This window comes from Saccopteryx bilineata, chromosome 4 (genome assembly GCF_036850765.1).
Source record: "Saccopteryx bilineata isolate mSacBil1 chromosome 4, mSacBil1_pri_phased_curated, whole genome shotgun sequence".
Lineage (NCBI taxonomy): Eukaryota > Metazoa > Chordata > Mammalia > Chiroptera > Emballonuridae > Saccopteryx > Saccopteryx bilineata.
Genome location: NC_089493.1, coordinates 2,327,857 through 2,396,630, shown reverse-complemented (window position 1 = coordinate 2,396,630; position 68,774 = coordinate 2,327,857). Strand labels below are relative to the sequence as shown.

At 60.5% G+C, this 68,774-nt stretch overlaps 2 protein-coding genes across 4 annotated transcripts; one reads left to right on the top strand and one right to left on the bottom strand.

The window, feature by feature from the left end:
• Positions 1 to 38,677: 38,677 nt before the first annotated feature.
• Positions 38,678 to 47,158, top strand: C4H14orf180 (chromosome 4 C14orf180 homolog). Of its 3 annotated transcripts, XR_010731084.1 has the most exons (7): positions 38,683 to 39,120; positions 40,454 to 40,779; positions 42,682 to 42,808; positions 44,413 to 44,542; positions 45,586 to 45,621; positions 45,975 to 46,236; positions 46,734 to 47,158. XR_010731084.1 is itself a non-coding variant. In XM_066273353.1 (6 exons), the coding sequence occupies exons 3-6, from the start codon at positions 42,698 to 42,700 to the stop codon at positions 45,952 to 45,954; spliced, it is 423 nt and encodes a 140-aa protein (XP_066129450.1). In that variant the 5' UTR covers positions 38,678 to 39,120; positions 40,454 to 40,779; positions 42,682 to 42,697; the 3' UTR covers positions 45,955 to 45,968. The 3 variants fall into 3 exon arrangements, 2 of the variants coding, with proteins under 2 accessions (XP_066129450.1, XP_066129449.1); XM_066273353.1 differs by lacking the exons at positions 45,975 to 46,236; positions 46,734 to 47,158 and adding an exon at positions 45,809 to 45,968 and having other exon boundaries at positions 38,678 to 39,120; XM_066273352.1 differs by having other exon boundaries at positions 38,682 to 39,120; positions 45,975 to 47,158.
• A 604-nt stretch (positions 47,159 to 47,762) lies between these two features.
• On the bottom strand, positions 47,763 to 57,645 carry TMEM179 (transmembrane protein 179). Its single transcript, XM_066276905.1, has 4 exons — positions 57,253 to 57,645; positions 52,085 to 52,222; positions 50,996 to 51,074; positions 47,763 to 50,065 (listed from the first exon to the last, which is right to left on the bottom strand). Exons 1-4 carry the CDS (start codon positions 57,555 to 57,557, stop codon positions 49,886 to 49,888), a joined length of 702 nt encoding a protein of 233 aa, XP_066133002.1. The 5' UTR covers positions 57,558 to 57,645; the 3' UTR covers positions 47,763 to 49,885.
• Positions 57,646 to 68,774: the final 11,129 nt, after the last annotated feature.

The window sequence follows — 68,774 nt, the reverse complement described above, 5'->3', positions numbered from 1 at the left end:
AGCGTGCCCGGTACCTCTTCCTAAGTGGGCCCAGGCCTGGCACCAGCAGCAGCCAGCCTTGGCTCGCAGCCTGGCCTCACCTGGGCACCTCCAAGCCCAGTTCAAGTAGCAGCCGCCTTCTGCACATCACTCTGTAGCTCATGCTGGGTGGCCCCAAGGCAGAACATAGGTGACAGTTGACCTTGGCCTGCACCTCCCTGGAGGTCCCAGAACCAGTGCATCCAGTGGACAGCTTCAGACCAACCACCACCCAACCACCTCTCCTACTGACACACTCAAGGGGCAGACTCAGCGGTCACCAGAAGCCCTAGGAAGAAACCCCTGCTCCGCAGCATGGGCCCCTGCACGGTTCATCCTCCATGGTGGTCAGCAGTCACTCCCAGCCAGTCACTCCACCTCCCGCTGGAGCTGATTGGCCCGGGCGTAAGCCCCTCCCACGGACGTGCCACCGGTCATCAAGGCTCCACTCCAAGAGGAGGACGTATACAGCCCACACGAGGGACATACTTCAAGGGCCCAGATCTGTGGTCGGGGAGGCTGTGCCACAGGAGGCTACATTCTAAGGACGCTCCGTGGCAGGACGGAGGACCAGTCGGAAATGAGGAACAGTTGACAGGGAATCAACCAACCGTAGGGGTCGATGAAGCTGAGAACCAAACCAGCCATTGGAAATAGACAGAAGCAAAAGACACCAGTCAGAACAGAAAAAAGGGTCCAAAAAGAAAAAGGGAAAAAAACGAGGCTAGTCAAGTGATCCCATGCACTTAGGCAGGTTGCCGAATGAATTAGGACATCTGCTGAACTCCCAGTCTTTCCAAGCCGGTCACGGAATGTTCCGCCTCGATGGGAACACTGTTCCAAGGCCAGCCGCCTGGACCCAGAGGGAGCTGGCCATCGGGGACCCCCGGTCGCTCTGACGCCACTTGACATGGGCTGGAACGTGTCCCCCTGGACGGAGGAACTGTCCGCACCAAGCTGGACAGCGCGTCTACACCGGCGCCCACTCACAGCCCCTTTCTTCCAGAGCAGGCCTCTCCCCAGGGACCTCAGCCCCGTGCTCAGGTGACCCCTGGGGAAGGGAACCTCTCGGCCACTGGGGTGACTGAATACAGGCTTCAAACTGGCGAAAATTCTGGGAACCCAAACGGGGCCGCGGCCCGTCCCAGTGGCCACAGTGACGGAGTCTTAGCCTGAGGCTGCCCCACTGGGGTGAGCTGTCCTCAGAGGAGGTGGGGGGCAGGGAGCAGGTGCAAGTCCAACCTCAGCAAGGCACCTGCACACTCCCTCCTGGGGGCCGACCCCTCCTCACCCCGCAGTTCCAGCCAGGTGCACGGGGATCCTCACCTGAGGGGGCAGGGAAGGGACGGGCTGTATCTGACCCTGGCCCTTCTGCCCCCAGCAGGACCCACTCTCCGTCCCCAGCTCCATTCCCCAGGCCACCTCCAGACCTCCCACTCCCAACAGTGGCCTTGGGAGGAGACTCATGACATCACAAACCCTCATTTACATGGGCCTGTGGGATTGGCTAGAAAGAGACCCAGCTGGTCACATGCCTTGTGGTCAGTGGGGCCCTCTGACTGGCTGACCTTAGAGAAACCCACCTGGAGGACCACCAATGTCTCTGCCCAGCGCCGCTGGGACCACCGCACTGGCCAGAGTTCTCAGAGAAGGCCGAGGCCTGGGTCAGGGCCCTGCGTCAGCCCAGGGACCCCACGCTGAGAGTCCAGTCACGGCTACTGGGTCACTTTCTCGTAAGGCCATGTCCGGTTCTTCACCCTCCTGAGGCCCGTGTGAGAACAGAACCACACGAGGCTTGCTCTGGACCCTGAGGCTGCAGTGGGCAAAGACCGGGCCAGGCCTGCTTTCTCCACCTGCAGCTCCCGGGGCAGGCGGCAGCCACCAGACGGCCTGGGGAGTCCAGCAGTTCAGGACCCGCCAGGGTGGGGTCCAGGCCGGCGGGCTGCAGGACTGGCATGCTCCATCCGACTTCCCCGTGAACCTTCCAGGCACCGCCTTGCTGCTGTGGCGTTACTGCCGACGGGCAGGCTGTTCGGGAAGGAAGGCTGTGTACCAACAACCACAACAAAAACACCCAGATAGCTTCAAGCTGTTGGTTCAGAGTGGCTGAGCCCCTCAAAAAACAAACAAATGCCGGCGTGGGGAGCCGGCGTGGACAGCAGGCATGGTGGCAGCTTACAGTGGGCAGTGCCACAGGGGGTGGGGGGCGCTGGGCCAGAGGGCCCCTTCCCGCTGGCACTGTACAAACAACCACACCATCACCCCATCCTGGCACAATCCCAGTTGGCTCACTGTCGCCCTCAGAACCCAGAAGGCAGGGCCCGAAACCGGCCTTGTCCCCAGTACAGCGAAGTCCCCACTGAGAGTCCCCTAACTGTGAACTTGGAGGAGACGCTGTGGGCACCGGCCAGGGCCCCTGGCCCACAGGAGCTGGGGAGCGAGTGCCATTCTGTGCCGGTGCCCAGGGGACTGCCCAAACAAGCGACCACAACCTGGAGGGCTTCAAACAGTACACACCCTTTCTCAGTTCCGGGTGCCCAAGGCCCACAACAAAAGTGTCAGCAGGACCCTCCTTCTGAAGGCTGTAAGGGAGAACCCCCTCCCCCCGCTTCTTCTAGCCTCTGGGCTCAGGCATCCCTGAGCTCATGGCCACATCGCCCCACCTGCTGCCTCTGTCTGCATGTGGCCTCTTCTCTCCTCCAGCCTCTGGGCTCAGGCACCCCTGAGCGCATGGCCACATCGCCCCACCTGCTGCCTCTGTCTGCATGTGGCCTCTTCTCTCCTCCAGCCTCTGGGCTCAGGCACCCCTGAGCGCATGGCCACATCGCCCCACCTGCTGCCTCTGTCTGCATGTGGCCTCTTCTCTCCTCCGAGTGCTTCTTACAAGGATGCTTGTCACTGGACTGAGTGTCCACCTGGGCCATCCAGGGTGGTCTCATCTCAAGGACTGGGGAGCCAGGAGGACCAAATTTCCCTCCAAACCCTGAGGAGGCCAGAGGAGGGGAGGAGCAACAGCCTCCCCTAGACTGGGGGTGAGTGGCTGTGGTCCGGGGGGGGGGCACCAGCCTCCAAACAGGCTGGTCCCTCCTTATGGACACCCCCACACCATCTTGCCCCCCTACACTGACCTCCCAGCCCCAACGCTGCCTCATCCTTGAGACTCAGGCTGGACTCGGGGCCCCTGGTCCAGGACATGGCCATCTCAGATGTGACCATGGCAGTGGACAGGTGAAGAGGAGGCCAGACCCACTCCCCTGTCGGTCCCCAGCGGCCTCCCACAGACGCCGGTCACCTCTCCAGGTGCAGGGTGTGCTCGGTGTCCCTGCGGGAGGACCCCAGCCGGGAGGAGAGGGGACCGTGCTCTGGCTCCTCTGTCTATCCAGCTGCTGAACGCTGTTCAAAACTCCCTCACCCCAGGAGATGCTTTCCCCAGGTGGGGGGCCTCCCCCAGGGGAGGATTGTGACTGTCAGACAAACCCCAAATGGGGAGCATTTGTTTTTTTTTTTCTTTAAGTAAAAGAAGACTCCGTTTTAAAATGTCAATGTTACAAAGGCAACGGCTGTTCCAGAGGAAAGGAAACCAGGCCGGTCTGAGATACCTGGACAGCCCGCCAGAAAGGCCAATCAAAACACTGATGGTGCCCTGTCGGGGGACGCGGAGCACTCCGGGGCCGCGCGCACGGCGAGCGGAGGCCAGACTGGCGGTCCCCTCCCAGTGCCCACGCCCTGTGACCTCCCACGCTCTCCTGGTCTCTTTTCTGAGAGAATTGAAGCTTGTCCACACTCAGATCCCTGTATGAACTCTCAAGGCCAGTGAGGAAACCACTTAAACCCCCTTACAGGTGGATGGACAAGCACCTTGTGGTCATTTGTGCAGTGATGTCATCAGCAAAGCAGCGGAAGACTCCAACCAACCAACCGAGGAGCGTGAACCCCACAGGCTAGAGAGGTCAGGTGAGGACGAGCGCCCCCTGAGCCGCGGGGAGCTCGGGCAGCAGGGCGGCAGGACAGGAGGGGGCGGGGAGTGGGGAAACCGCCTGGGGGCGGCCGACGCCCTCAGGGGCCTGGAGTGAACCAGCTGCACATCTGTTACAGCGCCTCAAGCCGTGCACCACATGTGCATGCATTTCACTTTAATTCGAGCAGATGCACTGTACGCAAACCTCTGGAGTGACCGCACGCTGCCGGGGCGGGCCGCGGGGAGGAGGCGGCCGTGTGAGCACGGGCGGGAGGGCACCTTGGCCACTTGCCATGTAATTTCGAGCACGCCCGCGCTGGCCCAGCCCTCCGTGAAACGTGCCTGTCCGCCTGGCACGGGGCCGCCCAGGGCCGCCCCGCTTCTCACGCTCAGCGAACAGCGCGTGCGGAGGAATACGGCACGCAGCCCCGTGCATGCAAGCGGGGGAAATGAGGCTGCATTCAGATGGGCTCCGACTGCCTAGACGAGCTCCGGGAGACACTTCAGACACTGATCACGGTGGTCACCAGCTGACCACCTGAGGGCTGGCTTCGTCCAGCCAGCCTGCTGTGACAAGACCCCACAGATAGGGTGTCTTCCCAACAGCAGGAATGTCTTCCTCACAGTTCTGGGGACTGGACGTCCCAGATCAGGGGCGCAGCAGGGTGGGGCGAGGTCCCTCCTCCGTGTCACACGCTGCGTGGTGGGAAGAGCTAGGGGTCTCTCTGCAGCCTTGTGTAAGGGCACGAGTCCTGCTTTCCAGGGCTCCACCCTCCTGCGGTCAGCACCCCAGGAAGGCCCGCCCAATCCCATCACCCTGGGGTGTGTGTGTGTGTGTGTGTGTGTGTGTGTGGATTTCAACATGTAGATGTGGGGGGAGATACAGTCAGACCATAGCATGGCTGTCACCTGAGAGCCTGTCACCTCCTACACGCAAGGCTAAAGGGGCATGCCCACTGGAGAGGGGCCACGACAGGCAGATGGGGCCACCCGTGGGAGAGAGGAGTTGTGGTTACAGAGGAGGGGACGTCACGTGTCACATGTACACATGCAGGGCAGGTGAAGTCAATGCACAAGAGGACCCACCCAGAGCAACACGGAGGCGGTCGGACAAAGGGTTTGCCCTGGGGTGGGGGAGAAGGGAGTAGAAACAGTGATAAGGTAAGGAACATGTGAGCCACGGAGGCTGCAGAGCCATTCTGGAGGTGACAGGGGAGGAAATCAAACGTCACCAGAAGTGCCTTCAAAGAAAGGGTTAGAGGAAACCTCACAAAATGGAGTGAAAAGAACTGCAGTGTGGAAGTAAGTAAGAGAAGACGGTGGGGACAGACACCAGGAAGAGCCAACGCCGGCAGCACTGGCGTCCGGAGGAGCAGAATGCAACACACAGGGCGGAGGAAGCTCGCTGGGAAACGACTCAACCCACGTCCTTGTCTCGCCTGCAGGTGAGTCGGCAGCTCGGAGACTCCGCGGAGGAGGCTGTGCCAGTTCAAGGGTGCAGAGGCCACGGTGAGCTGCCGCCCCAAGAGCAGAAGGCACTGGCAACAGAGCTCTGAGGGCAACCGGGGTGACCCAGGATTTTATACCCAACAAACCTATCTGTAAGTCTAGGACAGGAGAGCTCCAGGGTATGTGAGCCCTTAGAGACCACGCAGGAGGCCACATGGGAGGAGGGACACAGGGTCTGCGTGCAGGGACGGTCCTGGGTCCCCATGGTCCCAGCCGTGATGGCTCAGAGCACACCTGCCCTTTTGACCTTGAAGGTGTGCTAATTTGAAGGGAAAAGGTGCTGTAGAGAATATTGTGATGACAAGGGACAGAATGGGAACACAGGTAGGCATACATCAGATGAAGGTGCTAATGAAAGTGTATGACCGTGTTGGGGTATGTCAGTGGATACCTCTCTCCCTGGGAACCACACAGTGCAATACTTTAAAGGGTCAGTGTGGGTGTGTGTGTGTGCGCGTGTGCGTGCACACGTGCGCACGCACTTGTGCCAATGAGATATAATGGATGAACGTGGGCAAGTTTTTTGTGACTTTGAAATTTTATTTTAATTTTAAATCCTTTAGTTTTTATTATTTGTTAAAGTTAAAAGAAAAAATTTAACAAAGCCAATATAATAATTTAAAATCCTCCCACCTGACAATTCATTGTGATTGAAACATGGTATAAAAAAAAAAAAAAGTGCCTCCTACTTAGTAGCACTCTGTATGCTAATTCTAAGGTAAGATGACACGTTATAGCCATCTGACTTCAGACCACATCACCACGCGGTGTGGGGGAGCTGGTCTCCCCAGAGCTGGTGAGCAGCCTGCACAGGATGGAGCCACTGTGGACAGGCCCCCACGTCAGATCCAGCGTGCGTGACTAAGGGACACAGGCAGGGACAGTGCGCATAAGCACCCATCATTTGTGACCTTCCCTTATGCAACCTCTCTGTGATCGAGGTTCGGTGGTACTTGTGTGTGATTTTCCTATAAGACGCCCATGTGCTGCCGCATCAGGCTGCTGCGGTTGCTGCAGCCCCGTAAAGCCTGTCCTGTCTGCCTGCAGCTCCAGCCGTCTTCTTTCCGCCCCCGGCCTCTCACAGCCTTCTGTCCCTTGCCTCCGAACTCGGACCCCCAACAGGAGTCAGGCTCAGTGTCCTTAAAAACGGCTTCGTATTTTTGGTAGCTGTGTTGGCTACTCCTTGACCTATTCACCGAAAAGGAGTTATCTCACAAGTAACAGTGACATGGGGCATACCGTCATTATAGATAGTATACTATCTCACTACATTTGCTTAAAAATACAAGTGAAATTTTTTTATTATTATGACAGTTCATTTTAATGGGGTGACATTAATAAATCAGGGTACATAGATTCAGAGAAAACATCTCCAGATTATTTTGACATTTGATTATGTGGCATACCCGTCACCCAAAGTCAAATTGTCTTCCGTCACCTTCTGTCTGGTTTTCTTTGTGCCCCTCCCCTCCCCCCACCCCCTGGTAACCACCACACTCTTGTCCGTGTCCCTGAGTCTCACTTTTGTGTCCCACCTATGTATGGAATCATACAGTTCTTCGTTGAAATTATTTCTAAATGAAGTTGCTAATGAAGAAGACAAGTGCCCCAGTGGGACGCGTGAGGCACGGATGGTCTTTCTCCTAAAGGAGGACCCCGGGACTCTACTGGTCTGCCTGCACCTCCCTGTCCTGGGCAGGGCTGGGCTTGGTGATGTCAGACACACACACTGGGAGCAAAGCCGATCGTCCGGAAGGGGCACGGTGTTCACCTCCTCCCAGCTCCCTCTGTTACCCCATCTTTAATAATGAGGACACCCCTTTCTTACCGGAACAAAACCATCATTCTGGCTTTAAAAGGAGGAGAAGGACTAGCTCCCCACCCTCTGTCTGAGGTCCGGGAGGCCAGGGCTCCGCGTCCTTAGGGCTTGTCCGACGCAGCCTCAGCCAGGAGGCCTCCTGGATTCCTGCTAAGGGTGGGGGACCCCATCCACCCTTCAACACGTGGCTTCTTGGCCACAGAAAAGACCCGAGAGGCTTCTGACCTCCCGGAGTGACCGCGGCGGCCAGTGGGACGGCCAGTGTTTCAGCTCCACAGGAAACACGGGGACACAGACGCAGACCTTCCTCTCGGTGGCTTTTCGCCGTGATGGAGTCCTCGCGTCCCGCACTGCGTGCCTGTCCGAGGGGTGCCCTTCTGAGCATGTGCTGGTGGCCGCACGCCTCGCTCAGACTGTCCACGCAGACCCTAGTTTCTAGGTGGTCAGAAAGCCCAAGAAGGCCGTGTGGGACCCCCCCACGTCCAGCCCGCACGGCGGCCCTGCTGCTAAACTCGTGTACTGGCCACCAGACGGCGGTACGCTGGCCGCCACGAACGAGCCGCAGTGGACACAGTCGCCGTTCGCCGTTGCTCAGACTTCCCCAGTGTTTCCCGCCGTCTTTTTCGTCCCGGAACCCCATCCAGGACCCCGCGCGGCGTGCCGTCATCCTGTCTCCCCGGGCTCCTCTGGTTGTGACAGTGTGAGATTGTGATATAATAAGAAACACATATTGAGTCTCTGTCCCCGGTTCCTGGGACAGAGCTGCCAAAAGCCTTCATTTCCTGAGTGACACAGTGACAGCTCTCTAGTTACTCTGAATAGCCAGCCCCCCCCTACCACACTTGAGCGGATGCTAATGAGGTGACGATACTTTGGGGGTGGCTCTGCACAGGGACCACAGTGCCATTAGAGGGAACGTTAGCCCCCTCCCTTCCTCCGGGGAGGAGGGTGACGGAGACTAAGCTAATCACCCATGGCAGGGACCGAAGAATCCTGCCTACATGTCAGGTCCTCTGTAAAACCCCTGAACAATGGGGTCCAGTTTCCAGGTCAGTCTGCGCAGTCCGTGCGAGGGGTCATGCACCCAAACCCAAACCCCACGGGCACAGAGCTCCCACACTTCGAACCCTGCCGGACTTCATGCCAGGCGCCTCCTCCTCTGACCGGTTGTTTGTATCCTTTATAATAAGCCAGTGTCTCTGACTCTGTGAGCTGTTCTAGCAAGGTGCCAGCCCCGAGGAGGGCGTGGGAGAGCCCCCTGCTCTGTAGATGGTCGGTCAGACGTGGTGGTCTCCCCGGACTTGTACCTGGCATCTGAAGCGGGGACAGTCTTGTGGGACGGAGCCCTCACCCCGTGGGGTCCGGCTCATTGCGCGCAGGTTGTGGCCAGAGGTAAGTTAAACTGCAGGACACCCCGATGGTGTCACAGAGAGTGGACGGCTCGGTGTGGGAAACCCACGCGATGGGTCAGGAGTGTCCTGTGCAGGTAAGGACACTGGTTGCAGGATGCAGTCTCAGATCCTCCTCGGTCTTCGCGACCTCGACCATCGCGAGGAGTGCTGGTCGGCTGTTTTGTCGGGAACTTCCCAATTCTACCGGAATCGGAGGTTTTTCTCGCGGCTGACTGGCGTTACAGGCTTCGGGAAGACGTCACCTTGGCGGATTGCTGCTCTGGCCATCTTGTCTCGGGGCACACGCTGTCCAGCTAACACATCCCAGGGGACGTGACCTTGAGCACCTAGCTGGCTGCGGTGTGCCGTGGGGTTCCCCGCTGTAGTGTTGCTCCCCACAGTACTGCCCTCTTTGGAGGGACGTCACTGGGCAGCCCACACTTACAGGGTGGCGGCTGACCCACCTCCCTGAGGACAGAGCACCGGCACAGATGATCCGGGTCCTGCAGGGAGAGCGGTCTCTTCTCCCCACGGACTGACTGACTCAGTCACTGTCACTGGTTTAGACTCATGGATATTTATTGTATTCTTGGGAGTATAATCCAGTATTGCTTTGTGGCTTGAACCGTCCCAGTTTGGGCCACGGGAGCTCTATCGCTGGCCCTTGAGTCCCTCAGCACACCCACCAACCCAGGACTTGGGAAGCCCTTCCTGGAATCCGCCGCCTCTCCCTGGGGCCACGACCGGGCCACGACCTGGCCACCGGACGAGCTCAGTGCCAGTGGATGTCCCCGCAGAGCAGAGGTGTGTGTGCAGACTGCTCCGCGTACGTACACAGACCTGTAAGTAATCCTGCTCCATAGTCTTGTGTGTCTGTATTGAGCTGAACACGAGTGTCCACTGCTCTCTCCACCCTGAAGCCACTGAGCCCCTGGGTCACTCCAGCCTGTCTCCTGCTCATCCACAGTGAGAAGTCTGACTCCCACCGCCACCCGCCTACTTAGCTGCTCTGGTCCGGTGAGCACACGTGGTGGCATCGGTGTGACCCTCGCTCCCGTGGAAACGATGCCATCAGCGAGAGCACAGAGCGAGGCAGCGCCTTCCCTGTCGGCCACAGACACTCCGCCATTCCAGAGTGACTGAGGTCAGCAGCCCCTCCCCTGCAGGGAGGCTGACTCACACGTGTGTGTATGAGAGTCTCATCATGATCCGTATCCCTTTCCTGGGAAACCCTGACCTCCGAAGTTCTATCATCTGTCCATCCGCATGCATGAAAGGTCACTCTGGGCCGTCAAGTTCTTTGCGTCTTGGTCAGCGCATAATGTCAGGTATCGGTCATTACAGGGCCACACGAATGGTTTCGGTGCCCATGCTCTCTGGTGATCCCCGCCCCCCAACACCCAGTACCCCCCCACACACACACACACCTTCTCACTGCCTCCACAGCCTTGCCTTTCCCAGAATGTCCTGTAGTTGGAATCACACACTATGTAGCATATTCAGACTGGCTTTCACTTCTATATGCATTTCAGGTTTCCTCCGGTCTCTCCCTGGCCCGAGAGCTCGTTTCGTTTCATTGCTGAGTAAACATGCCATTGTCCAGGGGGACCACAGTGCAGGTGTCTGTTCACCTGCGGAAGCACATCTCCACTGCTCCAGTTTATGGTGATTATGATGAAAACGGCTATAAACATTCGGGTGCAGGTTTTTGTGTGGACCTAAGTCTTGGGATCAGTTCAATAAAGAACCAAGGAACACAACGGCTGAATCCAGGGAGATTCTGTTTAACTTGTAAGAAACCATCAAACCATCTTCCCAAGCGACTGCATCCGGGTGCATCCCCCCAGCAGTGAGTGGGCAGCAGAGAGGTCCTGTTGCTCCACATCCTCACCAATACTTGGTGTTGTCACTTTCTTTTTTCTTTTTTTTGGAGCCATTTTAGGGGTGCACAGTGGCATCTCATTGTTGTTTTAATTGGAAATTCCATACTAAGAGACAGATATGCTTTTCTGCCGTTCGTATATCTTCTCTGGTGAGCTCTTTGTCTAGATCTTTTGCCCATTTTTAATTGGAATATGTGTTCTCGTTACTGAGAATTAAGACTTTTTTATATAATTTTTTTTTATTCAGTGAGGGGGGGGCAGAGACAGACTCACACATGCGCTCCAACCAGGATCCGCTCAGTAAGCCCACTATGGGGAGATGCTCTACCCATCTGGGGCATTGCTCCATTGCTCAGCAACCAGGCTCTTCTTAGTGCCTGAAGCAGAGACCATGGAGCCATCCTCAGCACCTGGGGCCAACTGGCTCCAATCGAGCCATGGCTGTGGGAGAGGAAGAGAGAGAGAGAGAAGTGAGAGGGGGGAAGGGTGAAGAAGCAGATGGGTGCTTCTCCTGTGTGCCCTGACCGGGAATCAAACCCGGGACATCCACACGCCAGGCTGATGCTCTACCACTGAGCCAACCGGCCAGGACCTTCTTTATATAATTTGGACAGAAACTGAGAGACTGCATATAGAAATGGACCAACTGTGTATAGAAACAGAACTCTTACCCACAACCGCAGGCAGCAAGCCCATGAGACCAACCTCTTTGCCCACAGTAGCAGCCCAGGAAGCCTCCTGCTCCACCTTGGACTGACGGGAAGCCAGACCTCTTTCTCTCACAATGATCCAGACCAGTGGTCCCCAACCTTTTTTGGGCTACGGACCGGTTTAATGTCAGGAAATATTTTCACGGACCGGCCTTTAGGGTGGGATGGATAAATGTATCATGTCACCAAGACAAGCGTCAAGAGTGAGTCTTAGACGGATGTAACAGAGGGAATCTGGTCATTTTTAAAAAATAAAACACCGTTCAGACTTAAATATAAATAAAATGGAAATAATGTAAGTTATTTATTCTTTCTCTGCGGACCAGTACCAAATGGCCCACGGACCGGTACTGGTTCGCGGCCCAGGGGTTGGGGATCACTGATCCAAACGATAGCCCCTGCACCAGGCAGGCCCCAAATGGCCAGGACTTTGTTTATGACTGACACTGCCCTCGATTTTTGTCCTTGCTTCCGACCGAGGACCCACCAGAGAATGCCCACGTGCTCCCCTGAGCAGCGGGGCGGGAGGGGGGGGCGGGAGGGGGGCAGTGCGTCCAGTTAGCCGCCGAAGGAGCAGCCCTTGCTTGGTCTCACTTGGTTGGTCTCCATTTATTTCCACAAACGTCCTTCATCGGATTATTTTCTCAGTCTGAGGCTGGCCTGTCCATTCTCTCGACAGCGTCCTTCACAGACCAAAAGTTTTAAATTTTGATAAAGTCTCACTTGTAAAGGTTTTTCCCTCATGCAATGTGCTGAAGGAAAAACCTGAAGGTGGTTTTTGGGGGTTTTTTTTCCTACAACCTCATTGCCAAATCCAAGGTCACGTGGCTTTCCCGTGTTCTCTCTTAGAAGTTTAAAAGTTTTGCATTTTCCATTTTGCTCTGTGCTCTGTTTTGAGTTAGTTTTTGCAAAGGGTGACAGAACCATGTCGAGGTTCTTTTTTTTTTTTTCCTGCACATAAAATTCACTAGTTACAGCACCATTGGTTGAGAAAGCCATCCTTTTCCCATTCTGATGCATTTTTGTGTAATTTTACACAGGGATGGGCACTCAGTCTCCCGAGTGTGACATGAGCTGTGAGTCGGGGTTGGGTGCCCTGCGGCGGGTCAGACACATTCCCTTCTGATCCTCATGTTACTGAGATGCTGTCTTAGTAAAAAACACCGGATTTTGTCCTGGAATTTTCCTCCATATGGTTTTTCTTTTTTATTGTGATAAAGGACATTGGTTTTTTTTTTTTTATGTGAAGCTATCCCTGCATTCCTGATGTAGTCCCTGTTGGTCATATTGTGCTATCCTTTTAAAAAATAGTTTGAGGCCCTGGCTGGTTGGCTCAATGGTAGAGCATCAGCTCAGCGTGTGGATGTCCTGGGTTTGATTCCCGGTCAGGGCACACAGGAGAAGTGCCCATCTGCTTCTCCACCCTTCCCTTCTCACTTCTCCCTCTCTTTGTCTCTCTCTTCTCCTCCCCTCCCGCAGCCATGGCTCCATTGGAGCGAGTTGGCCTCAGACACTGCAGATGGCTCCATGGCCTCCACCTCAGGTGCTAAAAAATGGCTGCAATTGCAAAACAGCGAGGGCCCCAGATGGGCAGAGCATCGCCCCCCTAGTGAATCCCAGTCAGGGCACATGTGGGAGTCTGTCTCTCTGTCTCCCCTTCTCTCACTGAATTAAAAAAAAAAAACTTTTAGAATTTCTTTTGAAATGTCTTCTTGGACCTGTGTATTAGCTATGAGTGTTATTTAGCTAAATATTGGTGGATTTTCCAGATTTCCTTTTCTGACTGTTTTTCTAATTTAAATCTGTTGTGGTCAGAGAAACCACTTTGCATAATTTGAACCTTTCTCGGTTTATTGAGACTGACTCGTGGCCCAGGATTTGGTCTGTTCCGCAGTGAATGCCCTGTGTGCTCTGGAGAAGGGCTTGTGTGCCAGCCCCGCTGTGCGGAGCGTGCTGCAGACGGCAGTGCCCCCGAGTCGGCCGACGGCGTTCAGGTCCACGGTCGACGAGTGGTTTCTGTTTGCTCCGTCACAACGGAGAGCAGAGTGTCACTGTGAGCTTGTCTGGTGCTCTCTGCCGTTCTATTCACGTTTGCTGCATATCTATTTTATGCTTTGTTATTGGGGCTGTAAACACCTAGAGTTATTATATCTGCTTGATTAATTGATACTTGTCATTGCGAAATGACCTCTTTCTACCTGGCACTGTCCTTTGTCCTGAAATCCACTGTGAGGTTACTAAAAGCCACATGGCTTGTATTTATTTGTTTATTTTTCATTTTTCCACTGATAGAGAGAAGGAAGGGAGTGGGGAGGGAGAGAGACAGAGAGAGAGAGAGAGAGAGAGAGAGAGAGAAGCATCAACTGGTTGTCCCACTAAGTTGCTCCATTTAGTTGAGCACTCATGGGCTGCTTCTCACGTGTGCCCTGACCAGGGATGGAAACCAGGACCTCAGGGCACTGGAACGAGGCTCTATCCACTGAGTCGCCCGGCCAGGGCCACACTAGTTTTATTTTTCATGCGTGTTAGCAGGGTCTACCATTTTTCCCATCTCTTTAATTCAAATGTTTATGTGCCCCTCTGTATAATATATAATACTGTCCATTTCCTGCAGGCCTCAGAGATTTGGGTCTTGCTTTTTGATCTAGTCTGAAGATCCTTGCCTTTTCATTTGGGCGGATGGGCCACTTTCATGTAAGGTGCACGCGGCCCTCAGCCTGTCATCTTGTTACTTGTTTTCATCCGTCTCAACCCTGCAGAAAAACGTGGGAAAGGGCAAGAGATTTCAACAGGCACGTAAGCAAAGATGATATTCCAGGGACGCCGAAGCATGCGAAAAGATTTTCAACCTCACTTTTTATTAGGAAAATGAACATTAGAACCCCAATGAGATACCGCCACAGACCTCTGAGAAAGGCTGAAACAGGGCTGCCCTGGCCCCGGGCTGGGCTGGTGAGGGTCTAGGACCCGCTGGAGCACCCACCCACTGGGTGAGCAATGGGGACCCAGGATCGGTCCCGCACTTTGGGGCCGTTTGGCCGTGCTCTTCCGCAGGACCGAGCCACGGCGCTCCTGAGGGTTTGCCCGAGAGAACAGAAGCCTTGGGCACACTAATCATGCTTATGCATCTGTGTTGACATCAGCTCTGTCTGCAACCGTCCAAACCTGGCGCAACTGAAGTGTCCTCCGCCGGAAAAGAGAGGGAAGTTACTCCCCGTCCGGAAAAGAGAGGGAAGTTACTCCCCATCCGCACCTGGAACGCTACTCAGCAATGGGAACAGAGGGACTGTTGAGAGAATCCTTCAACGGGGCAGGGCGAGCGGAATCTCAAAATAATCCTTCTGAAAGAAAGACGTCAGACACAAATGAGTACATATGTTATCATTCCGTGTGTATCAAATTCCAGAACGCGCAACAAATGTATCCGCAGCAACTGGGAGGTGGGGGGAGTGGAGATCGGTGTTTCCTGTTTCCTGGGGCGGGAGCAGAGGGACGCCCGGGACACAGATGACCAAGGACAGGAAGATACTTGTGTGATGGATGTGTTCCTTTTCCCCCAATCGATTGCGAGGATGGTTTAGCAAATGTGTGCCTATGTCCGAATGCACCAAGTGGCTCACTTTAAATAGGTACATTGTATTGTATATGAAGTGTAGCTCCATAAAGCTGTTGCAAAGATACATTTTAAGCAGCTTAGAATTTGCCATGGGGAGAATACAAATAAGAAACTAACGCCTTCCAAAACACTAGAGGACACAAAACAGTAAACAGCTCACAAAGCCAGACAGGGAAACAGAGCATAAGTAACAGATGTAGCAACAATCGTGTCTGTTTTGACAATAAAGACTGTACTTAAGAAAGAAAGAAAAAAACAACAACTACGCATGCTTGATGCAAGGCACACCTAAAATAAAACACCTGAGCGTTATAAAGGAAAGGACAGCCAAGTTGTGTTGGGCCGACATACAGTGAGAAAAGGAGTTGGTGGAAACCAGTAACAGATACAGTTAAAATCACTAAAAAGGGACGCAGAGTAAATTGGCTGGAGGGACTCATCCAAGACCCAACACAGGCATGACAATGATTAAACAGCAAGTAACTTACCACCAAAATCTATAAAGTGAAACGTAAGAAATCCTGAGTGAGTGTGCCGCTGACGTGTCAGTGGGAGATCAGGACAAGGCTAACCCTTGGGAGATGGGCCATGTGCTGTTGGGTCCTGCCATGGGCGGGTGGCTTCCCCAGCTCTGCCCGAGAGCCCGTCCCGCAACCCAGGGGCTCCCTTACCCAGACAGGCGGCTGAGCAGCAGCCCAGAACAAGCACCCACGCCTGCATGCACTGCAGGGGGACCCTGCAGCGAGGACACCGGTGATAACAGAGCCAGACCCCGCGAGGCCCCCTGTCCTCTGCAAAACACCCGGGTCCGTAAGAAGTCAGGGTTCCTGTTGGGTTCTGTGAGTCCGCCGGGCCCATGTCTTCACGCTGCTCTGGCCCGAGGTCCGCGCCGGGACCTCCTGCTACTGGGTTCATCCAGAGTCCACGCACACCCAGGGGCAGAACCATGACTTCTTATTTCCCAAACCCTGCTCCTCAGGCCCTCGCGTGCTAACTGGTTCACTGAGGCCTGGAGTAGGGAGCAGTGGGCAGCTCAGAAGGTCCAGCACCGTCCACCCCGATGCGTCGCCATTGGGCACAGCTCCTGGCTCCTTTCCTAGCCGTGCGCATCTGAGCCAGGCACCTGCCCCCCACGCCCACCTCTGCCCTCTCCCCCAGGACTGCCAATCCTTTCCTCTGGCTGTTCCTCGGGTCTCCCATCTGAGCGGGGTCCGCTCTCTGCAAAGTGGACCAGTGCACCTGGTGACAGGCACCTCTGCACCCACCCACTCCCCGGACAAGTCCCGAATGCTTGGCCACCCCCAGGTCCCGGCCACTGCGAGCTTCCCCGTGTCCCGGCCTTGAGCCCGGTCTCAGCTCCGGAGGAACATGGGCTGTCATCCTCCCACCCCCGATCAGACAGGGAAACCGAGGCTGAGAGAGTTGGGGGAGCTTGACCGAGACCCCGAGGGGGTGCGCAGCTGGGAGCCAGCGCAGGTCTCTCTTGCACACCGACACCAGGGGAGGGCCGGGCATTTAAGAATGCAGGTTCCTGGGTGTTTGTGTTTCTGCAGCAGCTGCTCCATCTGGCTCTGAGTTGCTCCAGGGTCAAGGACAGCGTGCCAGCTTGACTCAGAGGGGTGTGGTGTGTGTGTGTGTGTGTGTGTGTGTGTGTGTGTGTGTGTGAGTGAAAGTGTGTGAGACGGTGTGTGTGTATGTGTGTGAGAGAGGGACAGTGTGTTTGTGAGTGCGTGTCTGTCTGTGAACCTTGACCTTGGGGTGGAGGTCCCCGTCCTCCTCCCATGTGGCCACCACCCTCCCTTGAAGGGGAGGCAGGTCCCCTGCCACCGTGGCCCTCAAGCCCTCACCCACCCCGCTGAGCTCTCTCCTGACAGCGGGACTGCGTGGCCCCCCAGGCAGCCTGTATCCTGCCCTTCCCCTTCCCCGAGCTGCAGGAATGCCCCCCCCCCAGAGGCTGGAGGGAGGGAGGGGATTGAAGTGTTAAGTGGGGCTTTGGAACCAACCTGGCTCTTCCATGACAACGTGCCTTGCTCCAGATGGTTCCTGTGCAAGCGTCCCCTCGTTAGCATGCTAATTTATTCTGACTCATCACCAAGCTGCTGCAAGGGGCTGAAGCACCCCCCCCCACCCCGTGCCAGAGCAAGCCCGCAGGCCCAGGATTCCTGGCTGGCGTGGCCCCCTCCCCGGGGCTGTCACCGAGGCTGGGAAAAGGGGACATTGCTGGATGTGACTTCTGTGGCAGCCGGAGCAGGTTGTCATTTCCCCCCCGCGGTGGCAACATCACGGTGAATCGTCAGAGCAAGGTCAGAGACGTGGGCTCTGGGGACAGCGGAGCCGAAACTTCCAGAAAGAGCAGAAGGTCATTAAAACCTACATAGCCACTGCAACAAAGCCCCTCCACCCCCCAGGAGACTGGAGTGGGGTTTCTGTCAAAGTCAGTGTCCTGGTGCCAGGGTGGGCCCCGGCCCTGGCCTCCTCGTCACCCCAGCCCCCGCGTTACCTCTGTCCACTGGGTCAAGGCCAGTGGTTCAGGCCAGTGGTCCAGGCCAGGGGTCCACTCTGGCCATGTCGTGACAAGCAGGAAGTGGACTGTGGGGCTGCCTCCTGCTTCATGTAAAGCACACCACGGCTGCCTGCTGCCCACTGCCCACTGCCCACTGCCCAGAAGACGGACTTGCTCCTTCACCTGTCCCATCCCCACCGCTTCTGGGAGGCCTTTCTCCTCACAGGGGCAGAGGAGGAGGCCCTGCCTTCAGAGGCAGACTTCTGCCCCGTCCGACGGGACAGAATGTACTGAGAGGGCCACCCTGACCGCTTGGGAGCCTCAGAGACAAGCGTTTAATCTGGGACGAGGGAACCAGATACAGTCAACACTGGGGACCCATCTCAGCAGGTGGCCACTGTCAGAGGGAGCTTCAGAGAAAGAGAGACACACACTCGAACCACTGAGTTCCTGGTTTCGGGTGTAGACCAAACGCCAGGTACTTGCTGGGACCAGCTCGAGACGACACGGGGACAGTGGCCAGAAGGACCCTCCGTGGTGCTTCCTGCGGTCCCAGCGTCAGCTGTGGGACAGGGAGCCTCACACGGGCTGTCAGTCAGGGCAGCCATCCAGAAAGAACGGACCCCTGAGGTATTGGGGAGGGGCGCTGAATGCCTCTGTGGTCCTCGAATCAGAGGGGGACTTCAGGGACCTGGGGCCCAGGGAGCTTCGCCAAGTCTGTCCCTGGCTCCCGAACCACAGCCCTGGTGGCCTTGTCCAGTCTGTGGGGGCCCGGGGAGCCCAGCGGAACAAAGACAGGGGGTGGGTCACGCTGCCTTGACCGCCAACCTGGGGCCTCAGTCTTCCTCCGCCCCCACCTCATGCTTCTGGGCCCCCAGCTTGCAGACGGCAGGTCACGAGACCTCTGAGCCTGCGTGTCTCGTGAGCCAGTGCTTATCATAAATCTCCTCGTCGCTTCTGTGTCTCGGCCGGGCCCTGGCTGGTCAGTCCCCTGGCAGCAGCTGCAAGGCGCAGCTCACTCCAGAGGGACGGAGGAAGAGGGGCCTTCTCTCCAACCCTCCAGGAACCCCAGGGAGGCAGGAGGAGTAGAGGTGCCACCCCACGCTCTGAGCCGTGAGACACACGGGGCCCCAGCACCAGAGTCCTCCTGTCCAGGGGTGGCTGGTGCCCTGGAGTCCTACACCCTGATCAGGACACATTCTGCCCAAGTTGCCCGAGTCCACACCAGCGGGTCACCTCCCAGGGCCCCGAGGGGTCAGGCACCAGTCCGGGACCCCCTGCCCGTCTCTGGTCTGCGCCATCCCGCCTGCAGGACCCCGGGGCACCACACAACGTCGTCCTCAGAAGCCTGTTGACAGCACATGGTAATCACTTCCAGAGGGTTTTATGGCCCCAAAGAGTTGGATGGCCACGCCTCCCCGTCCAGGAAGGCCGTATTTCACCACCAAGGACTCGACCCTGGGTATTTACAGACGGTAATGAGACTGTCCACTTGCTTGATGTTACCATAAATAAGGGTGAAAACTGCTGAGTTCTATGCAATTCCCCTTGATTGCCTGGAAGGCATCATTATTTTAATAAAAAAAAAAAAACTAATCAGCCAGCCTCCTCAGCCGCTCAGACTCAGTGTTAATTATAGAGAGGCCGCGGGCGGGAGCAAAGCATCGACTACCAGGGCTGGGGGGCGGGGGAGCTCTTTTAAGTTCAAAGCAGAATTTTAAAAAATAGAAGTGATGTTCCGGGGCTTCCGCCAGACCCGAAGGGCAGACACAATGGCCTGCCCATTGCCCACTTGGCCTCGGAGCCCTACCCGCTGCTGTCCTCCCGTCCGGGGCAGCAGTGTGCCCTCCTCTCCCAGCGAGGCTGCCCAGGGACGGGCCACACGGTGTGGACAATACTGTCTAAGTGAGCTACTGGGCTGGGCTCCCCAGAAAGCACCAGACAAGGGGAACAGTCAGCCGTCAGGTGTTCCTCACTCTTGCACTGTCTTTTGTCTTCTTTCCTGCACCCTCTTCCTGCCCAGAACACAGACGTGATGCCGGAGGTGCTACAGCCATCTTGCAACCATGAGGCAGTTCGCAGAAGCACAAAATGCAGCATTGAGGAGGGCTGAAAAGAAAGAGGCCACCTCCCTGCAAGCACCATGGAGACCCCCCAAATCAGTTTAGAATCTGCCTACGTTGGGGGCTCCCTATTCTACTCCAGACTTCTTGTTTCATAAGAAGCATAAAACCCGTTTAGTGAGACCACATCATCCGTTGGGTTTTACATAACATAAAGCTAAAGATATCCCTAACCAGTGCATCCAAAAATAATTGTTACTAACAACAAAATCAAATAAGGCCATGTGGAGAAACTTTAAGAAGACCCATTTGTAACTGTGCAGCTCCTGATGCCCGGGCCCCGCCTCTGTCCTCCTGGGCCAAGAGGACCCACCTGCCCGCCCCCCAGAAGTCAGGCACGACCACCTAACTTGATTCTCACAGGGAAATGTGAGCAGTAATGACGCGGCACTTCTGGGAGGCCCGTACAAATGCCGATGCTCGACTCTCCACGTCTCTGGTCCTGTTCTAACAAACACAGACATGCGTGCTGGTAGAAGCCCACCCTCAGCCCTCACCAGAGGGCAGCAGCCCCTCACAGGCTGTACGGGTGAGGAGCCAGCTCTACAAGCTGGGGGACTGTTTGTTACTAGGCACAGCCCAGCCTCTCTGACTATTACAAGCAGAGAGACACTGGTGCCAGAGAAAACAGTGGGGAAAGAGTTACATGGGGTTCCTATCCGAAAAAGTGATTGAACAGAGGTTTCGGCTTTCATGTCAACTCTGCCCTGACTCCTCCCGTGAGTGGAGAATGCATCGCCTGTTCTTATGATTACTCTTCCTGGTACAATTATTTGGCCGTAGGGCACGCCCCTGCAGGCTGGCCTCCACCACACTCACAAGGGCCTCTCTCGGCATGTCGGCATCGGACCCCTCCTCGGATGTGGCCTCCCGTCCACACGTCACATTCATCTTAACTGCAGAACCGGCACCGGCCGCTGCTGAGAGACTGACCGGTCAGGTGGAGACGTGCAGGAGGCTCCGCAGGGGAGGCTGGGGCCTGGCTGCATCCCTCTGGACAGCTCGGAGAGCACGGCCGCTGTCCAGTGCCCGGAGCCTTGTCCTCCAGGGAGGGCTCCCCCTGTGCCTGCCTTTCTGAACCCCCAGGAACCCCCCCCACACTGTCACATTCAAGCTCGTGGCCTCCTGGGCGCCCCCTCCAGTGCGCTGGGCACTCACCTGGCCCCACGGAATCGAGGCTCAGCCTCTCGTCTTCTCTCGCAGACGCCACAGCCCCAGGGTCCTCGGCCTGCTCCCGGTTGACTGGCTGCCGCAGTCAGAGAGTGGGGGCTCCACTGCTGCTGGTCCCCCTGGTAGGGTCAGGGTCAGGGTCAAAGGGGCAGCTATCCCTTCAAGGTGAGAACCAGGGTCTGTCCCACAGAACCCAGTCTTCAAGAGAGCACACACCCCTGCCCTTCCCTGTGCAGTGGGGAGCCCCACTGGTACCCTCCTGCCCCTGGGGAGACCTGACCCCGGCACAGACCCTCTCCCACACCCTCCAGTCCACGAGCCACATGCGGACGTCCCGGTCAGGACCGCACAGCAGAGCCACTGAGGGGCCGGTGGACGGACCGGCTGTGGGAAATCTACTTTTGTAATAAAGTTGTTCATAAAAGTCAAATGTCGTTTAAAGGCTGTTTCCACGGGAATTGGTTTTTATGTCCGTGTGCGTCTTGGAGCCTCAGCAGGCGCCTGTCGGCTTACCCGCTGCAGCCTGGTGTGGGGCGTGAGTCCCCAGGGGCTTGCGTGGGCCGTGCCCTGGTGGGGGCTCCACAAAGCTGCAGATTAGTGGGAGCCCAACCACCTCTGCTCCCTGTACTATGGCCCCAACCTGAGCCCTGGGCACCGGCCACTGTGGGCACCGGCCGCTGTGGGCACTGGCACGAGGACCCACCAGCGAGACGGGACCCGAGGAGCAGGCTGTGGCTGAGGGAGGGAGGGAGCAAAGAGGAGCTGGGGGGTCTCCCGCTCATTGAGGAAGGGGCTCAGGAACTGAACCTTTCTCCCCTCTCCCCCCCAACCACCCTGTCAGTCACCTCAGCCCACACCTGGGCTCCTTCACGGCTGAGGGCGTGCACGGTGGTGAATGTGAACTCCCTCTCGAGGGGCCTCGCTATGCGGCTGCCCAGTCCCAGAGTCACAGAGCTGGCAGAGGGCAATGGGGTCCACGGGCGGCTCCTATGTTTGGAGCTGGACTAGGGGCGTCAGGGGCAGTCTGGAGGTACCAGTGTGGGAGGGACTCCAGCCGCCGCCGGGTGGCGCCCGCACAAAGCCCAGGGGTCACCACAATGGTGCCACAGCGAAGGGGACAACGAGGGGGCCCTGCAGGTTAGAAGAGACCCCCCTGGGCAACCGCAGGACGTGCACCTCCCCCCGCACCGAGTCAGACAGCGACGCAAACAGGGACGTCACCAGCAGGGGGGATGTGCCCAGTGACCGGGTAGGTTCAGATGTCAAGAGACCATTCATTTTTAGGCATAAAACATTGTGCTCATTCTTGAAAGAGTCCATGTTATTTGCAGACACAGACACGGTGGTGGGGCGCCCGGCGGGGACTTGCTCCAGGCCCTCGATGTGGATGGAGAAGGGGACACGCAGGTGGTGGGGATGGGGGGTGAGGACCGAGCGGCTGGGGGCCCAGAGCAGGTGGGGGGATGGGGGGTGAGGACCGAGCGGCTGGGGGCCCAGAGCAGGTGGGGGGATGGGGGGTGAGGACCGCGCGGCTGGGGGCCCGGAGCAGGTGGGGGGATGGGGGGTGAGGACCGCGCGGCTGGGGGCCCGGAGCAGGTGGGGGGATGGGGGGTGAGGACCGCGCGGCTGGGGGCCCGGAGCAGGTGGGGGGGATAGGGGGTGAGGACCGCGCGGCTGGGGGCCCGGAGCAGGTGGGGGGATGGGGGGTGAGGACCGCGCGGCTGGGGGCCCGGAGCAGGTGGGGGGATGGGGGGTGAGGACCGCGCGCTGGGGGCCCGGAGCAGGTGGGGGGATGGGGGGTGAGGGCCGCGCGGCTGGGGGCCCGGAGCAGGTGGGGGGATGGGGGGTGAGGACCGCGCGGCTGGGGGCCCGGAGCAGGTGGGGGGATGGGGGGTGAGGACCGCGCGGCTGGGGGCCCGGAGCAGGTGGGGGGATGGGGGGTGAGGACCGCGCGGCTGGGGGCCCGGAGCAGGTGGGGGGGATAGGGGGTGAGGACCGCGCGGCTGGGGGCCCGGAGCAGGTGGGGGGATGGGGGGTGAGGACCGCGCGGCTGGGGGCCCGGAGCAGGTGGGGGGGATGGGGGTGAGGACCGCGCGGCTGGGGGCCCGGAGCAGGTGGGGGGGATGGGGGGTGAGGACCGCGCGGCTGGGGGCCCGGAGCAGGTGGGGGGATGGGGGGTGAGGACCGCGCGGCTGGGGGCCCGGAGCAGGTGGGGGGGATGGGGGGTGAGGACCGCGCGGCTGGGGGCCCGGAGCAGGTGGGGGGGATAGGGGGTGAGGACCGCGCGGCTGGGGGCCCGGAGCAGGTGGGGGGGATGGGGGGTGAGGACCGCGCGGCTGGGGGCCCGGAGCAGGTGGGGGGATGGGGGGTGAGGACCGCGCGGCTGGGGGCCCGGAGCAGGTGGGGGGGATGGGGGGTGAGGACCGCGCGGCTGGGGGCCCGGAGCAGGTGGGGGGATGGGGGGTGAGGACCGCGCGGCTGGGGGCCCGGAGCAGGTGGGGGGATGGGGGGTGAGGACCACGCGGCTGGGGGCCCGGAGCAGGTGGGGGGGATGGGGGGTGAGGACCGCGCGGCTGGGGGCCCGGAGCAGGTGGGGGGATGGGGGGTGAGGACCGCGCGGCTGGGGGCCCGGAGCAGGTGGGGGGATGGGGGGTGAGGACCGCGCGGCTGGGGGCCTGGAGCAGGTGGGGGGATGGGGGGTGAGGACCGCGCGGCTGGGGGCCCAGAGTCACTGCGCACCCACTCTGCTGTGGGGTGTGCTTGGCCTCCCCCAGCGAAGTTCTCTGTAAGGAGCTCCCGCATGGACGTGCAGACGTGTTCCCGCCAGGGTGGTGGGGTGAGAGCTGGGCTGGGGGGCGGTCATGAGGTCCCCAAGGTCCCCTCCCTTGTCAGCCAGCTGGGGTGAGAGAGAAACAAGAGGGCAGGCCGGGGCCGGAGCTGCCAGAGGCGCCCAAGTCCAGAGGCAGGTGGACCTCACAGCCCCACCTGTCCTCAGCGTCGTGGCACCGGTGCACTCGGCTGTGCCCCTTCTTGCTGAGGGGGGCCCAGGACAGGGGCACCCCCTCTGTCCCGCTACTCCTGGGGCCCCAGCACCTCCACATGCTGTCCCTGTGCCCCTTCTTGCTGAGGGGGGCCCCAGGACAGGGCACCCCCTCTGTCCCGCTACTCCTGGGGGCCCAGCACCTCCACACGCTACTCCTGGGGGCCCAGCACCTCCACACGCTGTCCCTGCAGCCTCCATCGGGCAGCCTCCCGCCTGCCTCCCTCCTCAGGGCCTTCTCTGGAGCCGGGAGGCCCTGACTCTGAGGCCGGGCCGGAGAGCCAACACTCTGGAGACCTCCCGACCCAGTTCCAGTGGCCCGTCTGCCCGCCCCCACCGCCCCAGGAGGCCAAGGCCGGGGCCACAGGGTCCTTGTTGCTGCACTGCTGAGGTCGTGGGTGGTGCCACACTGGTCACCCCAGCCACCACGGCGTCTCCTATCCCTACACAACAGGCCTGACAGGACATCCCCTGGAAGAGCCCGAGGGTTGGTCCACCCCGAGGGGTTGCCCAGGCGCCGGGTCCACCACAAGCCGTGTCCAGCTCCAGCAGAGGGCGTGGCTCTGCCCAGGTGCTGGAGAAGTGCGTTCTGCAGCTGCCCAGGGAGCTGGGAGTGGTGGCGGCCGTCTCTGAAGGAGGGGAGGGGCGCTGAGCCTCCAGGTGGGCAGCTGAGACCAGCAACTCCTCCGTGCAGGTGAGCAAGCCACGTGGACTGCCAAGGGGCTGCAGGCAGGCCTGGCACTGGGCAGGGCGGGACCCTGAGCCCCAGGGACCCACGGGCGCAGGCTGGCTGGGTTCCCAGCTGCCTTCCACTGTCCTCAAAAGGCACAGGTGGAAAGGGGAGGGAGCAGGGCGCGCCCCGGCACGGGCACCTGCATGCTGGCGGTGAGTGGGGGCCCGGGCACCCTCGTCTGCACCAGGCTCTCCCGAGTCCACCCCAGACCGGGGAGCTTGCACCCACGGAGGACTGTGTGTCAGGGAGGGGCCAGATCCCTGTCCCCCAGATCCCTGTCCCCCAGATCCCTGTCCCCCGGAGCCCCGTCGGCTGGCTGCACTCACAGCCCGCCCGCTGACCCTGTGCCGTGTCCACCTGTCTCCATTTCCACACGCTCCGCTTCCCAGCCAGTCCACCGGAGGCTCCGCGCCACCCCCCACCCCCAGGCAGCTGGACCATGGGGTATTTTTAATAAAAATTAGGTACAAGCAGATACAGGGGATTAATCGTTGCATTATGATTTTATAGTCCTGCACATACAGCAGCTCGGGAGACAGTCGGAGCGCAGGCCCTTCAGGCAGATAAAATGGGGCATTTATTTTTAATGGAAAGAGAATTTCAGGGCTCACCCAGCCGTGGAGAGAGCTGCTGAGGGTCCTCACTGGGCGGCAGGTGGGAGAAAGAGGTGGCTGAAGGTGGGGGTTCGGGAGGAGCCCCACCCTGGGGAGGGGGACGCCCAGGGGGCTGGGGGGGGAGGGCGTCACCTGATGGGGACATTCAGCAGAAAGTCGGAGTGACTGGAGCTGTCTGCCTGAGACAGGACCCAGGGTGGAGCCTGGTGTCCGTGGGCAGGCCTCTCCGAGCCTCAGTTTCCCCACCTGCACAGCCAGGACGGGGTGAGCTCCTTAGGAAGGAGGGCACCCATCAGAGCCCGGGGAGGGATGTCCCCCTGAAGCTGTGACCCACGGTCTCCTCGGCTTTTCCTGAGGAGGAAACACTGACCCATCACCTACAGTCACCCCTGAAACCACCTCCGTGACTTACGACCAACCCACCCGGCCGGCGGTGGGGCCCTGGGTCTGCCTGCCTGGACCGGGCGGTCTGGCCCAAGCGCAGGCCTGGCTAGGGACAGCCCCCCACTGGCTCCCCGGAGGCCATGTTTCCGCCTGGAGTTCCCCAGCGGAGGCTCCGGCTCTCCGGGGCCCACCAGGCTGCCCGGAAGCTCAGGCCTTGGGGATCTACCTCTGGGGGAAAGGGGCCGCCAGGGGCTGTGGCGCTCAAGCCTGCAGGCTGCAGATGTGGGGAGCCCGTGGGCATTGCTGGGGAGAGCCGGCCTGGGAAGAGAGGTGGGCTTTGAAGATGGGGGGGGCTGAGGTGATGCCCACAGGCACCCTGGGCTCCAGGTGCTGATCCTGCCTTCCAGGCCCAAAGGGCTCGGCCATCGTCCCCTTAGCCAACCTGCCGCCTGAGCGGGAGTCGTCCTGCCTGTCCTAAGCCCCCTGTGGCCTGCCTTGGTGGGGGGTCCTGAGCAAGGGCCAGGCTGGGCCTGAGGTGAGCATGGGGACAGCCCTTCTCCCTGCCACCGCGAGGAAGGAGTCAGGTGCATCCCCACAGGGACTCCCAGCTCGAGCACGCGGAGGAGGTCCAGCTCAGATGGTGACCAAGGCCGAGAGGGGGCGCTGGGCACTGGGCCCAGCAGGCAGGGCCGGGAGGGGGGGTTAAGGGGGCGTAGGAGGGGGCAGTGGGGGACAGAGGGATCTCGGGAGGCCCATGCTCTAGTCAGCGTCCCCCATCCTTTTCACCCAGCCCAGGCAGAGTGATGTGCTTGGCTGGCAGCCAGGAGGGGCCCAGCACCAAGTGGTCACTGTGTCTAGGCTGGTCACTCATCCCAGAGAGGAGTCCCTCTGACCTGACTGTGCCTGGAATCTCCTAAAATCAGGGGAAAACCCAGGCCCTTCCACACTGCCGGTCCTGAAATCTGGTCCGGAGGCTCCCCAGGAACCACGGACAGCCCCTCTCCCCTACCCCACCTGAGAGCAGGACAGGGGTGGTCCTCCCTGTCTCAGAGCCCTCTGGATCCGGGCGATGGTGGTGGGTGCCCCTGTCCCAAAAGGTTTGGAAAAGCCCAGGTTACAGGCATAATCGTACAGCCAGGACTCACAGCGGTGATGGGGGAGGTGGCACTGCTCACACGGTGACTCCAGGGGACCCCATATGTCACAACTGACCCTCTGGATCCTCGCTGTTCAGTCCTCAGCCTCCCTTGGTCAGTAGACTTCAGAGCAAGACTGAGGGCCGAGCCAGCTGCAGCCGGGCACTTGAGGCCACCCTGGTGGGCTCACACACTACCAGCCCAGCAGGGGCTCACCCAGCACTCGGACCAGCCTCTGAGGCCACCCTGGTGGGCTCACACACCACCAGCCCAGCAGGGGCTCACCCAGCACTCGGACCAGCCTCTGAGGCCACCCTGGTGGGCTCACACCACCAGCCCAGCAGGGGCTCACCCAGCACTCGGACCAGCCTCTGAGGCCACCCTGGTGGGCTCACACACCACCAGCCCAGCAGGGGCTCACCCAGCACTCGGACCAGCCTCTGGGCCCCAACTGAGCCTCCCACAAACAGGGGTCAGGAGGGAGGAACCCACCAGGCCAGCATGGGGCAGTGGCTGGAGGCTCCGGGGATGAAGGAACCACTCAATCAATGGGTCAATCAACAAACACGGAAGGGGCCTGGGAGCCAGCGCCCCCCAGGACCCGGGCGGGTGTGCACACGGAGCTCCCACTTTCTAAATCACACAAATTAATTTAGAACAGAGAGCGGCCTGTAGGCAGACTGCAGACTTCCCCAACAGCTGACAAATTACTAAGCCCCTTTAAGAAGACAAATGATCCCGCTCCTTGCTGCCTGGTTAATTATGCATGCGCTTTTGTTAGGCCCTGTTAAATATGCACTGGCTGTGGGTTTGGTCTCCCAACCTGCAGCCTCATTTGTGCGGAGCCAGCAGGGTGCCCCCCAACTGTCAGGGCACCCAGGGACCGCTGGCTTGGGGCCCCACCGGACGAGCTGTCCCCTCAGGACCAGCAGGTGTCACCACCTACCTGACAGAGAGGACTGGTCATGTGCACCTCACCCCCCCCCCTCCCCGACACAGCACCAGTGCAGAGCTGACTGCTCTAACCACTCCACCTCCCGAGACCGCCAGCCCGGACTGGGCACCCATGGCCAGCGGCCTCTTCCTCCCTGTCCTCTAACCCCCCGTCCTCAGACCCCACCTCCAGATGCTTCTTCCTGGCCAGACCTTTTTACCTTCCCTGTAACGAGGGTCTGTCTCCCCCAAATGAGGCAGGGCTCCCTGCCTCTAGCCCTCCATGTTCCTCCTCATCCCAGGAATTCAGAGGGGGAACAGTGCGGGGGGGTCCTGGCCATCGAATGCTCCTTAGTGAGGGCTGTGTCCAGCTGTCCCAGAGACCCTGGCGTGGACCGCGTGGAGAGCTGGGACCCCTGTGCCAGCCTCACTCCCGGGGTCCTGCGTCTCCCCTGGGTCACACTGGCACCACCCTTTCCTGTGCTGAGAGAGCAGAGCCTCTGGGTGCCCCTATTTGTGCCCTGGGGGGGACATCAGGGAAACCGAGTGAAGGGCCAGAGAAGACCACCCTGCTCCTCTCCCAGACCCCTCCCCAGGCCCGGCATGGCTGGCGATGGCAGTGTCCACCCTCCCCGGGGTCCGCCTCCCCCACCCGGCCCCCGTGACTGGACTCCTTCCTCCACTCACACTGAGTGGGCACCAGCTGCTCCAGGTCCCACACTGGGGTCGTCCCACCCCTCAGCCCCACTCCGTGCCCAGGCATGAGGAGGCACAGGATCGGGCATCTGGGTGAGTCTGAGGAGTGTCCTCCTCCTCTGCTGGGGCGGGGTCACCAAGCTAGTGTTCCGACTTGAGAATCTTAGAGTCACCAACCACAGAGCTCTAGAGGCGGCGTCCTCAGCGGCTACCAGCCGGCCCACCCCTGATCGACGGGCAAGCAGAGGCCCAGGCTAGAAGGGACCCACCCAGGGACCCAGGACCCAGGCCACCCCCAGCCCTGGCCCCTCAAATACCTGCTCTGCCTTCTCTGCCCCGTCCGTGGCTCCCATGATTCACACGGGGGGCAAGAGATCAACTTTCCAATGTTTGTCTCAGGTGTGCCACCTAACAGCTCAGAGAACCAGAAAGGCAGGACAGCAGCTGTCAACCCTCTGTCCCCTGAGCGTCCCCAGAAAGATGCCATGGACCCAGAAAGGTGCAGGCAGCTGGCTCGCGATCTGGAGCATGAACAGGAGGTGTGTCCCGGCACACCCACACACAAGGCATGCACACGCCCAGGCACGCAGCCATCCATACACACACGGACAGGCGTGTGCACACGGCCACACGGAGGCCCCGGGGCCACTAACGAGGGTGCCGCCGCACATCCCGTCCACGGGGCCCCAGCAGGGCAGCTGCTGACCAGTGGGTGCACCGCATCCTGAGGGAAGGAGACTGGCTCAGGGGCCCCCCAGCAAGCTGGCAACCAGGCTAGATCACAACTCCTCTCAGGGTAGGACAAGAGTGAACCGGGACAGGCAGTCAAGGCAGCCTCCTGCAGGTACCGGGGAGTGGGGGCAACACCTGTCCTGCCCCCATCTTCACCCCGGCTCCACCAGGCCCCACACAACCTGCCTTTGTCCTGGGTGGGTCCTCCCTGAGCTCCAGCCCGCCCCCTAAGCTTCCCTGTTTGGCAGGATGCAGCCTGTCCAGGGGAGTCTGCAGTGTCTTCATTGGGCGTCAGCATGCTGTAAGACTCAGGAGGTCTGTATCCACACCCCAACGTCCAGCCTTGCCCTAGAACAGCATGCACGCGGTAGTCCTCACCTGCCCTGTGGAGGAGCGGGGTACCTAGGGCCCAGGGGCACAGAGCACCGGACAGCTCTGCTGCTGGGGGGCCCAAGACAGGACTTGCAGCCTTCCTTCCCTGTCCCTGCCATCTGCCCCTGCCCCTGCCCCACGTCCTGAGCCGCACCCAAAGGCAGATGAAAAAACCCCAGCGTCCCTGGGCCACATGTGCCCACCCCAGCCCCGCCTGGCCGGAGCCTGTGAGGACCCTGGCAGGACCTGCTTCGGGCCTGCACACCCTCCTATCCCCACCCTGAGATACCTGCAACCAGCTCAGCAGGCCACACGCCCCTGAGCCCCCCAGCCCTACCCCAGCCACCTCGCCCCAGCCCCCGGGCAGCCCTGGGACAGAGAAGACACCCTTGGCTTTCCCCACAAGGACAGCCAAAGACACAGCACTATCTCTGAGGAGGACGCTGGGCTTGCGTGGGGGCCAAACACGCCCGGGAAGCCCATGGCTCACAGGCACCGAACGGCCCCATGCGCGCCTTTGCGCTCACTTTGGAAACTGTCACTTCAGCAGTCTGGCTAACTACCTGCTCGCGCTGGCCTTAAAACTGTCCACGCTCATAAATCAGCCCGGGATTTAAATAAGCGCTGGTGGCAGCAATTTTTCAGACGCCCCCCCACCCCCCACCCGCGCAGTCCACAAGATTGTGCAGCTCTTGGGCGGAGTGGAGAGCGAATGAATTGAGATGACCCAGAGATCAGCAGCGCCTGTCACCCAGGGGAGCGTGCGCAGTGACGGGGCGCGTGCCCGTCACCCAGGGGAGCGTGCGCAGTGACGGGGCGCGTGCCCGTCACCCAGGGGAGCGTGCGCAGTGACGGGGCGCGTGCCCGTCACCCAGGGGAGCGTGCGCAGTGACGGGGCGCGTGCCCGTCACCCAGGGGAGCGTGCGCAGTGACGGGGCGCGTGCCCGTCACCCAGGGGAGCGTGCGCAGTGACGGGGCGCGTGCCCGTCACCCAGGGGAGCGTGCGCAGTGACGGGGCGCGTGCCCGTCACCCAGGGGAGCGTGCGCAGTGACGGGGCGCGTGCCCGTCACCCAGGGGAGCGTGCGCAGTGACGGGGCGCGTGCCCGTCACCCAGGGGAGCACGCGCAGTGACGGGGCGTGTGTGCCTGTGAGTGCTGGGCCAGGGTCAGGGCTCCCGGGTGGGGGTGGGGGCAGCAAGGGCACCTCCCCACCTGCTCTCCCTGCTGGGCTTCCCACCCATTAGTGCCCACCCCACAGCCCGGACACCACCCAACTGGCAGCCCCCCAACAAACAGCCAACAAGTGTAGGATCTGGACCAGTGGGGGCCAGACTTCTTCCCTCTGGACCTTCCTGGTGAGTGGCAGGAAGGCTCTTCTCGAGGGAAGCCAGATCAGGCACAAGGCAGAGTGATGGGCCACAGACAACCTGTGCCAGGGGCTCCCCAGAACCTCCCCTTTGTCCCACGCAAGTCACGTGACAGGGGACCTATAAGCTGGGCCAGGAGGAGCAAGGGAGAAATTAATGTCTCGTTGGGACACTAAGACCACCTCCCCCCCCTAGCAAAAGGCGGTGCATCCTCCCTGTCAGTACCACCCATCTGCTACTCATCGGGCTGCCAGGACTCTGAGAGCCCTGCCTAGGGTCCGAGTCCAGGCTCGGTGTGCAGCGGGGATCCAGGCTTAGTGCTGGGCTGCATCCAGTCTCTGGCATGGGCTCAGAGACCTGGCTGACTGGCCTATGGTCACGGAGCTGGTGGGAGAAACGCTAGGGGAAGCCCCCGTCTCTATGATGTGAGTCCCACCGCTGATCCCGTACCTGCTGGGCCACGTAACCAGGTCCAGCTGCCTGGTCATCTGAGCACAGGTCGCCCCGTCCCCTTTTCAGCCCTTTCTAAGACGACAGACCACAAGGAAGACAAAAAACTACAACTCCCCTTTCGCAGCCCAGGTCCGGCCATGGGTCCCGAGGAGCTCCCTGGGCGGTGGCCAATGACAGAGACAGCCAGCGCTCACTGGGGCCTAGACAGCGCCGAGACCTGGAAGGACTCTAGGTGGACACCCTGAGGCTGCAGCTGCCCCCCAGAAACCCTCACCCCTCCAGGAGCGACCCCTCCCACACCAGAGGATGGGTGTCTTCATGCCCTGGCCGGGCTGTCAGGGAGGGAGGGGGCTCTTGGTAGCCGGCCTCAGCGCAGGCTCCAGGCAGCCCATGGGCACCAGGACACCTAACAACCCCACCGCAGGCCCCTGGGGGGCCCATGACCAAGCGCCCACCACGAGGAGGGCCCGGGCCCTTTCCCAGAATGCAGTCTGGCTCCTGGCTCTAAGTGTGGGTGTGACCCCTGAGGCTGGGACTCAGTCCGGTCCGGCCAGCCAGTCCTTACTGCTAGCCAACGGCCAGACCTCCCCTCGTCCGAGGGGCCTCCTGTCCGACCCCTGCCTGCACCCCATTCCCTCCAGGCCCCAGTCAAGTGAGACCACTCAGATGTGAACAGCAGTGACCCAGGGTCTTGAGGAGGGCCCCCCAACCAGGCTGTGAGTCCCCCAGCCCCCCCCCCAGAGGCCCCAGGCACACTGTGGGGCCTGTGAGTGTGGGGTGTCCTCCCCGGCCTGAAACCTCACCTGGGAGGGTCCTGCTTCTGGGAGATGCACTGCCTCCTCTGGGTCCTCATGGGCATGGCGTCCCCGGTCAAAGAGCCAGTCTGCTAACTCACCACCCCCTACTCCCCTTACCCCCTCCCCTCTAGCCCCTCCAGCCCAGCTAGGCTGCAAGGGGCCTCCTGGCTAGTCCTCCAGCGCCACCTGGTGGCCGGTTGCCCATTCCATGGCCATTGCCAACCTGAGCTGCCCCTGGCCGCCTCACCTGCTGGTCCTTGGCTGGTGGGGACTGGACCACCTCACCTTGTGGAACTCCCGGGCCCAAGCCAGGATCCGAGGTTCTCCAGCTCCTCGCTGTTGCCCGGCCTGCCAGTTTGCTGGAGAGGCTCCTGGGTGCTGATCATCAGAGGAGCCAGTCCCCCGAGGGAAGACAATAAAAGGAACATAATGTAAGAAATTAGAGCCGGCCCAGGCAGAGAGGCCCGTCCTGATTGCTAATCAAATTCTCATTCCTGAAGGTCTTTAAAATTCCTTCCTGCGCCCTGTTATTGTCTGGAAAGAGCTGTTATGACATATTAAAAAAAAAACTTATAAAAAAATTCTAATCAACATTGGCCTGAAACCGTCGCATCCGGCATGCTGCGCTGCCCCGCGGGAGGGCTGGCAGAGGGCGCTGGCCTGCCTTCCCCGCCTCGCGCCTGTCCCCTTGGCCTGTCCCCTTGGCCTGTCCCCTTGGCCTCGGCGCTCTGGCTGCCCCTGGAAGTGACAGAGAGGTGGTTCTGTGAACACTCAGAGTTTTCTCTCGGGCGTGGAGGACAGGCCACCTGCCAGGCCGGGGGCGGGGGCGACGCATGCCCGGTGGTCCCCAGCCCGCCCAGGCCGGAGCAGCCCTCCCCGCACCACCGTCACTTTCCGCTTCACCTGGATAACTAGGCAGTGTGACGACATCTCCCCAGCCAGCACGGTGACAAAGCCAGGCAGACCGTGGGTGGGACGTGGGGTCTGAGGCCCCGAGCGGCTAGCTGGTGGCTAGTTGTCCTCCAGCCGTGGTCCAGAGAGCCCACCATCTGTCCAGGGCCACATCTGAGAGTGCAGAGCTCCAGGCCTGGACCCAGCATTCTGTGTGATGTCCTCAGGTCGCCCTGTCTGGGGCCTCAGTTTCCACGTCTGAGGCCCGGAGAGGGCGTCTCCTTCAGGCTGGGCTCTGGGTCCCAGGCCAGTGCAGCCGCTCACCAGCGCAGCCTGAGCACGTGATCGTCCTCGGAGTCCCAGGTCTCCGCAGCTGAGGCTGCAAGTGCCAGGCAGGGAGCAGTCCCCAGGCCCTGGGGGGGCCGCCCACACCACCACAGCTTCTTAGTCACGTCCCAGGTGGCCGAGGTCCCCGTGGGCTGGGGCATCCCCTGGGCTGGGGGCAGCCGAGCCACCTCTAGGCCCCCAGGGTCAGCAGAAGCCGGTTCCCTGGAAGTGCCAACGAGCTCAGACAAAAACAGGTGAGCCTGTCACCACAGGGTGTGAGGTCTGGGGGGGAGGGGGCTGGAGGCCACATCTGTCTCTGAGGGAGACACTTGCCTTCCCACCCCTCCCCCCACACAGGCTGCAGTCTCCTCCCAGGACCACCTGCACATCCTGCTGGGGATGGTCCCAAAGATCCTTCTTGCTCCCAGCCATGAAATGTCCCCTTCATCCATCAGCGTCCCTGTATGTATGCAGGTGTTTGACGCGTGCATGCCCCCCCCCGGCCCGCGGACAGCACCCACATTCTCTCCCTCTAAATCTCCTGTAAATCAACATAACCCGAACCCCCAGACAACAGCAGGAAGGACCTCTGTCCAGCAGAGCGCGTCCACCTAGGAGTCTGAGGCCGGTTTGCTGATCAAATCCGGAGGCTGGTCCCCGGGCGGGGCGGGGCGGGGCATCCCCAGAGGCAGACAGCTTCTCCGGCCAGGGGGGCGAGGGTGATCTGGGGCGACCCCAAGCCCACCTTCATTTGGGGAGCCTGTCTTAGCTGTGCCGTGCCCGTTGAGCGGGAGCCCCGGGGAGCAAGGGTGCAGAGCTGCGGGGACAGAGACTGCTTGTGGAGAAGGGGTAAACGCACAGGGCCGCACAGGGCTCCCCCTCCGCTGCCTGCTCGGCTCCGGCTCCTGCACTGAGGTGTCTGTTCACGCAGCCTCCCCCCTCAAACTCCCAGACCCTCCTCGGAGCTGGGCTGCTGGGCTACTGGGCTGGGGTGCGGACGTGCAGAAGGGCCTCACCTACTCGAAGCCCCTGCCCAGCAGGATTTGGCAAGAAGGGCACTGGGAAGAGGGGTGTTCCCGAAGGCGGGGGACACGGCAGGGGCCCACGAGCTCCTGCGGAGGCACCTGAGGGCAGGTGCTGGGGCCACTGGGTCAGGAGGTGGTGAGAGGGGAGGACTGGGCTTGCAGATATCATCTGAGAAATTCGTCACACGGGCTCCTGACTCCTCCCGCCCGCCCGGACGTCGCTGAGATAAACACACGGTCCTTTGATACGGGGACCGAGCGGAGCGAGTGTTCCCTCGGCTGCCGAAATGGAACCAGAACTCAGCCGGCAACGTGCAGACGTCCCCAGATAAAAGCCACGAGGCACCGAAGCGCTGTGGTCCGTGGGGTCTTCCTGGCTCCTGGCCCTGGAGCAACCCTCACGGCCCCCACGCAGCCCTCCCCCCCGACACACACTGGGGTCCAGGAGGGAGGGAGTGCCCTGGAGCAACCCTCATGGCCCCCACGCAGCCCTCCCCCGCCCCCGACACACACTAGGGTCCAGGAGGGAGGGAGTGCCCTGGAGCAACCCTCACGGCCCCCACGCAGCCCTCCCCCCCGACACACACTGGGGTCCAGGAGGGAGGGAGTGCCCTGGAGCAACCCTCACGGCCCCCACGCAGCCCTCCCCCCAACACACACTGGGGTCCAGGAGGGAGGGAGTGCCCTGGAGCAACCCTCACGGCCCCCACGCAGCCCTCCCCCTGACACACACTGGGGTCCAGGAGGGAGGGAGTGCCCTGGGCAACCCTGGTTGAGAACTGGGGACCACAAGGCAGTAGCCAGGCACACCACGGTGGGTCCCGGAGGCTTTGCCAAACCGGGGCTGCTTTCTTTGTCCATAGAAGGACGGGGTCAGCCATGGTCGGGCCTCACCTGTCTTTCCCACACCCAGGTGTGAGCAGGACCTGAGGACCCAGCAGCCCCCACGGGCCGTAGCTGAGACTGATGGTGGCCAGCTGGTCTGGAAGGAGGCGCTGAGGTCACCCAGGTCCTGCTGGCAGCACTAGGGGTCCGCGCCTCGGCCAGCTCACTTGGTCAGAGAGCTCCAGCCCGCTCTGTAGTCTGGCAGCGTCAGTACCACTGAATGTTCCAGAAATGCAGCCCCTGGTGTGCGCCCCGGACCTCCGGAGTCAGGGTCCTGTTTTCACAAGGTCCCACCAGGTGGCCACGGGCTGGGGGCCCCAGAAGCATCTCCCTTGCCTTTGGTCTGTTTCCTGGATGCCCCCTCAAGGGAGTCCACCGCTGTGGGGAGCTCCGAGGCCTCTCTAGTGGCTATGGGAACTGCTGCCACTGTCCTCACCGGAGGTCACAGGCTGGCCACCCCCCTCCGAGGCCTTAGCCCTGGCTCCCGTCCTCAGGAGCCTCCAGGATCCCTGACCAGGTCACAACCCTGTCCTGCATCTCCAATGGCCCCCGGAACCCATGTGGGTGGGAGGTCCCTTGACAACTGTCTCCCAGCGGCCCTCAGCTACAGAAACCCTGCCCGGTTCCACTCCCTGTTTGTCTGGGGTCAGCACTGGGTACAATGAGTGGACAGGTGTGTGCAGTGAGGGGCGTTCGTGCATCCCTGCCAACACTAACCTCACATCCCCCAGTCTTCAGCCTCCCCAACACCACCAACAGCGAGGTCCCTGCAGGTTTGGGGGCGTGTGGAACCCTACATCCATCCCCCACACGAGCCAATCCCGCCCCCTGGGCTGGAGCCGGGAATGGAACGCTGACAGTGGCTGCCCGCTGGAACAGGGCACCTCTTAGCGCAGTGGAAGAGGCGGCAGAAAGCCTCTGAATGCGCTCTGAAAAGAAAAATGAGGTGTTTTACCGCGGGATCAATCTGCCTCTAATTTTAACGCTCTGAGAGGCGTTTCATGTCCGTGACTGCACTATGTCATCATACTCCGCACAGGAAGCCCCGCCCCGCCTCCTCCGCCGCCCACGTGCGCGCGGGGCACTGGAAGTTTACACCCGCTGGGCGCACCCAGTGCGCGCCTCGCTGAACGCTGGTTTTATAGAACAGCCCGCGTTTCCTCTGAATACGAAGTCGAGCACCGCTCTGCCCACAGGAAGGCCTCCTATCCCTGTCCTGATGCAGACACATCGGCTCCCAGGGCGGGGGCTGGGTTCCCTCCATCATCAGCTAATCATACAGACCCCCACCACCACCACCATCACCGCGAGGCCCTAAGTACTAGTCGAGGGTACCCTGTTAGGCTGACAGGCTCGTGGATTTGGACTACCTGTTTGTGGGACCTGCTGACGCCCTCTGGCCTGTGTGGGTCCACCTGCAGCTCCTAGCCAGTTAGGGGCCGGGTGTCTCCTAGGCCCAGGTGCTGGCCAGAGCTCCTTTCTAAACAGTGAAAGCTCTGGGCAGGGGGAGGGTAGCGTCAGTCCGGGTCCTCAAGGGTCTGTGCTCCCAGCCTGAGGGAGACCCCACTCACAGCTGCACCTGCCACGGGCACCTCAGACACCGCTGGCTCAGCTGAGCTACTCGACCCAAGTGCAGGGCAGCTGGCCCCTCACGGAGGCCTCAGAGCTCCCTCGTGGCTCCCTGGCCTGCAGACTAAAACCACTGAGGCGGAACAAGGACCAAAGAAGCAGGTGGAAGCCCTGGCCAAGACAGGGGACCAGCAAGGTGGACGGTGACACCAGGTGCACAGCCCAAGTGGGTCTGCCGACCCCTGGACCCACCATGAGCCCGGACTGCACTTGCCCCCGGGCCCCGTGAGCCCTCGCTCTGACCAGAGCAGTGTCGGGGTCCCTGCTGTCTGCCAGCTCTGGCTCTTGATCCAACAGCTCCCAACAGAGCTGGACATCTCTCTTTCCCGGCCTCGGTCTCTCCATCTGCAGGCGGACTCTCCCTGCCTTTCAGGGTGGCCGGCCCCTCCTGCACAAGGCCAAAGGATCAGGAGGACCTGCACCCCCGCCCTGGGCCTGCGGGCTCCCACCAGCACCCAGGGAGGGCAGCACCCCATGAGCAGCACACCAGGCCATGCGGGCCTGTAGGCATCAGGGTCCTGGGCTGCTCGGCCGTGGCCAGGCTGACTCCAGCAGGGACCATCACCAATGTGGGCCAGCACCACCACACGTCACCCTGTGGGCCCCACCGTGATGTATTCAGAATGTGGCCCTCGGATCCTTCTAAGCCTGTGGTGATCCAGAGAAGTTAGGATTCCTACAGGTCAGGGTCAGCGGTTCCTGGGTGGGCAGTCACTGGCCCAAGGTCCTGCAGCCAGGAAAGGGGAAGCTGGGCGGCCCCGCCCTCTGGCTCCAGTGCCAGGATCCTTCTGGGATGCTGAGCCATGTCCAGGCAGACACGCGGCACAGGAAGCAAGCCACCCGACGCCCTGGTGCCGGTGCCGCCCCTGGGAGCTGCCCGAGGACCCGTGTGGGCATCCCCCAGAGCCTACGCCCTTGCTGGCCACTGGGGCCAGCACTGGGAGTGGGAGGGATCTGAGAGGGCTAAGCCGTGGGAGGGGTTACTAAGTTATGTCACGTTTGTGGCCCTAGCCTGTGCACATATGTGTGTGCGCTCACATGTACGAACGCACAATCTTGGTGTGAGCGGAGCCAGCCGGAGCCAGGTCCTCGGGGTGGATTCTCAGGGCCCGAGACCGAGGACGAGACAGGAGTGGGACCCGCGCAGCAGGGGCAGGTCATGTGGTCACCCCGCCGAAGCCCAGACGGACCCCCAGCGGGTCGGGCAGGCGGTGGCACCGGCCCCTGGTCATGGTTACGGCTTATGTACGGGCCCCCAGGCAGCGAGCCTGAGGGAGCACCGGCTTTATACATAAAATTCATCATTGTAATTGTGGCTCCTGGAGAGAGCCGAGCACTTTTACAGCTTCTTGGAAGTTGTGAATAATTGAGGGGCGGGAGCAGGGCCGCCTGCATTAGTGCACGGTGGGCCAAGAGGTTCCGGTCGTCACGACTGTGGGGGATGACCAGGCAGGGGCTCCACGCATGGCCTGGGCCTCCGAATGCAGTGGGCCAGCCTCCCTATGACCCCGGGCGGGCGGCTGCAGGGGGGAACCAAAGGCCCCCAGGCCCCCAGGCCCCCGACGGTGGGCCCTGGGGCGGAATGCTGGCGCCCACCCCTGCCACTCCCTCTGACCTGGGTGACCTGGGCACCAGGCCCCATTGGGGCTCAGCCAGTGTGCACAGGGTGCTTGCTTGTTTTCTTTCCTCCCGGGGCTCCACGTTGGGGCAGGGTCTATCCAGAAGCCGGACTCTGTGGTCACCCCACTCTCACTCTGCCCACACCCCACCGGCCCCCACATTGCCTCACTTTCTAAACTCCCCTCTCCTCCCCCTCCAAGCCTCCAATCCCAGTCCGTGGGTTTTTCCGAGAGCTGCACAGCTCTGAGTCTGCCTGGGAGGCCGCAGCTGGCCAAGAGGGCAGGGAGGGGGGCCTGGGCCCCTCGTCCAGTCTGCAGGCCTGGCCTGTGCCCTTGGGGCCTGGGAAACGGCCGCCTCCTCTCCCAATCTGGGGCCGGTGGCCTGTCCTTGGGGTCGCTGCTATTTCTGCCAGAGGGGAGCGGTAATTATAGCTCAGCCCTTGCCAGCTGGCCAGAGCTCTGCGAGCCGGCAGAGGGGCCAGTGGCAGGGACAGGGGCCGGCCCCAGACCAGCCCAGCAGGCCTGCGGCCACCCCCCGAGACCAGAGCTCTGCGAGCCGGCAGAGGGGCCAGTGGCAGGGACAGGGGCCGGCCCCAGACCAGCCCAGCAGGTCGGCGGCCACCCCCCGAGACCAGAGCTGGGGCTGGACCGGAGCAGCCCCGTCCAGCTGTGCAGCCCAGTGCCCACCTCTCTGTGGCCCTGGCCAGGACCATGTTGGACCGTGCCCACTGGGGGATGCCACAGAGCCTGGATGCCACTGTCCCTCAGGGGCCCGGCAAGCAGCCAGGTGAGATCCCAGCTCAGGGGAGCAGGGAGACACCCACTCCCCACTTGGGAAGGGAGCCGTCCGAGCAAAGGGGTTTCCAGGGATGACCCCGCAGGAAGCCTGCCATGGGCGGTGGGCATGGGGGGCTGAGCAGAGGCTGCACCGCAGCCCTGGAGGGGGCTGGGAGTGGAGTGGAGGGGTCTCCTTTCTTCTCACCGGGATGTAGGCCTTCGGGGTCAAACCAGGGTGCTGGTCGCCCCAGAAGACCCAGCTCCCTTGGGAGCTCATGTCGCATCTACACGTTGGGGTGGTGAGCAGGGCAGTCAGCTAGTCCTTCCCGGGCGTCCAGGCCTGGCCCGAGGGCCCTGCCAGCCCTTCAGTCAAGCTCCTGCCTGAGGCCTGGCCCGTCTGTGAGCGAACTGGGCGACTCAGCCGGTCCCGACCCAGAGTCCAGAGCGCGTCTCTCCACACTCACTCCGCTGGACAACGAGCCAAGCGCAGTCCCTCCAGAACGACCAGGAACCGGGGTCTGAGGCCAGGGCAACAGGCCTGGGAAATGACCGGGTCATGGGAAAGGGGACTGAACTCTCAGGGGACAGCGGGGCCCAGGGTCAGGCACAGAGAGCCGCCGGCTGTCCCCGAAGGCCCTGGGGCCTGCTGTGGGCCGGTCAACGCAGGCGTGACCCAGGGGGACAGTTTGTTACTCAGGTCACTTGAGCCCACGGCGTGTGGGAGTCCCCGGGAACTGGCCTCTTTCCACGTTGAGGTCATCAGTAGGAATCCCCGTCCTGGCCAGCCGGCATGGAGGGTCACCCCTCTGGCTCAGGACGCACTGTTTATTTGGCACCTACTGTGTGTGGCACCTCCAGGAGGTTAAACAGACCATCTCTGTTTTCACTGTGCTCTGATGGCCGGCACACCCTGCATTCTCCCCAGGGGACAGGAACGCGGGGGGACTGACTGCCCGGGCCCACCTGCCCCCCGTCTGCTCAGAGGCCAAGGTCGGCTTTGCCCCATTCAAGGGCGCCCCCCCTACACCCAGCAAACACTCAACCCCACTGTCACCCCACGTCCTCACGGTACCAGAGACATGTGGGCCGCACATCTGAGTGTGGGGCGGGGCCTCTGGGCCCCCAGACGAGATCCTGCCTTCGGTTCTCCGGGCTGGGCCAGCCTGTGGTTGAGCAGTCGGCCCCGCTGGGCTCCCCAAGAGTTCTCTTCTTGCTTGATTCAGAAGTGGGTGTTGTCTGGGGAGCTGCCAGCCTCTTCGGCTCCCCACCGCCCGCCCTTCCTGGGTCCCCTCCTCCCGAGAGAGGCCACATGGGCGTGTCCACAGCTCCCCCCTCCTTTCCAGCTTGGAGAAGGTGCGGCCTCGGCCCCCTTTAATTCAGCCAGGCTGCCCAGGACAAACGCCTGACCTCTGGAGTTGGTCAAACACCGCCCAGAGCCGCCAAGCCCCACCAGTGACAGCCTCCTCCTGGGCTGGACGGTCCAGAGGGGCAAGGGGTGGCCGGGGTTCTCAGGGCGACTCAGGCCGCTGCCCCGGCTGTAATGGAACCTTCTCCGCTGGCCCGTGAGTCGTGGCAGCTCCGGTTCCCACTCTGCTCGAGGCTCTGATCACGGCGATTGGGGGCGGCAGGCGGGAGCTCGCCCGGAGATGCGGCAGCTGCGGGAGCCCAGGTGGGCCGGGGCCGTGTGCGTGTGAGTGCGTGTGAGTGCGTGTGTGTGTATATGTGTGCATGGGGGGGCGGTGAGCGGGGGTCCTAGGAGCTCCAGCCTCTTCTGGTCAAGGTCCTACCTGTACCAGCCCTAGAAGAGCTGTCAGCAGCAACAGCGCAGCAGGGGGGCCTGGCCACGGCTCCGTGGGGCCTGGTGGGCGAGTGAGGCCTCGGCCTCGGCAAGCTCCTCCACCCCTCCCTGTGCCCGAGGGCCTCCCTCATGCGTAGATGGCACAGTGCAGCCTTTGAGGGGTGTCTGGGTAGGGCATGGGAGCTGAGCCAGGCGCCAGCCCCAGGGACAGAGCTGAGGAAGCACCCTCCCTCTACAGGGGTGGGCACTGCGCTGAGGGCCCCAGAGGGACCCTCGGTGGGATGGAGATGAGCCAGACAGTGGTGGGCAGTAGGCAGGCACAGGCAGGGCGGAGCTCATGAGTCGGGGCACAAAGGTGTGACATCCTGGCCCAAGAGGCGGTAGGAAGCCCAGTGGGTAGCGCCATGGCGCCGTGGGGCTGGGACGGGTCACAGGAGAGGCCAGGCCCCTGAGCTTGGTGTTACCCAGGTGAAAGCGGGCCTTGCCTGCCTCACACACTCCCGGAGGCTCCTGGGGGCGGCCTGGCTGGAGAGGCAGCCTTGGTCAGGGCGGCTGGGCCCTGTGGGGGCCGTCACCGTCTCCCAGAGCTATAAGCCAAGGCTGGGGGTGCCTGGGCCAAACCCTAAGGACTGTCTGGTTCAGGGCCTCGCGGATACGTGGCCTTGGCCAGACCTCTGCTCCTGGAGAGGGGCAACCAGGAGCCAGAGCTCACTGTCCACCCCCAGAGTCAGCGGAGGGGGTGTGCCCTCAGAGGGGCGGGCACAAAGGTGACACTCCACAGGCCCCGGGCGCTGGGGCTGTTTTCCACCCTTTATCACCCATCTGTCACGAGCTGGCCGCAGAGCGGAGGGCTCTCGTGTTCCACCCGTCCCTGCCAGAGGCCCCGAGGCTGCCCGCTGCTCCACAGCACCCTGCCCTCTCCTGTCCAGCCCGGAGGGGGGTGCTGGGCAGCAGGGGCCTGAGGGGGCAGACGGGAGGCACGGCTAAGAGAGCCTCCCCTACTCAGCCACACCCTCCTCCCATGTTCCTCACGGGGAAACTCAGACTTGGAGCGGTCACTCCATGGACGGGGATCCCTGAACCAAAGGACAGAGCCAGGACTCAATCCTGTCCTGGGGGTCAGCAGAGACCCCACTGTAAGGAGAAGCTGGAGTCCAAACAAGATGACTCAGGGGCAGAAGGCAGGGCAGGGAGGCCACTCGGGAGAGAGAACGGCCCAGGCAAAGGTGCTCCCGAGAAGCATCAGGAGGAAGGGGGCATCCCAGAAGAAGTCCTCGCCACCCACACCCAGGACAGGTGTCTGAAGTCACACTCTCCCCCGGTGTAAGAATAGCAGTGGCTGATGTCACCACGCACAGACTCTTAGCAGTGGCTGATGTCACCACGCACAGACTCTTAGCAGTGGCTGATGTCACCACGCACAGACTCTGTTTCCTTCTCCTTCTGAGCCCTTGAAGCTGTGCCACCTAGCTCACCCTGATAAGAGCCCACAGAGGGGGTTGCTGCTATGATTCCCACTTTGCAGCTGGGTAAACTGAGGCACAGAGAGGTCCGAGACTTGCCCATGGTCACAGGTGGTCACACAAAGCACATGGTGGAGCTGGCACAGCGGTTTGAGCTGGCGGACGCAGGTTTCTCAGTGCCCGGGGCCCCGGGAAGGGAGCGTGTCGCTGACAGGGAGACCGGCGGAGGTGAGAGCCGCCTCTGGGGAGAGTTCTCTCTCCTTTTGTTTTATCTCCACCCACGAGCAGCAATGGCCTTTGCTTGTCTCAGGGCCATGTCACAGTAAATGAGGACAGCAGCACGCGCCTGGAGCCCCGACTCCCGGCCAGAGACGCGGCGTCAGACCAGGAAGGATGTGGAAGCCGCTCCGGGCTCGCCGATGCCCCGGGCAGGGAGGGTAAGGCCGGGTCCCCCGGCGGCTCCGGGCTCGCCGATGCTCAGGGCAGGGAGGGTAAGGCCGGGTCCCCGGGCGGCTCCGGGCTCGCCAACGCCCCGGGCAGGGAGGGTAAGGCCGGGTCCCGGGCGGCTCCGGGCTCGCCGATGCTCAGGGCAGGGAGGGTAAGGCCGGGTCTCCGGGCGGCTTGGGCTCACCGATGCCCAGGGCAGGGAGGGTAAGGCCAGGTCCCCGGGCAGGGAGGGTAAGGCTGGGTCCCCGGGCGGCTCTGTCTCCAGTCCCAGGACACCCCCAGAGGGGAAATCACAAGGGTGAGGGGTGACACTTTAAAGATTAGGTCTGGCAGAGAGGGTGACAGGCCTCCAGGGTGTGGCACAGTGGGACCAGCAGTGCACAGTGTCCAGCCAGGGTCGAGGGAGGGGCTGCAGCATGTTGGGGGGGGACCAGATGGAGGAAGTCAGAGAGGCTGGGGGGGCAGCGGCGGAGGAAGTGGGGGCCCTGAGGGCTCTGGGGCGGGGCAGCGAGGAGTCACGATGCTCCCCTGGTGGTCACCCTGGCAGCCCAGGAGGGAAGACGTTGGGGACACCATGGACAGTGGGGACAGGAGAGCCCGTGAGGACAGGAGGCAGCTGGGACAGCTCCGGACCCTGAACAGAGGGTCAGGACAGGGAGCACATGGGAAGGCAGTGGCGGTCTCTCTGAGCACCGGGTCCTGACCCAGCCTCTGAGCTCGCTGCCAGGTCAGGGCAAGGCCATAGGCACCGCTGTCCGAGCTGAGGGTAAGGGGCAGCCGGGCGCTGAAACAAGCCCCAGGATGAGGTGGGTCTCGAGCCCCAGCAGGACGACCGCCCCCTCCCCGAAAGACAGCAGCAGACTGTGTGGCCGGTGACCTTCAGCCAGGGGGTCACAGGTGTCCTCACACTCTGACCAGCGTGTCATCACCGTTTTACAGACGGGGACACTGAGACTCAGAGCGGTCTGGTAACTGCCACTGCACCTCCCAAAGTCACATGGAGTGTGTGGGAGGGTGGCCCTGGGCAGGCACGAGTGTCCAGGCTCTGCCCCTCCCTGGCCAGTGGCCCTGAGCTCACAGCCTTCACCTTGTCCAGGAGAGAGCGACACGCAGGCCACTGAGCTGAGTCGGGGCTGGCTTGGCACCAGCCTCCTCCCTGGCACCCGGGCAGAGAGCCCCACGCAGAGGGCTCCCGGATCAGCGGGGGGTTGTACGTGCAGACAGCCCTCAGTGGGTGTCAGCGGTCACCATCTTCCTTGTCGTTATTACTGACACATAAAAACTGTCTGGGTTGGTGGGGGACAGAGCCTGGGCTGGAGACCGGGGCCTTCACAGTCACTGACCACGTCTGTGGCCACACAGCTCACACCGTCATCTGATCGTGGCTGCTCTTGAGCAGGACGGGGGTGGGGGAGTGGAGATGGGGGGGGGCAGGCCTGCAGGCTCCACGCCCCTGTCCCTGTCCGGTCCCCCACGGCGGCTCTGGCCACATAAGCCCAGAGCAGGGGACCGTGGCGGAACAGCCTGTCTCCAGCCTCCCAGAGGCTGGGGGAGAGGCTCACCTGTTTCCACCTGCTCCCCACCCTTGTCCCAGGAGGAAGACAAGAAGTGTCCCCCCTCGATCCTGAGACGAAGCCGGTCGGAGCGCCATGGCCGCAGGGCTGAGCCACAGAGGACCTCGAGGCGTGTGAGGTTCCACGAGCCCTTGGAGGTGTCCGTCCACTGTAAGGGGCGCAGGGCAAGCTGGCCCGGGGCTACCTGGGGCGGCGCCCCCTGCTCAGGGTCTCTCACAAGGCTCAGGGTCTCGCCTGAGGCTCGGGGTCTATTCCAAGCTCACAGGGTCACATGCAGAGTTGATTTCCTTGCAGCTTTAGAAATCACAGCAGCGACACCTTCGCAGCCGGTGGCCGGTTCTCTCGGACCACCAGACCCTTTTCTAAAGAACTCACCTGATTGGGTCAGGCCCACCCACGATCATCTCCCTTCGGATAGGCTCAGAGTCGACCGGGGCTCCTCACCACGCTGCAGGACCCCTTCCCCGTTGACACATCCATATCCTGTTGGGTAGAAAGAGTCGCAGCCCTCACCCTGAGAGGAGAGGACCCACAAGGCGAGAGCTCTGGGGGCGGGAATCGTGGGGACATCTTCCGTTCTGCCTGCCACAGCCTCCCACAAAAGTGCTTCACGAGTGCCGCCGAGTTGCGGATAAAAGTCGCCGCCCTGACACACGACAGCATCTCCTCAATGTCCCGTGGGTTCAGCCCACAGCCCCACAGAGAGGTCGCTCTTCGCACTGTCCCCAGAGCTTCCCAACAGCCAGGGAGGAAGCAGAGGCTGCAGAGAGGAAACCGGGCCCCGGACATCCAGAGTCAGTCTGGGGTCCCCCAGCGAGCTGTGGCAGGGTGACGGGGTGGGGTCCTGCCCGGGCCTCCTCGGGTGCTGGCTCCTGCCGCCCTGTGTCCACCACCCCTGTGAGGTCACCGCACCCCCACCCCCCACGGGTTCTGAGAGCAGCACCAGGGTCTTGGGGCCTTTCATTCTGGTCTGAACTTGAAGCAGTGAAGTTAGGCCGGGCTGGCCCCTGGGTCAGCCAAGCAGACTGACCAGTGGCGGGTATAGATGGCCTGGACCTCCCGGCTCTAAAGCAGGGTAGTCTGGGTCCTTTGGGTGGGCAGAATGAGACAGGAAATCCTGGGGTGCTTGGCAGGCTCACTGTGCCCTTAGCGGGGGTCCTCTCTGCCTGGGCCCACTCAGTTCTCCTCCTCAGACATCGCCAGCCGGGAGCCCGCCCCCACCACCACCGGTGAGTTCTGAGCCCTTCCCCGCCTCCCCCAGGGGCCCTCAGCCGCCCACGCACAGTGCCCCGGGCAGCCCAAGGCCACCCCTCGGACATCCATCCCCCTCTGGGGGCCTGGGCGGGGATGAGGGGACCTCCACTCCCCACAGGGACTACAGAATCCCCCCAGTGAGGGGACCTCCACTCCCCACAGGGACTACAGAATCCCCCCAGGCGCTCCACCCCTCTGGCAGAGACACGGGAGCCAGCCCTGCCCTCCCTGCAGCTTCCCCCAGCCCCACAGGGAGGACGGAGCCCCCTGGGGACCCCTGGAGGGGCTCGGCCTGTGGCTGGGGCTGACCCGCCCCTCTGGCCCCCAGCGCCCCGCCGGCCCCGGGCCCACAGCAGGTCCCTGCTGCTGCGGCTGTCCGTGTGCGTGCTGCTGGTGCTGGCGCTGGGCCTGTACTGCGGCCGGGCCAAGCCCATCGCGCTGGCCCTGGAGGACCTGCGGGCCCGGCTCCTCGCCCTCGCCCTGCGCCTGCAGCGCGCGGCCCTCGTCTGCTGGCACCGCCTGGCGCAGCTCTGACAGCGCCCGATGGCTGCAGCCCTGGGGAGCCCGGGGAGGGGCTGCAACAACCCAGGGTGAGTGTGAGACGAATGGGGCACAGGGGGCCCCCAGGGCTTGCCATCAGGCACGGGGTCTGCAGCCCAGGGTGGTCAGCACAGGCTTCCTGTGCCCCAGCCCGGGGGCCCTGGGAGGGGTCATTAGAGAAAGGATTCTATTGTTAAAAATCGGGACCCACACTCTGCACCCCGGCTAGCCCTCTAGACCCTTCCTGCATCCCGGGGGGAACTCTCGGTGCCCTTGGGCCTGGCCTGAGCTGGCTGTGTGCAGCTCCTTGGAGGCGGGGGGCACCTGCCCCGTGTCTGTGAGATCCCTCAGAGAAGGTGAAATCAACCTCGAGCCACCTGGGGCCTGCAGGGCCCGGACCGCGACTCCCCTTTGGGAGAAATGGGTCCAGCCGTCGGGATGGGGGCCATCCTTCCCCCAGCTCTCCATTACTGAAGGCCACATGGTACTGGAGTGCTCAGGTCTCACCCTGCCCTGGGCCCCACCCTGGGCACCCTCCACACCCCAGGGGAAGTGTGTCCTGCCCAGCCGTCTGCCTGGTGGAATGAGGCAGAGGGGACAGCGACGGACTGAGACGCAGAGTGCTTCTGCCCGGACCCCCGTCGCCTTCGGGCACATCACGCACCCGCTGCAGGGCCCACGGATCCCTGGACCGTGTGTGGACGCCCGGCAGAGGGAGCCACTCGGTGACAAGCTCCAGGACCCTCTGGACCTGCATGGAGAGGGGCAGCCTGAACAAAGCAAGGAGCCCATGGTCAAACTCCAGGAGGGACTGCCAGGGACACACCAAGCCCTCTGGGGCGACCTTTCGATGTATATCCGGGGGCGGTTTTGCCCTGCTGCCTGTTGGGGGTCACCCTCGAAGCCTCTCTCCCCACTACTTCAGTGGGGATACTGACTTTCTATGTATTAAAATGCACTGTGGTTATTTCAGCCAGGGTTCTCACCCAGAGGGGACATGGGGACCCGTCGGTCATAGAATTCACCTCAGTGGCTAGAGCCGATGGAGGGACACAGGTCCTCTTCATTGGGGTCCACGGGACCCCTCTGGCTTCACCCCATATTCCAGAGGAGGATACTGAGGCTCAGAAAGGTCGTGTCACGTGCCCGAGCTCACCGCAAGCACACGCCCAGGCTTACCCTGTCCAGCCCTGCATGCTGGAGGACACCTGCAGGGAAGGACGGGACAGCCCGTCCTCATGGCCGTGCTGGTCACTGTGAAGGCCACAGAGACGCACCAGCTCCGCGGTCCACACTGTGAAGGCCACAGCGACGTGCCAGCTCCATGGGTCCACACGCTGTGGCCCCTCGTTTCTGGGATAAAATGCTTGAGGGGGACATGTTAACATGAGCCTGAGGAATGAGTGTGCCATGTCCTCGCCTGCGGATGCCACGCTGGGCGCCGTGGGCAAGGCCCGCCAGGGGGTGTGCAGACGTGGAAGGGGGGACCCCGGGAGCAAACGCAAAGGCAGCTTTTGACCCTTACGTGACAAGCAGATAAAACACTGAACGGTGAGCTGAAGCGCACCCACATGAGAGGGTCCAGTACTCCCGTTTTTATTTTGACTTCAAGAAATAGATACATTTAAGTTTCAGAATCTTGACTATCAGTTTAGCTAGAAGTAGAATTAAAACACAGATGTCTGTTATCAAAGAGCGGGGAGAAGCGATGGGGGTGGCCCCACGTCAGGTGCCCCGGAAGCCTCCGCTCTCCCTACCTGTCCAGCCCGGGAGGGCCCTTCCCTGACCACTGCAGGCATCCACAGCTCCTGTCCCCATGCCCACCTGCCCCTTCCCGGGAAGCCCCCAGGACCTAGATGTCTGGAGGTGCCCAGGGCAGGCGGCCTGAGACAGACCTGGATGCCCACGACAGCCTGCTCTGCAGGCGATCTGCAGTCAGTGCCAACAGGTGTCTGCAAGCCTGACCACGGGGCTGCCCCAGACCAGCTCCGGGCGGTCCACAGTGCAGACACAGAGCTGGCGGGCCCTTGGGGGCCTCCTGCTCCTCCTTCCGGCCCAGCTGGCTGCTGTCTGGACGGGATGGAGGTGACACCATCCCACCTTCTGCCGGGCACAGGGGTTGGAAAGGGTCCCCACAGCAGCAGACGAGAACTGGCAGGCTGGCCCAGGGAAGACCAGATCTGCGTGTGGGCATCGGAGTCCATCAATGCCCCCCACACACACACTGGCACCAGATTGCCTCTGCAGTGCCGAGACCTTCCTCCCCTGGTCCCAACCTCCACCAGGACACGGGCCAGCACAGCCGCAGCAGGACAAGTGACCAGCTGCCCGCCCAGTCTGCCCACGCCCCGGCCTCCAGCACCTGGTCCAAGCCCAGCTCCACAGCCTCTGAAGGCCCCGACCCCCATTGGGAGCCCAGACCAGCCACCGGCAGAGACACCGGACGGTGGGCGCAGCACAGCACCTCAGGAAGCTGACGGTGCCTAGGCAGCCCCGGGGTGGGGGTGCTCTTACACCTCGGGTTCCCCCTCTTGGTCAGGACACGGATGACAGGATACAGGTGAGGAAGCCAGGGAGCCCTCGAGGGGGTGCCCCTGCCAAGCTGCCCCCAGGCTGTTCCACATGCCACTGTCTGGGCAGTGTCACGCCCTCTAGGGCCTTGTCCTCAGATGGGAAGAAGCTTCCCTCGCCCCAGATGCCGGGCACTGGACCCCCCAGGGGATGGAGGTGCAGAGGAGCTGCTGTCCACGCCTGCTTTGCTGTCGGTCCACCTCTTCCTGTGCACACCCACGCATGCGCACGCGCACACACACATTTTCACACACACTTGTGCCTATGCACACTCATGGGCACACATGCTCACCCCCACGCATGCCCACTTACTCATGTGCTCCTGTGCATACACTCATACACTCATATTGTATGTGCACTAATGTCACGCACACACAGACACCTGGCCCCGCCCTCCGGCAGGCACAGACCCGACCCACTCACAGTGAGACACATACAGGGGTCAGTCCACATGGAGCGCCTCCCAGGACACCCACACCGCCCCACAGCCCCTGCACATTCCGTGCGGAGACCAGGTCTGGACACCTGGGGGCCATGGAGCAGGAGCAGAGGAGACCCAGCCCGGGGGTTTGGGGGACCCCGGGGCTGGAAGGCAAGAACACACACAAGCTCCTTCCTGCACGTGTCCCTGCTCCCAGGTCACAGGGTTCTTGTCCCACACACCATTCAGGAGCAACTGACCAGGGTGACGTGTGGCCATCGTGGACAGGTGGGGTCACTCTGGGAGCACAGAGTACTACAACCTAATCATGCCTAGACTCAGCCAGGCACAGGGCAGAGCCTGGCCCTGATGGCCAGAGGGGTCCGAGCAGCTGGACGCCCTTCCAGCAGGCTTGCCATCCGGGTCCCCCTGGGCAGGTACACGAAGCCCGCCAGAGGTCCTTGTCCTCCCAGGTCCTCTGTGCTCCACCCGCCGGCAAGGGCCAACCCCCACCGGGTCAGCCGCTACGGACACAGCAGGAACCGAGGGGCTAGGGTGAGCAGGGTCACTCACAACGCACAGCGCCAAGGGGACACATGCAAAGCTGTGTGGCAGCGGGGTGGGGGCCCAGGCAGACCCCACAGTCGCTCCCCCGGGGCGGGGCGTGTGCCGCGGGCAGCGGGGAGTCTGGGGCCGCCCGGGTGCGCCTAGATGACGGCGCTCTTCTCCTCCTGGACGGAGGCACGGGGGCCCGGCCGGGCCAGCAGCAGCTCCTTCTCGTGGATCAGGCTGTCCAGCAGGTCCTCCTGGCGGTAGTTGTGGTAGACCTTCAGGAAGGCCAGGACCGTGATGGCCAGCCAGGCCAGCCAGGAGGCCCAGAGGCCGAACTACAGACACAGAAGGCGGAGCAGAGCGCAGGGTCAGGGAGCCGGCCAGACCACGCCCCCTGCTCCGAGCGCCCGCCCACTCCGCCGGCCAGACCACGCCCACTGCTCCGTGCGCCCGCCCACCCCGCCGTCGGGGTCAAGGATGGGACTTGGGAGGGGGGACCAGGAGCTCGGGGTAGGAGGACAGGGACAAGCTCTGGGGGCAGCCTTTTGTTTCCTTCCTCAACCACCACCTCTCCCCAGCCCCCCGTTGTGCAGGTGCTTTGGGAACTCTGCCTTGGACCCTCGGTCCCTCAGCCGGGCAGTGGCGGGCAGCCCAGTCTCCGCCCAGCACTTGGCCGCCCAGCTCCAAGGACAGCTCGTCCCCAGTGGAGCCTCCTGCTGCTGCTACAACAGCTGGCCTCGATCTGCTGTCTCCACTCCACTGAAGGCCTGAGTGGCCTCAACCGGTCCTCATTTGAGGATCCTTGTCCTCAGACACTACCCCGGGCTCCCTCCGTAATCTAATTGTCGAGAATCAGCCCTGAAGCATTTTCTGCTAAATTTCGTGGAGGTATCTCTGGCAGGTTCAGCTCCTCTCAGCAGAGAACCACGGCCCACCAACGTCCAGCCCCCCGGAGGGCTCCGGTAGTGGGAACAGTCCCCAGATCTGCCGGTGGCCAGCGTGGGTCTGCATGGCCAGCCTGAGGTCCAGCGGTGGCCCTGGGGGCCTGGCAAGCACCCTGGAAGGAGCTGCCTCCATCCTGGTACCTCCTCGTTGGGACCTCAGTGCCTCCCGTTGGAACAGATGCAGATAGTGAGGGACAGGCCATCACTGACCACCAGCATGTCCCAACAGGACTGTGCTCCAGCAACCGTGGTGCCCAGACTCCCCCACGGTCTCCTGCAGGGCAGAGCAGGCCGCCCCCTCCTGCCTGCAGCCCCACCCACCTGGGCAATGGCGAACTGATCGTAGAAGCCGGAGTTGTCCACGTTCAGCTCCAGGTCGACGTCCTGTAGCTCTTCACAGCTGAAAGGGCCAGACACAGAGGGAAGGTGACGGCCGGGCCACCACGCGCGGAACACAGCGAGCATCACCTCAAAGGGCAGGGGGCTGTCCCCAAGGTGGGGCAGACAGGAGCCCGAATGCCTCATTTGTGGAGCAGGGACCCTGCGGCCCCAGCCCCCGCCTGGCCGTGGGCGGTGGGAGACACCAGTGCCAGTCTCTGCTGTCCTGCAGACTCTGTCCCTGGTCCCCACTACCCCACGGCCATGAGGAATGGCAGAGTAAACCAGAAAGTGACACCCACAGACCCTGTCGGTGGGCAGGCTGGGCTGGGCTTGGCCTCAGAGTGGGCTCTGGAGGCTTGTGGTCTCCTAAGATGTCAGGACACATGAACAGAAGCATGAAGCCCAGAGAGAGGGAGGCCCAGAGGCCTAGGCTTGCCCTGGAGAGGGCTGGGGGACGGGAGTGAAGGGCTAGAATTGGTGTTTATGAGGAGAAAAAAGCTAGGGCCTCTTTCTAGAGAAGCCCAAGGCCATACCCAGGACCCCCTCCCTCGGCTCTGAGGGCTTTCAGAGAGAAAGTAGGGGCCTGTGGGGGACCCAGTGGGCGGAGCTCAGCTCAAGGTGGCCAAGACCCCACTCCCTGAGGAGAGGCTGCCTGGCCGTGGGGCCCTACCCAGCCACCCACCCTGGGCGCTCAAACCTTCCCACAGCGTGTACCCGAGGCTGCCGTCCAGGCCTCCCAGCCACAGGGCGAGGGACGTGTGGGACGTGATGGAGCAGCTGGAAGCTCCGATCTCCTGGGCCTCCACTGCCCACCCAGAGCCAGCCCGGGGTGCGTGGGGGCCCTGCTGTGAGTGAGGCTGCAGACTCCCTCCCTGGGAAGGAGCTATTGCTGTTGAGGGGCAGGGCCCAGGTAAGGAGCGGCCAGGTGTGCCCAGGTGCGGGCACAGGTGGGATAAGCAAAGCCGCAGGCTCCGACGGGGCTCCGACGCGGGGAGGCCATCCCAGGAGCACCAGGCGGCCCAGACGCACCTGTGAGGCACCGTGCCCTTCTCAGTGATGGCGTCGCACCACATGGTGAAGCCCACGCTCACGATGGTGCTGGCGATGAAGACGAGAAAGACCAGGAAGGCGCTGACCAGCAGGTTCAGGAAGGCGTAGAGGAAGGAGCTGCAGGAGAGCGGGAGAGGGTGGTCACTGAGCACGGGCCCCCGGCAGGGCCCGGCCATGGCGGCAGGGGTCTGGTTTCCGGCGGGAGCGGAGGAGGTCCCCAGTGCTGGCTGGACCCAGGCCGCCCGTCCTGTCCTCTCAGAGATCCAGGAGTGGGAACCTTCGTCACCACCATCTTCCAGAAATTCGGGGGCCAAGACTGAGCCCAAGGCCGCTTGGACCACCGGCACACATGCTGACGAGACGAGACACCCTTCAAGGCCGTTTACCCACATGGTCATCAGCACGGCCGGTCTGGACCTGCATTAGGGGCTTGCTGCTTGACCCTGCTCTGATGAGACCCAAAGGCTGGGCTGTGGCCAGGTGCAGCTGTGCAGACGGAGCTCACATGGGGCTGGGCTGCACTACCCCCAGGGACAGGGGCCTCCCAGGGGCCCCACTGGACACTTCCACCGGCAGCAACCTTTGCTCTCCGAAGCAAGGGGAGGCACGCAGCTGAAACACCCCATCCCGCCAGACTCTCCTGCACCACCCTCTGCAAGCGCCCCCCACCTCGGAATCACCCCCTCAAGATCCCAGTCCTGCAGACGAGCCCCGGGCTGGCCAAGCCTGGATGCTTCTTGAGGCCGTGGGGACTGGGAGGCAGGGACTGTCCCACAGGCGTCTCCCTCAGATGAGGCAGCAGCCCAGAGCCTCCTCGCCCCTGCCGGCAGGTGCAGTGTGAACGTCAGCCTGTCAAACACGGTCTGCGGAAAATGATACGCTTCACGGGGAACGTGGGCTAAACAGGGTCTCAGCCGGAATCTCAGCCACAAAGAAACCTCCAAGCTGCGGTCTCAGCTGGAATCTCAGCCACAAAGAAACCTCCACGCTGCGGTCCCCAACACGGTAACAAGGACCGAGGCAGGGTCCACGCACCACTCACTCAAATCACTCTCTGGGCCTCCGTTTCCCCGCTGGTGACTGTGAAGACTGAGGGCCGTGTGGGTGAAGGACAGAGAGCCGTGGGCCCCGGGCCCGTGCGCCCGTTCCCTCCAGAGGTCGGACCTCCACCAGTCATCAGGGCTGGGCGGGGCTCTCTCTGGAACTCTGAGCATGGGGTTGGGGCCCATGCAGTCCCAGGAGACGGGGTGTGGGAGAGGCTGCTGGGTCACCCTGGGGGACCGGATGCCTGGAGCCTGTGGCTCGGGGAGCCAGCTGTACCCCCGTGGCAGCATGGGGCTGGGCGGGGCTCAGGCTGCGGGAGCCGCCCGGCTCCCTGGAGCTGGTGCTCCGAGGAGTGGAGAGCGTACTCAGAGCCCACACCTGGCATCTCAGCCTTGGGTGGCCGCTCCTCTGCAGGCAAGAACGTGGTAGTCCCAGGGGGGCCCTAGCGAGTCCAAGACTCAGCTCGACTCTGGGTCCAGCCGCCCCATCAGAAAGCTGCCCTCCCACCTCCGAGGGCCGCTTACAACACAGCCTCCCACTGCAGGGACCTCAGGCCTCCGGCCGCCTCCCTATTAAATGAGCGCGATTCGGGTACTCCTCCCAAGACCTTATTCCACAAGACAGGGAAGGTTTGGGCCGCATCAGCCTCCTCCCACTCCTCATCAATTTCCCATCCATTGCCTTGGGCTTTACAGATTTTGGAAGAATTGGGGGTGTCCACAGCCTCACTTGGCCCTGACCCCCACCTCTGCTCCCTTCCCCTTAGGACTGGGGCAGCGGTCAGGACAGGAGCCCGAACACACAGGGTTAAGTCATCTCTCTCCCGCAGCCTCTCAGGGTGCCCTGCCTGAATGTGCCGTCTCCATGGTGACAGCATCCCGGGAAGCCCTGGGAGGCTGAGGCAGGCAGATGGGTTGTTTTAGCCCAGCGCTCCCCAGCTGTCAATCACAAACCACCGCCACCTGGACCCTCACAGGGCTCCGCTCTGGCAAAGCTGCCCAGGCCCCCTGGCCCGCGGCTCACCCTCAGCCAGTCCATCTGCCCGGAAATAGTGAGCCCCCCAGGAAGCCACAGGTGCCAGACCCCCTTCTCATTCCTTCGGTCAGCAGCCAGGGTGCCCTGTGCAGAAAACTGCCCCTTTACATCCCTGGGCAGGCCCCCCTTTGCACAGGGACACACTGCACGAGGAGGCGGCTGGCAGCACAGACGCAGTGGCTGACCCACGAGCTCGGGACCCAGCCGTGGGCTCCTCACAGAGACCACCGGGTAGGGCTCTGCCCTCGGTCCTGTTGGGGTCCTGGCCTGTCTGTGACGTCAGACTCATAAGAGAATTAGTGTGTGCACTGACCCTGAGCAGCGGGGCCTTCTAAAAGCCTGACTGCGATGGGGCAGTGGTCTCTCGGTAGGGTGGACATTCAGGGCTGCCAGTGACCCTGGGAGCCCTCGTCCATCACATGACCTCACTCTAACTGCCCTTGCCGGCTCCTGGGCGTCCGGCACCGCCTGCTGGCCCAGCTCTCGTTCGCCTGATCTATGCGGACTGACCAACAACCACTCCGGGATTGGCTTCTCTGGTTGACCGTGGCTGGATGAGGCTGACCCTCGTGGGGGCAGGCAGCTGCACCACCATGTGGCCTTGGACAGTAATTCCTGGAGGCCAAGCAGGACACTGCGCAGCAGATGTCTCTGGAGAAGAGAAAGCTGGCCCCAGCCTTGGCTGCCACCATCAAAGCCTGACAGAGGTCACGGTGGTGGCACAGGTGAGTCCTCAGAAGGGACGCAAAGGGACAGAAAACCTGAAACGTTCCTCCACCCAGGCCACGTTCCTGGGAGCACGAGCGCCCGGTGTCCTGGGCCGATGAGCACAGTGACCAGTGACAGAGCACGGGGGGGGGGGGGGGCAGGAAACTCCCAGCACCTCAGCTTCCTGTCTCATGACGGGGACAATGATGGCAGCCCCTCCGAGCTGACGGGCACCTTTCTATGAGATGACAAAAGGCAGGGCTGTTGTTCTGATTTCCCCGGGTTTGCCACCCAGCTGGCGTGAGGTGGGCAGCCCTGAGTGACCAGGACTCCTGTCTCCCAGGCTCTTCGCTCCCCTGCCTGCTCCCCCGCCCCCGGCCTCTGAAGGTCTGTCCTCACTCTAAAATCACCTCACGCTAAGTCACACGGGCTGGACCTCACCTGGACACTACCACGTGTCCTCGCCAGCAGGACTCTCTGAATGCCTTGAGGCGGCTTGTCTGTGGAGACAAGCTGAACGATGGGCACGAGCTGATGGCCAAACCACAGCCCCCCACATGACCTGTGTACCCCGTCCTCAGCTTCCCAGACAGAGGGGACCTCGACCTGCCCAGCCTGCTGACCGTGCCATCCTCTTCCTCAGACCCCACGTCATATTCAGAGACACTTCTCCTGCCCCAACCTGCACAAAGACACTAATTGGGGTAACACCCGGGCATGGCCATGTAGGAGCAAATGACGTCTCAAATGTGTCCTCAGGGCAGACTACCACCCTGGGATGGCCTTGGGGTCACTTTAAGCAAAGCCCCAGCCCCACAGCACCTGGAGGCTTCCCCAGGCTGACATGTGACTTCCTGCAGACCCCAAATCCAGAACTTCAGTGAAGTGGGCCGAGTCCTGTCCCCAGAAACATGTATCCAAGTCCTCAACCCTGTTATCTAGGAATGTGACCTTATTTGAAAATAGGGTCTTTACAGATGTCATTAAGCTAAAGACCTCCGAATGAGGGCATCCTGGACTTAGGGTGGACTCTAAGTCCAATGAATGGAATCCTTATAAGAATATAAGCCCTGGCCAGTTTCTCAGTGGTAGAGCATCGGCCTGGCATGTGAAATGTCGTGGGTTTGGTTCCTGGTCAGGGCACACAGAAGCCACCATCTGCTTCTCCACCTCTCTCCCCTTCTCTCTCTCTCTCTCTCTCTCCTTTTCTCTTTCCCTCTTGCAGCCATAGCTTGAATGGTTCAAGCATGTTGGCCCCAGGCACTGAGGATGGCTCCATGGCCTCCACCTCAGGCACTAAAATAGCTCAGTTGCTGAGCAATGGAACAGCTGGCCCCAGATGGGGAGAGCATCACCCAGTAGGGGGTTGGTTTGCCGGGTGGATCCCTGTCTGCCTCTCTGCCTCCTGCGAAGAAGGAGGAGTAGGAGGAGGAGAAGATGGTGGTAAGAGTCAGAGAGAAGAGACCACGTGAAGACAGACACAGAGATGGACGTGATAAAACCCCCAGACAAGGAACAGTGACCAGAAGCTAGAGTCAGGGAAGTGGTTCTCCCTCTGGAGGGAACTAGCCCCATTGACACCTTGATTTTGAACTTCTGGCCTCCAGAACCATACGCACAGGGTGCTGAGATGTCACCCTTCTTCTGGGCGTATCACCTCAGCCCCAGGTGAGCCGCAACCCACCTGCTTCCAAACCAGTGCCAGGGCAGGAGAAGGTGGAGAGGAGGCCAAGAGGAAGGGAGGTCGTGAGGACAGAGCAGGGCCCTGGCACACCTGCATCCTCTCATCCCCAGCCCAGGACTCGAGGGGCTTCCTTCCATTAGCCTTTTCTGGACGGGGGATGAGGGGAGGCCTCCCCAGTACGCACCACCTGGTCTCGGGCCTGCGCTCTGCTTGGGGTGGGTACGCCATGGACCGATCCAGGTGGTCCTTCGCAGTACCCACCCCAAGCAGAGCGCAGGCCTGAGACCAGGGGGTGGAGATGTCCGCGGTGCTGACAGGTACGGCCGGTCTGAGCCCGCGAGGAAGGCGCAGGTGTGCTCGGGATGCCGGTGCCATATCTACACCCGGGACGGCGTGGAGGAGGGTGGCAAACGCGTGGAAGCGGGATGCGATGAGCACTAGGGAAAGTACGCACTGGGTCCGCACGTTGGACGGATGAGCGGCACGGCCCTGGGTTCTGCGTGCAGACAAAGGGCAGCGTGCGTGCCAGCGCTGAGCGCCCAGGACTGAGATTTCCGGGTCTGCGCGCTCCCAGGGAACGGAGAGCCTGGGGGAGCGCTGTGGGCCCGGGCAAAGCGCGGTGCCCGGGCCGAGGGCCGCGTGGGTGGGGCCGGACGGCCGCCAGGCGCCTACTTACCCCTCGTGTCCCTTGCAGAGGAAGAAGAGCGTGCGCCAGGCGTGCGCGGCGGCGAGCAGCAGCGAGAGCAGGCTGGCGAGCAGGCTGAAGCGGCAGGCGGCCGGCGGGCCCCACTCCTGCACCGTGAAGCGCTCGCGCTCCTGCACCGTCAGGTTGGCGCTCAGCCACATGCCCTCGGTGAAGAGCAGGCAGCGGCCGCGGAAGTCGTGGCCGTTCTCGGACAGCGGCACCACCACCACGAAGCTGAACAGGAAGGCCAGGAAGTAGCAGACGCACTGCGCCAAGAGGAAATGGTTGAGCGCCATGGCCGCAGGAGGCCCGCGGGCTGGGGGGCCGGGGAACCGGGAGCCGGGAAGCCGGGGCCACCGGAGTCTCCGGGCGCCGCGCGCAGGCCGGGCCGGGGCCGCGCGGGAGGCTGCGCAGTGGCGGCGCCGGCGGGTCCTCCGCGCCCCGCCCGGGATGCGTGCGCAGCAGCCGAACCCGGGCCTCGCCTGAGGTCAGCACCACGGACAGCTCCCGGGGGCGGGAGGGCGGTGAAAGGAGACCCTTGTGTGGGTGTGGGCCACGCAGGTGGGAGAAAGGCTGTCCCCATGGAGAGTCAGGATGGAAACCGGGAGAGGGAACAGGAATATTAGTAGGTTGGCTTATTCAAGACCCGACTTTGTGCCGTCAGGTGACCTGGGCTGGTTCTGAATCCCCAGGTCCCCATTAGCGGAAGGAAAGGCGAGAAGGGAGACATTCTGGAGGGCCTGGGCAAGAAGCCACAGCGCGGGTGGGAATGAAGTTTGCAGTCCAGGCCTGTGGGGCTCCTGGAGTGAGTGTGGGGCAGGGAGGACAGAGAGCAAGGCAGCTGGGGTCAGTGGGAACGGTTCAGAGGTCATCCGCGCAGGGACGGGTGGTGAGGCCCCTGACGTCGGGAGGAAGGCGTGGGTTCGGGGAGTTCTTTGTGCTTCTGCAGCAGGCCCTCAGCGGGGACATCTGTTACATCGCTGGATGGACGCAAGCCTGGCCCAGAGTTGATACTTGTAGGATAAATAATGGATGTCCCAGCACCTCATTAAGACAGCCTTGGCCGAGATGGAATCTGCTGACGCATTCATTAATAGAATTAATGCCTTTCCTAATTCCCTTTAAAGCTAAGTCACGCTTGGTCCCAATTCCCAGAGGGAGGAAGCAGCGATATTTGCTCCTTCTAAAACAAATGGCCAAATGGTTTTTAAAAAATCACATCAGCACGTTTTTTTATTTTTTTATTTTTTTTCCAGCACTGAAAAGTGTTTTTGTTTTACTGCAAAACTAATATAATATATGCTCATTTTTAAAGTCGAGCAATATACAGATGTATAAAATAAAAAAGACAAAGTCCCTTTCTCGTCCCCACCCCAACCCTGCCACTCCAGGGTGACCAGTGTGAACAGCCTGGCAGTTCACTTTTCTAGACGTGTTGCTTACCACATATGGGCACGCCCACAATGCACACAAGTGCTTCAAACCACACGTACAGTCCTGCGAGTGGGCTCCTTTACTCAACAACACATCACAGACGTTATTCCCCGCCTGCATCCAACCCTGTTTTGTTTTCCTTAATAACTACATGATACGCCTTCACCAGGATGACCCCACCGTTTGCCTCGCTGTCCCTCATTAGGGTGGGTGTCTGATGTCTTCGACTTTTGCCATTTCCAATACTACCGAGTGAAGCTCCTTGTCCCTCTGCGCCTGGGCACTTGGGTGGGTCTTTCTTATAAGAGAACTTCTTAGAAATGACATCGCTGGGTCATGGGGTACCACATTTTAAGTGTTGACAGAGGACCAGTCGCCCAGCCGGTATCTAAAGACGTACAAGTTTGCCTTCGCTCTCCAAAACTGAGAAATAGCCGTTGTTTTGCAATGCTATCCGTCGTTCACACGGAGAAAAACGTCCCTCAGCAGGATTTGTCCTGTGTGAATTGCACACTCAGCCTGCAGCCACTTTAATGCATACATGGTGACAGCAGACCCTCGCTGGGCGGAAACACTCGGGGCACTACTGTTGAGTGTACCCCAATTCAACCAAAGAGAGCCCACGTGGGAAATTCTGTCCCGCCCAAAGTCAGGCAACCCCGAGTGGAAACCCTATCCCTCCATGATGCAGAATGTTGACTAATTTGAACATTTTGAAGGTGTTACACTTGAGGTTTTGGCCCCCCCAAAAAATGACATCTTGACAAGTGGGAAGGAAGTGACCAATGGGAAAAGTACAGAATAAAAAGGAACGAGTAGTAAATATCCTCCATCTTTTTTAAAAAGGGCTTTTTTTTTTTTTTTTTTTTTTTTTTTTTTTTGCCCTGGCTGGATAGCTCAGTTGGTTAGAGTATCGTCCTGAAGCACAGAGGTTGCCGGTTCAACCCCAGTCAGGGCACACGGAGGAAAGGATTGATGTTCTCCTCTCTCTCTCTCTCTCTCCCTTCCTCTCTTTCTAAAAAAATTTTTTTTTTAATTTGAAGCACTTTTAGAGGTTCCATTTCACCTTCACGTGTCAGGGAATTCTTTGTTATTGAAATAATTACAATCTATTATTGAAAATATATGGGAAACTCCAAAATTCTTTTTTTTTTTTTTTAATCAGCATTACATTATGGTAAAGCTTCATTAGACTAGTGAGGGAAAGAAAATAACAAGAAATTTTATTTACAAATGCTAATGTAAAAAAATTTTTTTTTGAGAGAGAGAGAAGCAGTTGAGAGAGAGACAGGAACATCGATCTGCTCCTATATGTGCCCTGACCCGGGAATTGAACCCATAACCTCCACGCTCCGGGATGAGGCTAAAGCCAACCCAACTATCTGGCCAGGGCTTAATTATTTTATTTATTGATCGTTTTTTAGAGAGACAGAGAGAAGAAGGGAGAGAGGGAAGAGGGGGAAGGGAAGCATTCACTTGTTGTTCCGCTCAGTCGAGCATTCACTGGTTGCTTTCCATGTCTGCCCTGACTGGGGATCGACCCGCCACCTTCTCATTTCAGGACAACGCTCTTAACCAACTGAGATGACCGGCCAGGGCTGAATGTAAAAATTTTAAAGAAAACATTTGCACATTGTATGTATAGATCTCAGTATTTGAAGAAAAATAAGAAAATCTAAACTAGTAGAATTTATTACAAATGTAAAAACAGCTCAGCTTTAGGAATTCTATCGACAATCTATTACATCAACTTAACTGCAAATTACTTTGTCAAAGAATGCCCAGAAAGCATTTCATACAGTTGACTACCCATTCCTTTTTTTTTTTTTAATGTGTAAAATAAAAAGAAAATGACCTTACTATGATATAGACTACCTTCAACCAACGTCAGAATCCTGCACCTTTGCCGAGTGGCCAGTCCCCTCCGCTGCTGCCAGCCCGGCGGCGTGCAGACGCGGAGCATCCCAGGGCTGTAGTGGCACCTGAGGACCAGAGGGGCAGAGCATGACCCTGACCCGGCTCAGACGTTTCTCAGGAGCTGTGGTTGCACAGGGAGCCTTTGCTTTGAAAGGACAGGTGTACGCGAATGTTTACTGTGGAAACAGCCAGGATGTGTGTGAACTAGGGAGAGGCTTGATGGTTTCTAGAGCCTCCTGGTAATGAAAACTGATACACGATTGAATAGAAGGGGCCAGATCTGCAGGTATTGGCTTGAAGGGTGACCTGTCATAGAATTAAATCTATAAAAGCAATCTGCAGAGTAATAAGTATAATATTACCACATTTTATACATAAAACGTCTGCCCTTCCTGCGCCCCGAGCTTGCCCTGTCAGATGACCAGGCACCCCACGCCCGAGGGACGTCCCTCTCAGCACCCCGGGGCCAGACGACCTCTCACCGTCGGGGGGGTGGGGGCAGACGACCTCTCACCGTCCTCAGGACTCCACAGCCCGACCACACGGGAGGAATGTGAAACCAGCCACTTTCTTTCTTTTTTTTTTTTTTTAACGGGAAGAAATTTATATCCCAGGAAACCAAGAGAAGAAATAAAAAACTGCCCTGTTCGACCATTAGAAGGCCAATGGCAAGGCATCCAATGTGTGCACATAGGCAAAGACATCGTTCCTGGAAAAGTGCAAATTGCTACTTCGCCGCATGTAAATGAACCGTTAATTGCTTTTTTTTTGCAAACAATATTTATGCAAATGGCCCCACACTCTGTGGAGCTGCACAGATGAGGCATTCACAGGCACACTTGTCACCACCTTCCTTTCATCTGCGGAGCGGAGCCGCGGAGCGGCAGCAGCCCCCACCCCCGTCCCCCAGCGCCCTGCAGCCCCTCTCGGGCACCTCCCCTCCGTCCCACACTCCCTGGGAAGACTCCAGGTGTCCCTGCGTCCTGCCTTCCGCTCCTGAGGGTCCTGCTCTCAGACTCCCTCCGTCCCCACGTGGAGGCAAAGACCTCCGCGCTCGCCCTCCATCAAGGGCGAAGCAGCCGCCTCGGCTCCGTCACAGAGTCAGCGGACAATCCAGGAGCTCGGGGGAACGTTTTTCCCGGGCACATCACAATTCTAATTAGTAAGAGAAGGGACTAGTTTCTCCAACGAGATGAATCACGAGAGGAAATAAATTCAACGGGTTCTTAAAGATGTGAGAAGGGTGTGACAGCCACTCCCCATAAGGAAGTGTGCCTTCGCCTGCGCCTCAGTGGACATCAGGGCACCAACGCCTAGGTCTAGGGCCGTGTGCCCCCGCCCCCCAGAGAGCCCAGAGTCAGGACGGATCAAAAGGACAAACAGAAACACTTTCACGCAGCAGACAGGAGTGCCCCAGCCTCAGGAAAGAACTGCCAGCAAAAAAAAAAAAAAAGAAAAGGCAAGAAAATGGAAAACAGTCCCAGCAGGCAACCGCACCCCTTTGCAGAGAGTCACTGGGGCGGGTGGAGAGAGCAGAGTGGGGGTGGGCACAAACCCACCCACGGAGCTGTCCTCGGAACAGAGCGGCCGCCCTGAGTGTGCAGGACACAAGTGTCCCGCAGAGCGTCGCTGACTACAGGGCCGGGTGTGAAAGCGTGAGCAAGCGACTCGAGGTGGCCCCTCCGAAAGGCAAGCCTACGACAGAAGCCGAAAGCACAAAGGGAAGGAGCCAGGCCCCCTAGGAACTAAGTGGCAAAGGCGAAAGGGAGTGGGGGGGGGAGTTTCAGGTCCTGTTGGGCAAACGGAACCCGAAACTGGGTGAACACACCTCCACCCCACCCTACCCCTCTCACCACGAAAGGGCAGGTCGTTAAAGAAACTCGACTTTGCCCACACCAATGGAAGAGGCACTGAATCAGTAATCTCGCAAGCCACCCGAAATCCACAAAAGGAACCAGGGGAAAAGAAATGGTCTATTCAAAGTGGCTACAAACATCAGAACGTGAAGATCAGCACGCCTCGGCTGACACGGAGCCCCCTCCTGCAAGGAAATAAAACGCATCGGAACCTGTGAGATGATACCCCAAACCGATTTAGACACACTCACCAGGGACTCCGGGGACCTGAAAACCCATCTCGAGCCTGACATATGAAATCCAGGAACGCAGAAGACAAAAGCAGGAAGGAGGGAAAACAAGGCTGCAACCGGAAAACAAGTGGAGGGGCAGGCACCGTCGCCACAGCAGCTGGGAGGACGGAACCCAGCTGCCGGGACGAGTGGACATAAAGAAAGGCAGGCAGGACTGGCCAGGCGGTGGCGCAGTGGATAGAGCGTTGGACTGGGATGCAGAGGACCCAGGTTCAAGACCCTGAGGTTGCCAGCTTGAACACGGGCTCATCTGGTTTGAGCAAAGCTCACCAGCTTGGACCCAAGGTCGCTGGCTCGAGCAAGGGGTTACTCGGTCTGCTGAAGGCCCACGGTCAAGGCACATATGAGAAAGCAATCAATGAACAACTAAGGTGTCGCAAAGAAAAACTGATGATTGATGCTTCTCATCTCTCTCTGTTGCTGTCTGTCTGTCCCTATCTATCCCTCTTTCTGACTCTTTCTCTGTCCCTATAAAAAAAAAAGAAAGAAAGAAAGGCAGGCAGGACGGTGAGAACGACGGATGGAGGGAGACCGTGGAAAAGAGGACGGAGGTAATCATGAGAATAAAAATGCAAACCCTTAAAAAACAACCTGACCAGATGGTGGCGCAAGTGTATAGAGTGTTGGTCTGAGATGCAGAGGACCCCGGTTCAAAATCCTGAGGTGGCTGGCTTGAGCACAGGCTCATCTAGCTTGAACATAGGCTCGCCAGGTTGAGCGTGTGATCATAGACATGACCCCATGGTCGCTGGCTTGAAGTACAAGGTCACTGGCTCAGCTGTAGTGCCCCCCCCCCGCCCTGGTCAAGGCACATATGAGAAAGCAATCAATGAACAACTAAGGTGCCACAATGAGTGGATGCTTCTCATCTCTCTCTCTTCCTGTCTGTCTGTCCCTGTCCGTCTCTTCTGCTAAAAAAAAAAACTAAATAAGCTGAGATCACACGTCACGTGGCAAATATGACAGCACACACAAAATTATAAAACCCTAAAAGAGCAGACAAACATATGAGTCATTTTAATAAATGCTGGTGGGCTCGGCTCACCTATTAAAAGAAAATCCAAGGACACGCTGTGCGCAGGAGACACACCTGGAACACGGTGACTCAGCTGAAATGGAAGGGGCGGATTAAAGTAAAGGAAGAGGAGGAGGACAGAGGCCCTAAGAGGGGAGGACCCTGAGCTCAGACGACGCGGAATTCAAGACAAAAGGCACGCGACGTGACAAAGAAGGACTTTTTAACACAAGAGGACACAACTCCCAACACAATTATAAGTTTCGCGACAGCAACCACCTTAGGAAGCAAAGCCTCTAAATTGCAAGGAGTCACCGGGGCACGCTGAGGACAGACGTCACCGCAGCCCCAGGACCAGACAGATCAAGTGCACGAGAAAAGGACCCTGTCTCAGTGCAGGTCTCCAGGATGCAGGTGGGAAGTCAGGGGCACAGGAGGTTTGAGGGGCACCTGCTAGAAATAAAGGGGGGGACCCCGCATTGGACAGGGAGGACCTCAGACTGGGACAGCTCAGACACCGTCTCCACCCTCCGCTGCGGGTTTCAAAGCACAGCCTGCGCATCAGAGGCACCCACGGGGATAAAACGGGCCAGGTCCTGTCGCCCCACCTGGCACTGCCGTCGTCTCGGGTGCCCGGGAGGAATGTGACCTAACGGTCTCCTCATGGCTGAGCCACGGGCTCTTTCTGGAAGGGACATCCAGGTGACACACCTCCTGGTGCCACCTAAGGAAACAGAAGACATAAACGCACAGTAGGCAGAGTTTGTGGACATGTTTTCTATTCATGCACACGCACTCATGTACACACACACGCATGCACACGTGCTTGCACATAGGCACACATGCAAGCACACAGGTGCACACACATGCACACACTCAGATTTAAGCCTGCAGAACACCAAATCCACCTTCTCGTGGAACAGTCACCAAAAAAATGTATCCTATACCAGGTCACAAAAAAGCAGAAATTATTGACAAAAATGTATATTTTTTTATAAATATTTATATATATACATTCATATTTTTTTAAAGGCTATTTCACCTGGAGATTTTAAAAAATCTATTAAACAATCCTTGGGTGAAAGTAGCAGTTGCAACTCCACATCAGGCTCTGTGGGATAGAAAGCAGTGAGCAGAGGACAGCTGTGCACTCTGACCACTTTCATCCACAAACAGGAAAGAGCGGAGAGAGGGGTAACATTCCCAACCCAAATAACGAGAAAAAGAACCATGGAGCAACCCGACAGGCAGCTCAAGGAATCGAGTGATAAAGATAAAAGTAGAAAGTAATGAGGTAGAGAACAGAAAACCCCTGGGCCTAATGGAGAAATCAAAATCCTAAATTGTTTAATTAACAAAATAGGCAAAATCGCTAGCGTACCTTAAGATAAAATAAGAAAGGTCACTTACACGAAGTCAAGTCAGAAATGACCAGAAAGCAATAACCGTTGGAGCGGAAGGAACGCTTAAAACCAAGGGACCGGTCCGCAGACGTCTACGCCGATAAAACTCACAACCTTGATGTTACAGGTTAGAGGGTGTCCCCCTCCCCCATCAAAAACACGATGAGGTTCTTTGAAGTCCCAGCACCCCAGAATGTGACCTGATTTGAAAACAGAGTCTTTGCCAGCATATTAGTTAAGACAAGGTCCCCTTAACACTCCCCTGAACTCATCAGACGGAGGAGGTTGGGCCGTCACCCAACATGACAGGTGTCCCTGTAGGGAGAGGAGGTTTGGGTACAGATACACATGGGTGGAAGATGCCATGTGACCACGGAGGCAGAGACAGGAGTAATGCATCTACCGTTACAAAATATCACAGATGGGCGGCTTACACGACGGACATTTATTTTGCACAGTTCAAGAGGCTGGAAGACCAAACCCAAGGTGTCAGCAGGGCTGGTTTCCCCTCAGGACCCTGCCCCGTGCCATGCAGGAGGCTGCCTTCTCTTGCTTCAGTGGGGTGTGTGCCCCCCGTGGGTCCACAAGGTCAACCCGCTTGACCATTTCCCATCTCTCCTTGTCCTCACTCGTTTGCAGAATCATTAATCAGGGTACAGGCGACTGCTGAGGACTTGACATGGCAGCAACCGGTTCCGGCAACGCAATTTTAATATTTGCTTTGTGTTAATTCAAATTGAGACAGCTCTGTTGCGGCTAGCAGTTCCGTGTTGGCCGGGTGGGTGATGGAGGTTGGTGTGTTTGACCGACGGCCCTGGGAACACCTGGCCTCCCTCCTGGAAAACACCCAGGTCGGCATCCACCCCGCCTCATGCCACGCGCACAGGTAAGTTCCACCTGGGCCGAAGACCAGCACGTGAGAGACAACACGGTGAGACCTGGAGAAGAAAGCGGGGAGAGGGCTCTCACGCCGCTGGTGAGGACAACGTGCTCTTCAACAAGGCGTCACGATAAGACGCAACGAGGGGTCCTGCGCTCCGTCTGTCCAGGTTCCAGGTAAACCTCTGAGTGTCAGAAGCAAACCGCCCAGAGTGAGGAGCAGACACAGGCTTGGAGAAAACCTTTGCCGTGGGCGCCCCGAATAGAGCAGTATAGATTCCAGCCTGAACAGGCAGTGGCGTGGTGGATAAAGCATCAACCTAGGGATGCTGAGGACCCAGGTTCAAAACCCCAAGGTCACCAGCATTGAGTGCGGGCTCATCGGGGCTTCAGCGCAGGATCATCAAAATGACCCCGTGGTCGCTGGCTTAAGCACAAAGGTCACGGACTTGAAGCCTAAAGGTCGCTGGCTTGAGCCAGGGGTCACCAGCTCAGCTGAAGCCCCACAGTCAAGGCACCTATGAGAAAGCAATCAATGAACAACTAAGGTGCCACAGCTTATGAGTTGATGCTTCTCATCTCTCTCCCTTCCTGTCTCTCTCTCTCTCTCTCAAAAAAAATAAATAAATAAATAAAATAAAAAAATTAAAAAAAAGAATTAGATTCCAGAATGTATGCAGACAACCCAGATGGAAAAGTGAGCGAGGAGACGGTTAATGGGACCGCGGGTACCTGTCACCTTTTGGTCCTGCACGTGGCATCCTGCCTGGGGGGGAGAGGGGACACAAACTTCCCTGAAGTCTCGGCCTTGGCTGTCACCCCATCAGCATGGCCGGGGGGCAACTACTGTCACTTGCCAGGCACTGAAGTCACCACCTGGTTCTTGACAAAATTCAGCCTAACCTGTGCCTGAGAACAAGTCAGGTAAAAGGTCGCAGCTGTGGACTGTGCCACGGGGCTCTGCGGAGGCAGGTGGCTGCCAGGCCGCCCCGCCCTGGCCCGGGGTCTCCGAGGCAGTCTGGGAGGCAGAGACCACGAGCAGGGCCGGCTCTGAGCCCAGCAGGGCAGGGAGGTCTGGGGACGTGTCCACGCAGTGACACCCAGGGGTGAGCAGCTGGCCCTGCAGACAGGCGGACCCTCTCTCCACCGCCTCCTGGGTGTCCCACTCACACGTCCAGCTGACCTTGGCCAGGACTGGGCCTGCCCTGCTGTGAGCGGACTGAGGCCAGCACCTTGATAGCCTGATTGAACCCTAATGACTTCCCATCTCCAAGGATGGCCAGGGACATCTGGAAGGACATGATTCGGTCCACAGCCCCGTCCCCGGCGCCCGGCACGCCGCTGTCCCTCAGTGCCTCTGTGAGGCACCCAGCATGGTCCCAATCCGGCACCCGCGGGCGGGGAAGCAGGGTGGCGCTACCTGGGAGCACGCCCACCAGGGCAGCCCAGCACCCCAGCCCGGAGGAGCCCCAGCATCGTCCCACCACTCGGGACACTCACAGGAGGCCAGCGGCAAGCAGAGCCCCCCAGACGGCAGCCCACGCTTCTGGGCGGGGCTTCTCCTCTGGGGCCCTGCAGGCCGGAATGGGGGGTGGGGCTGGGGGTGGAGGGACCACCCTCTCTCCACAGGAGACACTGAGTCCCTCCCACAGTGGAAGGGAGCTTTGTGACCACAGCGTTGGTCCCTCTGTCCTCCCAACCTTCTATCCCACACACCTCAGCCATCAGGGCAGGTCTGGGAAGGGCCCGCTGAGCAGATGGAAACAGCAGCCTCCTCTCCTGCTCATCTGTGGGTTCCCCAGAGACCCCCCTCAGGGACCTCCAGCTGCTCCCACCTCTCCCACACATGACCCAGAGGCCCCTTGGCCCACGCCTGCACACCTCCAGCCTCTTTCCACGGAGGCCGCCCCACCCCGTGGGAGCTCTCCTAGGGTTCTCGTCCACCCCACCACGACTGCCCTCTTCTGGGGTGCACGGGGCTCCCGGGACGGCTGCCCGAGGTCCACGCGCACCGCAGGGAAGAGAACTGAGGCCGCGTTCTCCTTCACGCGCTGGTGGGGGGACCCGCAGACGCGCCCTTCCCCCACCCGAACGAAAGCACCTTCCCGCGGACTTGGAGTTTAATGGTTCACACGGGCTCCTCTCTGAGCTGCTGCTTTTGATTTCATGGCTAACTGAGTAGTATATATACAAGGGCCGGGCTGGAGACGTCCACGAGAGAGCAGGGGTGATGGCCGTGCGGGGACGCGTAAATTCTCCCGCGCACACCTCGGGCCGCTGCCCATCAGCCCGGGCCATCCGTCACCCCCGCTGACCTTTCCGCTCCTGCCGGGCGCCCACGCGGTTGAGAAACGTGCCTGTGTTCAGCCGGGATGAGGCTTTATAACTTTTATATGCAAATCAATAAAAAGCCTTCTGCTATCTTATTTAAATCACTGAATAATTAACGAGGTGGGGCCCCACCTCCTGTTCTCAGCCCACCGCTGGAAATGAGAGCCGGCCCCAAGCACTCAGGTCTGGCGTAGGGCCAGGCCCCCACCCGGGAGTGGGCGGGGGCACTGTGACTCTGGGGCCTGGGGGCTGGCCTGTGTTGGGGGGGGGTCTCCTCCTCACTCAGCAACCTGAGACTGCCTCTTTGGGGAGGTGGTCTGACCAATGACCTTAGCCAGCCCCATTACGGCCCCTAACCTTGACCCCAGAATGCCCCCCCTTAGTC

What these genes read in the sequence shown, in the direction of transcription:
- C4H14orf180 (XM_066273352.1), top strand. Translation starts at nt 42,698, where the DNA reads ATGAGGACAGCAGCACGCGCCTGGAGCCCCGACTCCCGGCCAGAGACG. An exon ending in CGATGCCCCGGGCAGGGAGG is followed by an intron (nt 42,809 to 44,412) that starts GTAAGGCCGGGT and finishes CCCTTGTCCCAG; the next exon opens with GAGGAAGACAAGAAGTGTCC. An exon ending in CTTGGAGGTGTCCGTCCACT is followed by an intron (nt 44,543 to 45,585) that starts GTAAGGGGCGCA and finishes TCTCCTCCTCAG; the next exon opens with ACATCGCCAGCCGGGAGCCC.
- TMEM179 (XM_066276905.1), bottom strand. Translation starts at nt 57,557, where the DNA reads ATGGCGCTCAACCATTTCCTCTTGGCGCAGTGCGTCTGCTACTTCCTG. An exon ending in AAGGGCACGGTGCCTCACAG is followed by an intron (nt 51,075 to 52,084) that starts GTGCGTCTGGGC and finishes TGGCCCTTTCAG; the next exon opens with CTGTGAAGAGCTACAGGACG. An exon ending in ATCAGTTCGCCATTGCCCAG is followed by an intron (nt 50,066 to 50,995) that starts GTGGGTGGGGCT and finishes CTGTGTCTGTAG; the next exon opens with TTCGGCCTCTGGGCCTCCTG.